Source organism: Pongo abelii, chromosome 2 (assembly GCF_028885655.2).
Source record: "Pongo abelii isolate AG06213 chromosome 2, NHGRI_mPonAbe1-v2.0_pri, whole genome shotgun sequence".
Classification (NCBI taxonomy): domain Eukaryota; kingdom Metazoa; phylum Chordata; class Mammalia; order Primates; family Hominidae; genus Pongo; species Pongo abelii.
Genome location: NC_085928.1, coordinates 200785777 through 200857865, shown reverse-complemented (window position 1 = coordinate 200857865; position 72089 = coordinate 200785777). Strand labels below are relative to the sequence as shown.

General features: G+C 35.9%; 1 protein-coding gene and 1 pseudogene across 1 annotated transcript in view; one reads left to right on the top strand and one right to left on the bottom strand.

The window, feature by feature from the left end:
- The window catches only part of GMNC (geminin coiled-coil domain containing), a 10840-nt gene extending 9388 nt beyond the window's left edge, over nucleotides 1-1452 (top strand). The window contains exon 5 of the mRNA XM_063722393.1: nucleotides 1-1452. This exon is cut by the window's left edge and continues 1697 nt beyond it. The gene's annotated coding sequence lies outside the window, so the exon portion shown is untranslated.
- A 20699-nt stretch (nucleotides 1453-22151) lies between these two features.
- On the bottom strand, nucleotides 22152-71297 carry LOC100448753 (protein enabled homolog; annotated as a pseudogene).
- Nucleotides 71298-72089: the final 792 nt, after the last annotated feature.

Genomic DNA, 72089 nt, shown 5'->3' with positions numbered 1-72089 from the left:
GTAGAATACCGAAGTTGGACTAGATCATTACTAATATTCTATGAATTGAGGTTGGGTCCTATCGGATTTACTCCAACATGGCAGTTTCAGGTCACTGAAGAAACTAAAGAGAAGTCTTTAGATAGGCACTGCAAGTATTATGTAGGGTAAACTTTATGTACAATTAATAAAATTCAAAAACATAAGTCATTTGAAGTTAACATTAGAAATCATTTCTCTCATCACAGTACTCTGTTTCTAGAGCCCATTTTGCAGTTAACTCAGTCTAACTGTGTAAGAATAATCTGCATCTAAAACTAGATACGTATTAATTTTTAAATAAGTGTGGATAGATTGCATATAAATATTGCCATCAAGGACTTCATATTTCTAAATTTGAAACAATATATTTTCAGTGATTGTGCTAGTTTTCTTCTTCCCCATCTCTCAAGACCCCTATCATTCCCAGAATAATTTGCACATCCTTCATGTGCACCTGTGTTTTTTGGACAAATTTCAATTAATGATGAAATCTTTCATGTTGAAACCTGTTCTTATTTTTCTCTTTTCCACATCTCGATAAGTCATCTTGCACAATGAATATCTCGTAGGTCAACTGTGTTGGTTAGGATTCTTTGTAACAAAGACATGCCTTTCATTGTTGTTTCTGTTTGGTTGTTGCTTTATTTTGGTGATGTAAGCAAAAGGTCTGTTTTATAAAGTTTTGCTACCACTCACTTTTAAAAATAATTTATGAAGAAAATCCAATATAGTAATTAATATTACTCTCTGGAGTACTTTAATAAGTAGATCACATTCCATTTTCTAAAAAACAAAATAAAATAAATAACTGTGCCTTTTACATTCTGGTGTCTGTGCCCCTGGTTGGTGAAATTTGTCTCTTTTTAGAATAAGAGATTTAAGAATTCGAATTATTGTACTTTATGACACTAGGAATTGAAAAAGTAATATAAGTAATTTTGAATGTCTAATAATCAAGCTGTAAAGGAAATGTATCAGTTAACAAATATTTATTTTGCATTCTTTGTGTGCCTTATCATGTGTTAAGTGCCATGAGGATACACCCAGGCTTAGCACGATGCATTTGGTATATAAAACAAAACCACATAAAATGTCATAGCTTTTGATAGCTTTTAAATGAAACTTAATTTTGGCCCAGTTTAAAGATATTACAGAACATTTGGGATAAAATGTGATGTTTTCCTGGCTTATATCATGGATGATATTATGGAAGACAATTACCACATGTTTTTGAAATCATGTCCATAAATATTTAATATCCATTTAAATTATGTATAGAAAATTATTTTGTTCATGTTTGAGAATTAAAAATTTCTTTCACCTGAGTATATGTTTTACTTCTATGGCTTTACCATGTCTCTCTAGTAAACCACAGTTAATATTTTAAGCTATAGTGGGAAATAAAAACTAAGTGTTTTGTGATTGTGATAACTATTTTTACACCATGCTTAACATTCCCTAATAGCAGATATTCTTCTCCTGGTTTGTGACCATAATCCTGTGTATTTGCACTTCTTTGTATGGTGTCTATGTCCAGACTAATGTCTTCAGCATTTAGGGCTTGATGGTTCTTTCCCCTTCTCTAGGGCACATTAATGAGGCTTTCAAATGTTAAGTGGCTGAGAGTCCAGTGCCTTCTGGGTACACTACTCTCTTAACTAGCCACATATAAAAATTAGAATACAGTATCAATTTGTTAAATTTTCCAATGTCCTCTGATCATCTGAAAAATAAATCATACTCGTATCTCACTAGTATCTGGAAAAAAAGGATGTTGTTAAGCTTCAGCTATGAAGGTGATGTTAAATAAATGAGATTATTTAAGACTTCAGTGATGCTAAACTATAAGTTTGAAAAATTTGAGGAAAAGGAACAATATGAATTAATGGAAAAAATTATCTATTTGATTTAATTCAAGAAAATGACTTTTTTAAAGAAAGTATGACAAATGGATTTAACAACTCACCTGTAGCATAGATGTGGAGAAAAGTATAGAGTTAATATATCCAGTGATAAGTTTTTGATAAATATTACATCTTGCTTGTAAGGTCAGGGTATATAATTTTACCTGTGTTTCAGTTTACCAAAAGATTCACATAAGATTAAATATTATATTCTGATATTTTTCTTTATATTTCACTAAACCAAATAGAATTGTTTTTCAAGCTACAAATATATAATGTGAGTATGTTTTTCAACTTATTTTTCATATTTTTATCTGTATTTTTTGTTCTATAAACATAACCAGACATCCAGTTTTAATTCTTGTATCAAATATCCTGCAATTGTTAAATATAATTTAACACTTAATATTTTAAATAATATGATTTCTATATAATTTGAAATATTTCTAATTATATGTAAGAGTCAATTTTGTAATGAATTTATAGCTAATAAATAATGACAAAAACTTAATCCTACTTTTGGCCCTTATTTTGGAAACATTTTTTAGCGAATGGAGCAATGAACCAAGAAAAAGTTTTCTGTACCCATTTATTCTGTAAATTTTGTCACAGAAAAAAAAAGCATGTCAATTTTCAAATGTATGAAATAGTAGTATGATTAATAATGGAGGTATTTATTCAACAGATATAGCCTCAGCTGAGATATAGCCTCCGTTTCAGGCTCAGCTGAGGATATAAGGATGAAATATGTGTTAAAACTAACTTGGCTATAAATGAGAGAAACATAATTTAAATATGCGTAATCAAAGCAAGGGAATAATTGGCTCTCATCGTTGATGTTTGTATTTCCAGTATGGTTGGATCTATGTGCTCAAAAAATGTCAGCAATCTGGTTTGGGATTTCAAGCAAGGCTATGATTAGGAATAGATTATTGAATGGTGTTAAGATAACACTCACCCTACAAAAGCATGACAGAAGCCAACATGGGATAAGGTCTGTGAGCTTAAAGAGCAATTGACATCTCACAAAATATTCTCTAGTTTTGTGACATTCCACCTCAAATGAATAAAGCCTCAGTTAAATGTTCTAGATTGATTTTAGTTATACCATGAGGAATTATGAAAAGACTAGGGTAACCGCATGTGAAAATGTTGAGCAGGATTATCTTGAGGCCACTGTATAGGTATATAGCCATATTTTCCTCAGGGAAAGATTAACATCAAGAGACAGTGATTTGAGACTTGCATCTCAGGGCAGTAACCTGTCACTACATAGAGATTATCTTGTTATCAGTCATGGAAACCTGGATTTTATTTAGTTTTCTTACAGTGGTAATTTTTTGCCTTGGAGAAAACTATGAATAAACTTCACTCACTTTAAATAATCCTTGAAGAGGGATGTAATTGATATAAGTTATTTCAAACATATTATCCCAATGTGTTTCATGTCTTTATTTCTATTTTAAAGATGAGAAAACTGGTTCTAAGTGTTATATGGGCCACATTATAATAGTTGAGGCCCAAGATAAACCCTGGTGCTGATGTTAGGTCTAACACCTTTTCTCCTATTGTTGCGGAACTTTCTCCTTTCTTCAGCTAAAACCAGTTTTTTGTCACACGAATAGGAAAGATTAGGCTCGCGGACACACAGAATGGTGAGGAGTGGAATTTATTAGGCAAAAAGGGAAAAGGAAAAATAACTTTCAGCAAACAGTCCTGCAGGCAGGTTTCCTGCCTTACATATTGAAATCCCAGGTCACCACACGGGAACAGGAGAGGCCAGGCTCCTCACTCCTGCAAACGGACACGAATTTCTTCAGGCTCTTCCCCATCTTCCCAGTGCACAGGTGGGCATTATTTGGACAGACTCAGTCGGGAAACGGCAGGCTTCATCTGGAACCAGCAGTCCGGTTTTTCAGCCTCCAGGCTGTTTTAGGCTTGAAGGCAGGGTTTCACTGGGGACACTTGGCTGTCTCCTGTATCTATCACTATCACACATAATGATAATATTTGGCACTAGCAAATATGCTTACAGTCAACAGACTGTTGGAGACTATTACAAACCTCAGAGATAGAAGTGTAAAGTATGGAGGAACTCTTAAACCTTTGCTTACTTTCAACAGAAGGATATTCTGGTGCTGAAGAATCTCATTATTGCTAACAGGGTTTGTTCACAAGAGACCTAATTCATCCTCTATCATTTCAAAAGAGAGAAGTGTATACATTGAAAACCATTTCAGAAATTTGGATGAGGAGGATGGAAAAGGTAGGCTATCATGGTCAAAAGTATTAATATGCTTCTTAAACAAAAAAATTCAAATAAAGGGAAATAAATCTCTTTCTCAATTACTACTACTAATATTAAAGCCTAAAGTAGCAGTGTATAAATGATCCTTATGAAAGTCTTTCTCTTCTTCCTTTAATACAGAAAATAAATGTTATACCCATTCAAGTAATAGCATTACTCCCTTTACTGTCATTCCTTTTCAGTATAACTGAAAGGGAAAGTAAAACAGTGAATAGTCATATTTATAAGCTGACTCATTCTAACACACTGGAGGCAGTCTATCCTCACACTTTGGAAATCAGTGGTTAATTGATATCTTTTCAGGAACATGACTGATGTTTTTGTTGTTGTTTCTTATTTCTACGCCAAGTTTACAATCTGAAAGAATAAGGCATAGAAAGGGTATTTCTAGGTAATTTCTTATTTCAAGAGAGTCCTTAATACCAAATGACTAGCCCCTCAGGGATAAGGCCCAACTATCTCAGGAGCTTTATAAAGATTCCCCCAGGGCCCTCCTGTTGCTGTGAAGTTGACGCAAGAAAAGCTCTGTAATGAGTATGCACTGAGAATTCAGAATCCCTTGTTATAATCAGGCAAAAGGCAAAACACACCTTCCTTTCATTTTGCTCTCCTAGGATTTGCCATCTTCCAGAAGCCACAGAGTTATTCTTCTTCCACCCCCTGGCCCACAGGGAGTCTTGGGTGGAACCTGGAAGTGGCATCTGCACTGTGCCATGTGGCCCCACCCATGAATACAGCCGTGTGTGCACCCCAGGAATCTCAGCCTCCTTGGGGAATTAGAGCACCCTATTGCCAGAGCTTTAGCCTTTTCTTCCATTGTTTTTCAGAACCATGACTAGTCCCACCTACCCCATCCTGTTGTCCTCCCTCCAAATTTTGACAGTAGTTGTAATTAGCAGGCTGCTTCCTTTTGAAACGATAAGGGATGAATCAGGTTTCTTGGGAGCCATCCTGTTAACCACGAGAGTAAAAATGGCTGGTGACTCAGCATAGCCCTAGATAATGAATGGAAATATCCTTTCAGTGACCTGGAAATGGGCTTCTAGAAGACCATTTAATATGTATAGTAATTATTAGAATTTATTTATGTCAGTTGATCCAAATACAGAGATTCCTACTCCCTTTCCTACAGTGCAGTGATATTATGGACAAAGAAAGACTACAGTATAAAAAGTAGGTTCCTCCACTCATAACTGTCAATCTTGGAAATTAATTTAACTTTTCTCAGTTTCAGTGTATCCACATGTAAAATGGAGATAATAGTGTTTGTCCTATATGTTTACCAGTTTTGTGAGATAATCTTATAACTTTTAAGGACTGTGTATATGTTAAATTTCTATCATACATCCTCAATCTTCACCTTCACATAGAGTAAAAATCCATTTCAATTTAATTCTCAAATGAAAAGCTTCACACTTGATAAAATGCAACGCTGTTAAATCAGTTAGAGATATTTTTACTGATTCAACTCAACAAATGCCCACTGTTTTCCTGTTGTCTTCAAAGTGAAATTTTATGTTCTAGGCACTATAGCTCATGTCTTAAAAGACTTTACCAGTTAGTAAGTGGAGGGAAACTAGGAAAGGATTCATTGAAGGCATGGTATCAGAAACATTCTTTGGATATAAAGTTAGAATTGCAACAAGTAGAGATAGAGGTAGAGGTAGAACAAAAAGCTCAACAGCACAAAGTGTGGGGCCTCTGTAGAGAACGGTAACTTTTACAGTTGACTGAAGGGTAGGTTTTTATAAAATGGTGTGTATATTCTTGAAATGCAGCAGGCGCTTCTGTACAATGAAACACACAGCTTCTATGAATGTTTTATCAATAATAAAAGGGAAGTAGTGTATATCAAATCCAAAAGAGTCAAGACAACAGCTTAGATATGTTATTTGTAACCTTAAAGCATCACTTTTAATGTTGATTGACATTGGTATCATTACGGTAACTATTAAAGGTATCCAACTTTCATAGATGTCCTTTTTAAAGGTTTTCAATTTTTCAAGACTGAGGCAGGCATACCCTTTATAGACAAAATTATGGGAATGTAGGTAGTGAAAATTACCAGCTGTTCTTGATGCATATCCACCAGTTTTGTTTCAAAATTATAGGTCATTTTTTAAACATGATATTCCTATATTTCTGTAAAGATCTTAAATGTACTGCACATATAACATGAGGACTAGGGAGAGTATATGGTAGTGGGCATCATCTTTCTGGAACATACAATGAGAAAAGAGCCTATCCTAACCCTCCTAACCCTTCCCCCGTTAGAGGAAGAGGGGGAGGAAACTTCCCCTTTGCAGGCAAATGGAGGTATGCAAGACAGTCGTGCGAAGATGAGGAATGATGGCAAGAAAGGGAATGTAATCTTTTTTCCTTATATAGTCACTGGCTGCAGCAACATGACCTGGATCCAGGGCAATGAAAGAGGAGACAGCAGAGTAACCTGGATACCCAACATTTTTCAAGACAAAATAATGACTGTGGTTGATGAAACACTGCAGAAGTTCAGCAGAAGCTTCTGTTCAATAAACTTGAGACATCTTAACTTTATGTTCCCCACCCATCTCCCAGGCAATGACCTGAGCTGCAAGAGGCTGTAGATTAGACAACTCATAGTGTGAGCTGAAGTTAGGAGAAGGAGCTGTGAGAAATGGTCAAGGCAAAGCTATGTAGAAGTTTTTCAGGTCCCTAGAAAGACCCCACAAATATATCACACCAGGAGCATAACTAAATAATTTGTTGTCCAAACTATGACATTTCTAGAGTGACAAATACTAAACTGGAAGCTATGTTGGGGCAATAGATATAATCCTAGGTTATTGTCACCAAACCAAGACATATGTCCACAATATGTGGGAAAAAACAGCACTTCTATTTCTGCCAGATAAAGGACACCAATAGCTAGTCATGCTATCCAGGGAAGCAGCAACTATGACTAAGAATAGGCTAAACTTCATTTCATTTGCTAGATATGAATCCAAATTATAAGAGATGAAAACAAAGTATGTCAAGAATGGACCTTCTCCTCCATTCTTAAGTGCCTTGGACCACACGTTTAACCCACATTGGAAAAGGGAGGTCGGTTATAATATTATCAGTCCAACCAGCTATAAGATTAAAGTTTAAAACACATGGACTCAGTTTCATGGACAAAAGCGACATAATATTTATGATATTTATCTCAAAATAGAAAGTATAATTCAATATAGCAAAGCTAAAATCAGCCAAAGGGAAAAATAAAGATAATTTTTCTTAATATTCCAATGAACTGAGGTCTCCCAATAAATGGACTCACAAGTGGCTGTTGAGAGTGAAATATTAGTTGGACAAATAGAGTAGGCTTTTTGAGATGAACCGGAGTGCAAATGTACAGTAAAACAAATTTGAGTTTCTATGAACTTCTCTTCAGCAATCATTAGGCGCTTATCAGCAAGTCATAAATTACCAAATAAATATGTCAAAGCCTACAACTTTAAATTTCCAAAAATTACTTCAGTTAAGATATTTGCATATGAATTTACATATTTTTAGTAAAACAGTGTTAAAATGTGTAATAAATTTTATATACACACATATGTATATGTGAATCTGTATATATATAATATCAAACAGCAAGTTTATAAGTACTTTTTCATAAAAAACTATCATATTTTCAGGTTATTAAAATTTTTCTGCAATATGATTTTCAATTAATGCATGGTATGGCTATTTTGTGAATGTACTATAACATATTTAACTAATTACCTCTTCATATGAAGGTTACTTTCAATTCTCTTTTTTCTTTTCTTTCTTTCTTTCTTTTTTTTTTTTTTTATGTTGAGATGTGGTCTCACTCTGTCACCCAGGTTGGAGTGCAGTGATGCAATCCTGGCTCACTGCAACCTCCACCTTCTGGGTTCAAGAGATCCTCCCACCTCAGCCTCCCAAGTAGCTGGGATCACAGGTGCATGCCATCACACCTGGCTAAATTTGTGTATTTTTGGTAGAGGCTGGTTTTCTCCATGTTGCTCAGGCTTGTCTCAATCTCCTGAGCTCAGGCAATTCACCCGCCTTGGCCTCCCAAAGTGCTGCGATTACAGGCATGAGCCACAGTGCCCAGCTCAACATTCCTTATTATATGTAATGTAACTATATATATGTATAATGTGGGAACCTCTTGTGGCTACACTTTTTCACTGCTTATTTCCTGAAACTGTAGTTGTTTTGTGAAAAAGTATTTACTCAAACTTTTAAGAGGTTTGAGGACCGGTGCTGTGGCTCACGTCTGTAATCCCAGGACTTTGGGAGGCCGAGGTGGGCAGATCACTTGTCAGGAGTTCCAGACCAACCTGGCCAACAAGGTGAAACCATGTCCTTACTAAAAATACAAAAATTGGCCAGGCGTGGTGGCACATGTCTGTAATCCTAGCTACTCGGCAGGCTGAGAGGCATGAGAATCGCTTGAACCCGGAAGGCGGAGGTTGCAGTGAGCAGGGAGCATACCACTGCACTCCAATCTGGGGGACAGAGCGAGACTCAGTCTCAAAAAAAAAAAAAAAAAAAAGTTTCAAAATAAATAGCAAAAGGAAAAAAAGCCCTAGACCTTATCATTCTTTTCTTAATTTGTTTCCACAGTGCTATAAATAACTACCTGAGACTTCTAATTTATGAACAGAAGAGGTTTACTTGACTCACAGTTCTGTAGTTACCTAGTCTCAGGTAGTTCTTTATACCAGTGTGGGAACGGACTAATGCACTGCTTTTAAATAATTTGTTGCCTCATGTTGCAAAATCTTACATTTGATATTAACACATCTGCCAACCTAAATTTGGTATAGCTCTAACGTATTGAAATAAAACCCAAGAAAATTCTGAAAATAAAACTCAAGAAAATTCTGGTGGACATATGAATTTTCAGGGTTGATTTGGAAGTTTAAGTTAATAAAATTACTGCAATCAACAGGACTAACACCTAATTTTTTTTTTTTTTGCTAAAAAACTGTCATTGAGTCTCCTAAACTCTCTGGTCAATTCTGTCAATTGATGAGAGTCTTGAATTTTGAGTTGAGTGGTTTATTTTGTAAATAATGTACATTATTTTCTCATTATAGATATAACCTATACTCATTTTATCCAAGGATCATATTTTATAGGGTCATTTATTATCAAAGGAAGAGAGAATCTCCTACATATTGCAGATAACAAAGTAAGCTAATTTATCAGTCCCTCCTTTTCCTCTTTTTTCCTCCAAATAATTGCAAAATGCAAACAGCAGTGATTTCTGTTAAGTGTATCCAAATTTATTTTATATATTTGAATACTTTAATATTTCTCTTTCTGCTTTCTCTATTTGCTTATAAGATCATAAAATTATTGTTCATCTAGAAATCTGATTCAATGTCTATTTTTCCTGATGCTCATTACATTATCATGAACAGATTTTTTTTATATAATTTTGGCAAGATAGAGACTGTCAAAAAATTACTTTTATGCAAAATATTGATAAATACTTTTTTCTGATACTATCAATCGTTCTTAAATTATGGTTTTATAAAAGATTCCCTAATGACATATTTTTCCCTGATAACATATTGTATTCTGAAATATGCATATAAATTTAGGAATTTTTATATATTCTTATATATAAGGAATCAATTATTAAATATGTATTAAATTATTTAAAAACAATTGCAACTTCACTATATGAAATGATTTAATTTTAAAATGTGTATATATAGACAAAGCAAAAAAACAGAAGCTAGATAAACAACAAAAAGTGTTTGGGGTGGGGAGCAATAGAAAAAAAGAGAATTTGGGATGACATTTTTTTCCCTGTCATTTATATTTTTGCTAATATCAAAATCAAAACAATTTGGAGAAAAGCTAAAGAGACATAATAAGCAAAAGTAATTACCAGAAGTCATGGTGATGAATCTGTGATGAATCTCTATCCTCCTAAAGCAAAGAATTGTCAAATATGTGCAATGGAAAGAGGAAAAACGTTATATGACTGTGTTAGACATTTTTAAGCAACAAATACTCAAGACGTTTTATTTCTAAATGGAATGATGATATTTAAACTATGAGAAGTAACCATTCCGGATTCTTATTTATTCAAATCCTTCTATTAATTGCCTAGTTATGTAGTACAAATTCTTCATTATTTTTGAATAAAATAATACACTACTTTAATTCTGAGACTTTTATTTATTAAGTTTTAAATCTTACTTTTCAAACTGGCAAAAATTCAGGATGATAATGTACAGGAATGTGGAGAAACATTATCAAGAAATGTGGAGAAAGATGTCCTTTTATACATTGCTGTAGGAAATGCAATAAAGTACACTTAATTGATTGAAGCAAAAAGGCAGTCAGTGTCTATAATACACAATGATTGAATACCTATGTGTGTACGTATGAGAACAATTTTGTGTGGATAAAAAAATGTAGGATACAACTTTGTGAAGGGAGAAGGAGTGGAGTTTGCTGTGTGGGAAGGAGCCTGGGACAAAATTTCCTTCCAGAATCATAAAGGGAAAGCAGGGCAGAAACCTTTGTGCCATTATGTCATTGCCACTCATCTTACTCTTTTTAAGGTGCCCCTGCTGTCCAAGGCTTTAATCAAAATAGAGAGAAGAATATAGCAAATATATGACAACCTGCTTTCTCTTTTCTCTTCTAGCTTGTTTATGATCGAGTTCTACAACCCCATCTAGGAAATAATTTTATCTCTATGAAATGTGACTATTATTATATATCTGTAATACTGTGTTCAACATCACAGCTGAATTTTAACATTTTTTTCCATTGTATGACTACTGTAACAGTTTTAACCCCACTACCACATGAGAGATGGATGGCTCAGCTTGTGTAGGTACAAAAGCATATACATAAAAGATGAAAGAAAAAAACATTTTTACCATATAAATAATATTAATCTTATTAAATATGAAAGAACTAAGAATATGTTTATTCCAATCTTTTTATCCATGGATTTTAAATTTAATCAATATGCTTTGGAGTCAGTTATAACCAACATTTTGAGGAATGCTGACATATTGAATGATTTTAGAAGCATTTAGCCCTCAACTTTACAAAGGCTGGTTAAAGCAGACTTCCTATTATGCCTAGACTCAACCCAAATGTAAGATAATCAGTTGTTAAGTTCCCCCAAAAGGCTCATATCTACACTAATTAGAATAGATGCTAATTTTCTACTTAAGAGTTACATGGCTTTATGCAGATTATTTAACCTCTTTAGAACTTTGCCTCATTTGTAATATTGGCAACACTGTAGTGCTTAACTAGAGTTTTGACACAATGATTGAATGAGTTACGTTGAAATATTTAGAACTAGTCCTGACACATATTTGGTAAGATGCAGAAATGTTAATTATTATAATCACTACTATTATAATCATCTCTAAAGAAACACATCAATGTAGAATAAGAAAGCTTGGAAATGCAAATTATGAGAATTGGAAAAGATTTTCTAAACCACATAGATCAATTGAATATAGCTCCTGTGAAAAGTGCAATCAGAAAGTAGGTAGTTCAGCAAGTGACAGAGACTGTGAGAGTGGAAATTTGCGGCCAATCAAGCTATGATGACTCTTCAACACGGTATCATTTTGCTCTTGAATTGATCTCTTTCCCTGTAATTATTGTTACCATCAATATATATTGGACCCATAAGGCATGTTCTTTACTTCAATACATGATCTCTGATAAGACTCTTGTTCCCTTAGCATTGTGAGAGAAAGATAATCATTTATTTTTACAAAACATTGGTATATTTTTTAATCACGTATGCTTCTATGATACATATTAGAAAACAAAACTAAACACATAGAGCAATATACATACAGCAAAAAAATACACGTTTATGTGTAGAAGCAAAGATGAGAAGTATTTTTTAAATGAGAAGAAAAGGTGAGAAGTATACTGAAATGGGCATAATGACTTTGGGAACTGCTGATTTTTTTCTTTTTGTTGTATAAATTTTCAAACATGTAAAAATAGGGAAAATCCTTTATGAGCCCCATGTAGTTCAACAATTATCAACATTGTCACATCTTGTTTGATCTGTTCAGAACTACTACTATATTATGATCACCATTTTGAGTTTTTAAAAACAGGTATAAGATATCATGCCATTTCACCCAAATCACTGTAATATACATGTTCAATTATTAAGTAACCACTAGACCCTTATCACGTCTAATAAAATTAATATTAATTCCTTAATATAGTTTAATATTTACTTCTTAGTAAAACCTTTATTTTGTAACACTCTTTTATTCTATAACAGCCAAAGTTATTTAATACTTTTCTATACAGCATTGATTTGTTAAATAAACTGGCCATTTGTTATGCAGAATTGACTAGTTTTTGAATATGTGAATTCATTATGCATGTTTTCATATCAACATATATAACTATTATTATTTTATGACTGCATTGTGTGGTATTTTATTATACATTGTAACTCTTAAAATTGCTGACAATCCCAAGATAGAAAAAAAGAAAATAAACACAAAGAAGAGTAAAATAACTTGGCTTACAGCACACATATTTCTTATCTTTCTGTGGTTGTCTTTTTTCAATATTTCTAGTGCATGTTGTATTTTAATTTATTATTAATATATAAATCTGGAAATAAGGGAAAGATGAAGGATATGATAGTGAGAGAAAAGAAAGGCACTCCACTGTCTTTTATTTTTGCATAGACTAGATTACTTAATCCTAGCACTAATGTTGTATTTCTATGTGAATGGTACCACTTTAACACGCACCATTCAGAAATTCCCTCCTAAACATTTTAACTCTTTTGTGAGTAAGACTAAAAATAACTTATTTTTATATGCAAACTGGAAAGCATTAAAGTATCCTATCCAAGGAGGCACATTTCTTCTCTGGTTTATTAACATTGAGAATAACCTCTCTTTTCAGGAAGGATCCTAAGTCATTTCAATTATGAAGGGTATGCCTTTGTAAGCAGTTTAACAGATTGTGAGTCCTAATCATACTTTGATCACATTACTTTCATAAAAGAATAATATACATGCAACTATAATACCGTGAGTATCATTACAACTCTTTGTTTAATTTTATGAAATAAAAAAATCTTAGATTCAGAATTTTAGTATTACTTAGTCCAATTTACATGAAAAAACTAGATATAGGACATTGGTCTCCTGATAATTTCTACTAAATAACCTATTGTATAAGAAAATGTCATGTTTAATAAGCATATTTGCAAAGATAAAAAGAACTTTAATTTATGGACAAATTTGTAATCGGAAAAAAATTACTTCAGCACAGGTATTTGTCCCTGGGCAACGGGAGAAAAGAATTTTGGATTAGGTAATTTTTTAATGTTCTCTTCAGCTCCAAGGCTCTATGGTTGATTAGTTATTTAAAAAGGATGGTTATTAAAATAAAACTGTCTGAAGACTTTAGTGGATATTTGCAAAATGATTGTAGTTGGCTCTTACATATTTTTGCCACTCACTCTTTTTTTTTGAGATGAAGTTTTGCTCTTTTCGTCCAGGCTGGAGTGCAATGACGCCATCTCAGCTTCTCAGCTTACTGCAACCTCCGCCTGTCGAGGTCAAGCTATTCTTCTGTCTCAGCCTCCTGGAGATTCACTCTTGAGCATATATTTATTGCTATGAGGAAGCAATAATTGTCCTGTTGAATCCAAGGTGCACAAAGTGAACAAAAACAACCTCCAACACATTGCTCTGGCCAAGGTGCTGAAATCAGTCCCTAAAATTGCATTCCAAGTATCAAATCACTTAAGTACTAATTGTTTTCTATTGTATTTTTAATTACACTCAAATAAAATACATATCATGATACCAAAAATGTGTCTTAACATTTCAACACCCCTAAAAGGTAGGCATCTGTAACAAAAATTATGGCTAACACTAATCATTAAAATGACATTGCAGCCTGTTTAAAAATACTAGGGCTCTTTTTTGGTTTCATACAAATTTTTAAATAGTTTTTTCTAGTTCTTTGAAGAATGCCAATGGTAGTTTAATAGGCATAGCATTGAATCTTTAAATTGCTTTGGGAAGCATGACCATTTTAATGATATTGATTTTCCCTATCCATGAGCATGAAATGTTTTTTTTTTCCATTTTTTTTTTTGTCTTCTCTGATTTCTTTGAGCAGTGGTTTGTAGTTCTCCTTGTAGCGATCTTTCACCTCCCTAGTTAGCTGTATTTCTAGGTATTTTATTCTTCTTGTAGCAATTGTGAATGAGAGGTCATTCTGACTTGGCTCTTGGCTTGATTATTGTTGGTGTATAGAAATGCTAGTGATTTTTGCATATTTATTTTGTATCCTGAGACTTTACTGAAGTTATTTATCACATTTAGAAGCTTTTGGGCTGAGTCTATGGGGTGTTCTAGCTATAGGATCATGTTTTCTGCAAACAGGGATAGCTTGACTTCCTCTGTACCTATTTGGATGTCCTTTATTTCTTTCTCTTGCCTGATTACCCTGGCCAAAACTTCCAATACTACATTGAATAGGAGTAGCGAGAAAGGGCAACCTTGTCTTTGTCAGTTTTCCCAGGGAAAAGTTTCCAGCTTTTGCCAATTCAGAATGATATTGGCTGTGGGTTTGTCATATATGGCTCTTATTATTTTGAGGTATAATCCTTCAATACCTAGTTTATTGAGAGTTATTGACATGAATGTTTGTTGAATTTTATCAAATGCCTTTTCTTTGTTTATTAAGATAATCATGTGGTTTTTGTCTTCAGTTCTGTTTGGTGAATCACATTTATTGATATGTGTGTGTTGAACCTTGCATCCCAGGGATAAAGCCTACTTAATCATGGTGGCTAAGCTTTTTGATGTGCTGCTGTATTCAGTTTGCCAGTATTTTATTGAGGATTTTTACATCAATATTAATCAAAAATATTGAAATATTTTCTATCCCTAATGTCTCTCCTCATATTTACTTGGCTTACCATCTGTAATTAAATGTATTTGACACATATATCTTAAGGAACACAGATCAGTTCCATGGCTGGTCATTCAACTAATTTATTGTCAACATCCATTTGTATCTCATCCACACAGTAAAAGTTACATAGTAACTACCATTTACAAGGCCACATTGCTGGGAAAAGGAACAAAAAAATGAGGATTGAGGATAAGACAACTACAAATGTGCATAATATACATGTTTTTAAATGATACATTCCAGAAGAGAATTAAGAATAGAAGCATGAAGATTTAACGTAGAAAGGGCTTACTTTTAGCATGGGAGAGGTAGTCATTAGAAAAATATGAAGACTGAAAATGTACCAGTTGATCTGGACCCTGCAGGATTCTTAAAATTTTGAATAATGGAGTCTAGAAAAACATTTAAGATGAAAGAAAATAGTGAGATCAAAATAATACGGAAGACATTTAGGGTGGATTAAATAAATAAATGGAAAATAAAATTGAAAAATTTGGTGTTAATAAATTACACAGAGACTTCTATTCATCCAGAAAAAAAAAATTACTTCATTTAAACTCACCTTTAGAAAACAGGAATGCATATAGACTTAGGAACAAAAGACTTACCTACTTGCAATTATGTTTCAGGAAGATAAAGATAGCAATAAATGGAGGGCGGCAATGAGAAGGAAGTGGAATAGAGGGTTTTGTGAATACCCTGCACTGGCCGAGGTAATAAAGAGGAAAGTCAGAAAAGGCAGTATGGCTTTGTCTACAACTCCTCTAATTTCTGTAAAGAAATTAATTCATAATAATCATAATTTTCAAATAAGCTAAAATTATTTATCTATCATTGTAGTTATTTAAGTATAATGTTAATTGGGTTCTTAATATGAGATACTCAATATTTTCATCTTAGGAAATAAATATGTTCATAATACATGTCATTGTCTTCAAGGAGTTTATATTCTAGTTTGGGACACAGACATACAAACAGATAATTTACATCTCATCCTATAGTAGCATAAATAAGAAACATATTGAGAGAATTTAGCAGTATGATGTAGAGAAAAGAATTTTGTTGTGAGAGTGTGTAGGTCCGAGTTCTAATTCTGGTTGTCACTTATATTCTGTGTGACCTTGTGTCCTAAGTTATCTTTTTTAGGAAAAATGATTCAGATAGACAGATATACATGCAAGAGATTTTCAGAGGCGTGCTCTCAGGAACAGCATATCTAAAGGAATATGGGCAAGTTTAGAAAACAGAAAAATTGATCAATGATACAGTGAAAACAAAGCCCTCAGCCAACTCCATGGAGAGTTCTGAAACTGAGATAGCTCTTCAGAATTGAGGCAAAGGGCCAGGATTTGGGCCCTGACTTTGGAAGTGGGATTAACCTTGAGGGGGGCAGCTCTCTTAAACTGAAGTCAGTCCCTGAGGAAGAGCTCAGGAGTCTATACAACTGGCATCTGAGAGAGTAAGTACCTTCATCATGAAACGGGTTCTAGGTGATGTAACACAATATTCCTGGTAATGTACTCTGTGAGCTTCTCAGCTCTACTTGCTTCAGTGGTAAGTTCATCCCACCTGGGAGCAACTCTTGTAGTATTTTGGTTGATCTTTGTGTTTTTTCTGGAGAAACTTGTAAGAATTATTTTATTTTATTTTATTTATTTATTTTTTTGAGATGGAGTCTCGCTCTGTCATCCAGACTGGAGTGCAGTGGCGCGATCTCTGCTCACTGCAACCTCCGCCTCCTGGGTTCACGCCATTCTCCTGCCTCAGCCTCCCGAGTAGCTGGGACTACAGGCGCCCGCCACCACGCCCAGCTAATTTTTATTTTTGTATTTTTAGTAGAGACGGGGTTTCACTGTGTTAGCCAGGATGGTCTCGATCTCCTGACCTCGTGATCCACCCACTTTGGCCTCCCAAAGTGCTGGGATTACAGGCGTGAGCCACTGTGCCTGGCAAGAATAATTTTAATGTGACAAACAGCAGGGCCCACGTGGCAGTTCATTTTGAGACTGCAAGTGATAGTCATTATTTTTGTTCATAGTCCATTCTAGGTACACTTAATTTCAACTAACACCTCTGCTTGTCTGGGTAACTTATGTGGTAGTGACACAAGTAGTAACCCTGTTATAATCTGAGGCCCTGGTCACCATGATCTTTTCAGGCTGTGTCTTATGCACTTGTCCATTTACCATTAAATTGTGCAAAAAGTTACCAAGAATTGCTCCAGTGGCCAAAGAAATGCCAAGCATTTCTTCCTTATAACTGTTATGTAACAGTAGCCAATCCTCCTCCTGATGACCAGGATCAACTACTCATGCCAATGTAATGATCTTTTCCCTTATCTGCTAAACTGTTAGCATAAAGAGCCCAAATGACTTGGTGGCAACTTTAGCTTAAAGTTCTATGGGACTGTTACTGTGGTGCTGGTAAAGGAGTTTCCCCCAGGAATAGCGCAGCTAGGCCAACAGAGACTAAGGCACAAATCCTCCCAGTGAGTTAATGGAGTGAGAGTAAGTGGGGCCACTCTTATCTCCCATTTTTGATATGGGACTCACATATTCTATGTAATGGAAGCGTAGTACCATAAAATGGTCATTGATTTAGGGTGTAAACCCCATCCTGGAGAACAGCATATCATCTTTGTAGGCTATCATCTCCAAGTTGGTGCCTTATTTGCATCTACTCTATCAAGTTGGCAGATTTAGGATTGGAGGGCATGTGATATGCCCACTTCCATACCTTTTTTTTGGGGGGGCATAAAGTAGCTTCCTTGTTCTGAGATGGTATTATGCAGAATCATAAGTGATACATCAAAACTCTATAAATTCTTAAATAGTGGTGCTGATCAAAACCCTGAGAACTGGAAGGCAGGCCTATTCTTCAATATTTGTCTATTTCAGTTGCTGTTCCTTTCTGATGTAAGGGGTTCAATGTAAATATCTTAAAAGAAAATAACTGATTGATCTGCTTAAGAAACAGGGCAGGGTCATATGGTCTCTGTTGATAGCAGGTTGATATTAAGCAACAGCTAGAAATTTGAAGCCCATATTGCTGGGTTTATGATAGTTTAAGTTTCCATCTCCACCATCAGGCCTACTCCACTTATGAGCCCATTGTGCTGCACTGCAGTGTCGATGGGACTGTGACAATGGTAGATTTCCTCTGATGAGTGTTAACTTGTAATACAAAAAAAAAAAAAAAAAAAATCCCACAAACTTTCACATTTCATGTCTGCTCCTGTAGGGATGTTTTGGTGTATTATCTTGTCTAGGAATGTGGATGAGGAACAGAGCCAGAACTTTTCACTTTACCTTCCCCACTTGTATCAGTTTGTTCTCACACTGTTAAAAGAAATACCCAAGACTGGTAATTCACAAAGAACAGAGGTTTAATAAACTCACAGTTCTGCATGGCTGAGAAGCCCTCAGGAAACTTAAAATCACGGCAGAAGGCACCTCTTCACAGGGCAGTAGGAGAGAGAATGAGTGCACCAGCAGGGGAAATGACAGACCCTTATAAAACCATCAGATCTTGTGAGACTCACTCATTATGATGAGAACAGGATGGGAGAAACCATCCCAATGATTCAATTACCTCCACCTGGTCCTGCCCTTGACACGTGGGGATTATGGGAATTACAAACAAGGTGAGATTTGAGTGGGGATACAGAGCCAAACCATATCATTCTGCCCCTGGCCCCTCCCAAATCTCATGTCCTCACATTTCAAAACACAATCATGCCCTTCAACAGTCCCTCAAGTTTGTAAACCAACTTTTAAAACATGATGACTATTCTGAAGAGATTTCAGCACCAGCACCATTCAGTTTGTTTGCAGTTGACTTGGGAGCCATGTACATAGCGGATAGTACAGATTTGTCACAGGTCAAATCACAGTGTTGAGGAAAGCATACCTTCCTGTAATTAGAAAGGATCCCCTAAACCGTACTCAGTTTAAGACATCCAATGCACAAGAGAACAAAAATCATCATAATAATGTGGTTCCAAGGAACATAGTTTTGATAAGGAAAATAACTTGAGCTTCTGTTTCCCATTTTAATTCCTGAAATCTCTAACAATGACATAACTGCCATGTATACATGACAGGAAATGTATATAATAATTCATTCAGACTTCTTGGAAAGAATACATTTAGCAATCTGGGATGATGGAAAACATAGCGTGATTCAACACTGGTTCTTTTTGTCATTTTACACAGACATCATGTTAATATTAGATGAAGGCACAAAATGTTGAGTGCATAAACCCAGTTTCTTTTAAGATTTAGAATTTTATTTTAGTCTCTTATCTTAGTTTGGACCACTTGTACCCAGTGCTGTACCTACTATTTAACTTACCCAACAAAATCAAAAGAACAGATTTATAGGGGACATAACTGTTTATATTACCAAAATGTTTGCATAACCGAAAGTACAATAATAAAGATGAAAATGCCTCCTATTTCTTTTAGAAAGTGGTGCTTCATAAGCTTGCTGCATCTTTGATGTTTTTACTACTATTGCATCACAATGAATATCTGATAGAAAAAAAGAAATGTTTACTTGAATTATGATAGCTCATCCATCACAGTTTGATCTAAAAATGAAATTTCTACAGAAACAGGAACTATTTTAACAGAGAAAAAAAATCCCTTATCCAAACTTCTTTGTAGTGGTAATAGCTGCAAATTTGTAGCATTTAGAAAACTGCACCATCAACAAGCTTTACTTTATGAACTGAGATGTACAAATCTAGAAAGCAGATGAAAGTGAATTATTTCTTTAAAATTTTAGTAAAACTTCTGATAATCAGAGTTCAAAGCGAATATGGCACATAACTCAAGCATAAATCAAGATAGAGAGCACGGAGAGTTTGAGTTCTTTTTTCTGTCTCTTTTTTTTTTGGACGGAGTCTCACTCTGTCGCCCAGGCTGGAGGGCAGTGTCGTGATCTCGGCTCACTGCAAGCTCCACCTCCCAGTCTCGGCTCACTGCAAGCTCCACCTCCCAGGTTCATGCCATTCTCCAGCCTCCCGGGTAGCTGGGAGTGCAGGCATCCACCACCACGCCCAGCTAATTTTTTTTTTCTTTTTTTTTTTTGTATTTTTAGTAGAGACGGGGTTTCATCATGTTAGCCAGGATGTTGTCGCTCTCCTGACCTCATGATCCGCCCGTCTCGGCCCCCCAAAGTGCTGGGATTACAGACATGAGCCACTGCGCCTGGCCAGAGAGTTTGATTTCTTAAATTTTCCAAAAAGGTGTCATTGAAACATATAGGATTTCTCCCCTATTTTAACCTTACCAATTTCAAAGGAAAGAAAAGGGAGTGACTTCCATATAGACAGCACGTGCACCAGTGCACACACACACAGGGTGGCAGGTAGAGTATCTAATTCTTTCTTCCCACAACCTAAGTCTCACTTTACTTACTAAAAGAAAACTGCAGAACTCCTCATTGGTTTTCCTTTACCTAATGATTTCTGTGGCCTTAATTGCTGCCATCATTGTTATTTTTTAAATTTCAACATAACAAAATTCAAAAGCAGCTTCATTCAGGAACCTGTGTCTAAACACCCGTGTAACAGCAGGGGTACCTAGGTAATAACTGCCAAATTCAGTGATCAAACTTTTGAGTTCCACAGTAAGATATTATGTGAAGCTCAAAATCATGTTTCAGACCACTGAAATTGAGGCAGGAGAATGGCATGAACCCGGGAAGTGGAGGTGGAGGTTGCAGTGAGCCGAGATCGCGCCACTGCACTCCAGCCTGGGCGATAGAACGAGACTCCGTCTCAAAAAATAAATAAATACATACATAAATAAATAAAATACAAATAGCTGAAGACATGAAGTAAAAGATTAAGTACTTGGTTTTGTAACATATTTACCAATTAAAGTCACAAAATATTCTTCATTATTATTCATGCAGGTAATTGAGAAAAAGATAGTGCAGAAATCAACTTTAAATAAAACATTATTTCTCCACTTCCTCCCACCCCCTATCCTCTACAAAATGTTTTCTCTGGAACTAGGCCTTGAAAAGGCCACTACATATTAGTGTCACATGCATTACCATCTGCAATTTAAAAAGCTAACTTCGTGGTGATTGTAATTACATTATAAAAATTTATGCATGTCCACATGCATAAATGTAAAAGGTGGAAAACCTACAGTAAGTCTACAATACAGGGTTTACATTTGACCACTGGTTTGTGTTATGTAGAAGTCTTTAGATGTGGTAATGCATTGAAACAATTTAGGAAGGTGTCTAAATCTTTAAATTCTGGACAAAGTTTATGTTTTAATCTACAAAATTGCATGAAGGCTAACTCAAGAGACTTCCCATTATTCTAAAATCTGTCAAGCTGAACAAATTTAGGACACTTTCTTGTAAATATTACCCTTTGAAAGCACTTACAATTCCATTTGTTCCACATATTATGATCTTAACTTACATAGGGCTGATCTCAATTATTGATGGAATATCAGACATGATAGGAAGAACAAACCTGGGAGAAACACTACAATACAATAGCAAACTTGCTCAATTCTTTATTAGCACTCTGCAAAAAAAACTTTCTAAACCTTCCTCCTCTTTATTTTAGCACTGAATTGTGGAAAATTGTGCAATTTTATCCTGACATGACAATATTTCAATGTGCAGTGATCTTGCCTGATGGGTTTTAGTATTTTCTGCGTAACTGTTACAGGAATTCTTATATGATTCTCTTCCATTCTGTTGTAAAGGCCAGAAAAAAGCAGCCAACTGTGAGGGAAAGAGCTTATCGCCAGAGTCATAATGTCTGAAGATTTTCAGAGTAGGTTGATTTTTCCCTCCTTCTGTTTGTCTCCATTTTCTTCTTACAGCTCATAAAATGTAGAGGTTTGCTGTTGTGAACAGTTGTTGTTAGTAGGATTTTTTTTTTCCTCCAGATTAAAGTTCTATCTCACCTTATTCTGTTTCTCTATGCAGTATTTGACTTGCTCAGTGTCTGCCTGATTGCATCAATGAGCTCTTCTTTTAGCTTTGTTCATCCCTTTTTCATTTCATCTAAGATGTCCTGCTTCAGCCTGCCGTGGTCAAGTCCTTCCGTCTGGACTCCATTGCCACTGGGCTGTAATAAGGGTGTGGAGTTTGGTCTGGAGATAACATGTGACTTGCTGTCATTCATTGTATTCGTTCTTTCCCAAGGTTTCCTTATTGGTTCAGGTGTACTTGTTGAAGAGGCCTTAGAAGTTACAAGCTCTGAATCTTCACCTTTGTCCTCTTTCTCTTCTGTTTCTATTGTTGATCCCTTTTCAGCAATTCTTCTCCTCCTGGCAGCAGGGCACTCATTTATTTCATTAAACCACTACCACCTAAAGGAAGGGGTGTATTTCCACGGCCTGTATCTGTTTTAGATGAGGCCGAGTTCACACCAATAGCATTCCCTCTGCTTGGGAAAGAGGCATCCTGCATCCATGATGCTTTCCTAAGTTTCGCTCCTGCAATTGCAGCTGCGGGTGCAGTTAAAGGGCGATTGTCTTCTGACATGGATCCCCAAAAGAATCCAGATGCAGGGAGGCGTGGGACAGGAGGCGGTGGAGGAGGAGGAGGTACTTGATTAGGGAGAGGAGGGGGAGGAGGGGGTGGTGGAGGCCCAGTGGATGGGGGTGGAGGAGGTGGAGGGAGCCCTCGGGGAGGAGGGAGTGCTACTGAAGCCTGTGCGGGCCTCCGTGGGAGTGGTGGAGGAGGTGGAGGTGCAAGAGGTCCCAAGACAATGCCCTGTTGGGCTGGAGTCTCAGCCAGCTGAGAGGCTGCCTGCAAGCCTGGGTCAGAAGCAGAAGAGTCTCCCAGCACAGAGTTTAGAGGAGTCTCAACAGAGGCAGGGGCAGCAGCATTTGATATTCTGCGCTCTCTCTCCCATTCCAGCTGTTGCCTTTCTAACTGTTCTTGTCGCTGCCTTTCTTGCCTCTCCCGTTTCAGTCTCTCCAGCCTCTCTCTTTCTTGCCTGTCTTCCCTGTCCCGATTCAGGAGTTCCTGCTGTTTCCGTTCTTGTCTCTCTCTCTTCAGCTGTTCTTGTTCCAGTCGCCCCCTCTCCAGCCTTTCCCTTTCTAATCTCTCTCTCTCTCCAATCTTCCTCTTTCTGTTCTTTCTCACCAGCCTTCCCCGTTCCAGCTCCTTATGAATATTTTAAGGGTAGACACAAGGCATTCAAGGCTTAGAAAGAGGATATACAAGTGCTAAATATCTGTTAAGACTTAATGTGTGCTTATTGATTGTAGGTTAAGCTGGTATTCCCCATTTTCATATGTCCTTATAGAATGTGGGAAAAAAAAACCATGGAACTGGGCCCCATTTTTAAAAATAGATCACCGCTTGGCCGGGCACGGTGGCTCATGCCTGTAATCCCAGCACTTTTGGGAGGCCGAGGCAGGCGGATCACCTGAGGTCAGGAGTTCAAGATCAGCCTGACCTTGAACTGATCAGTGAAACTCCATCTCTACTAAAAATATAAAAATTAGCCAGGCATGGTGGCAGGCACCTGTAATCCCAGCTACATGGGAGGCTGAGGCAGGAGAATGGCTTGAACCCGGGAGGCGGAGGTTGCAGTAAGCTGAGATCACACCATTGCACTCCAGCCTGGGGGACAAGAGTGAGACTTTGTCTACATAAAATAAAATAAAATAAAATAAAATAAATCATTACTTAAAATGCACACAACTTCAGGCATGCATATGTATACACACACCAATTTACATTGATGTATTTACCTACATATCTTCCCTCATTACGGATCAAGGGATAACAACAGAGTTTTGACTCGGGTCAAAAAATGAGAAGGAAATGAGTTCCAACCCTTTAATGTTTAAGTGACTGCAGCTATGCATGAATGAGAAGAGTGAATTCAACTTGCCAAGTAGGTCAGCAGACAGTACTCCGGAAGGTCAGAACAGTCTGGTCATGGATCATCTTTTCCAGCCCTGGTCCAGTGACTTCCATTTTAGTTCATGAACATTACCCATTATACTAAGCCTGATCTATCTAAGATGAAATAGCCCCATGCTGCCAGAAATAAGATAGACAGAGAAGGGCAGAAAAATTGCTCTATCAAGATTGGAATTCTTTGGGATCTAACTTACTTAGACCAAGCTAGAGCCTCACAAAATATGAATAATATAGTCATAGGAGGAAAATAATCATTGCAGAGATGAGAAATATTGCCAACTTCAACATAGCTTTTGAAAATGAAATAAATAAAATTAAATATGACAAGACATTAAAAAGGCAAACACTAGACTCAATCAGTAATATCTTCTAAGCATCTCTAAGCTTATTTTCTTTACTGTCAGGGTCTTTGGGGGTTCACAATACTGCTGATAACCTTACCAAAATACTGTATTTTAATGAAATCGAAGTAACTATTTGAATGTATCTTTGTCTTTTATAATTTGGAATTTTTATCTGTTATACTTAATCTTGTAGGGTAGAGTCTTCTATATCATTATCCATTACTACATTTACAGGAAATTGATGTTGTCATCTCAGCACAATCTCCCTTCAAAAAATATTTTTTGTTGCATGAATTAGTTAGAAGGATGAGTTTGTATAAAAGTTTGATAAGGACACCTGAAAATATGGGAACATTGATTTGATTAAATGTAGAAAAGGGAAGAGTGCATTTCAAATCTCTCATTAGCAGGATTATCTATGAAGTTGAACCATTTAAAATTTATATAGGACAAATATGGTCTAATATTCTCAGTTTTATATAATTTAATCTATCTAAATAGGCATGTAATGTACTCTTATGGAAAAATATCTGTGAAAGTGCTTAATAAATTAGACTGGCAAGCAAAGTGTATAAGCAGAGAGCTACAAGTAACCACTTTACATTTGATACTAAATAATTAAATATTTCTTTTCTGAGACTGATTACCTCGATTGTAAGATAATGCTGTTTAATTTCAACATAGACAGCTAATTCAGATCATTTTTAATCATTAAATACACTTTAGAGTTTAGTCCAAATATAGGACTGGTAATCATTAGAAAATCAAACCAACCTAATCAACAGTGTGCTTGTTACTTAAAAGCTCTGTGTCAGATTTTATTGGATAGAAAAGTTTTACTGCTCGTATGCAAACAAACACCTTCCCTTGGAGTTCTTCAATAGACTCTGTAGTATTGCAAATACATCAAAGTGTGAACTTATAGTTATATTCAGTCCAGGTAATAAAACAAATCTTTAAACTCAAATAACTGCCTTATTTTTGTGAATTGTTGCTGCCGTTTTTGGAACAATACTTTAAAGGAATATAAATATTTGCTGCTTATCTTTAAACGACTCCATTGAAAAAGCTGTCATTTACATGTATATTAACCAGGTCAGTGCACACCGGTGTACAGTGATCTACTTTTATTCAAATGGGTGCAATCAAATGTAACAGTGAAATAAGGAGGCACTTGTAAGCAGTTCCTCATATTCCTCTAGTACCTTGGTTAGTGATGAAAACATTTATTGGCATTTAGAAAAGGACTGCTAAAGGAAAAATCAATATACTAATTAATTATGAAATGGATTTTCAGTGATTACATAGTCCCTCTTAGGTATACAACATATCACCATTTAGCAAACACTTTCAAATATATTCAATATAACTGATATCCAGAAGATGTGTGATATGCTGGGATGTGAATGAAATTTAGAATCAGAAGACAAAAATTTGAGTGCTGTCTTTGTCATTTTTTCTGTTTAGATGAACTTGAACAAGTAAATAGTCTGAGTCTTCATTTTCTCTATCCGTAAATGAGGTTAGTAAAAATCTGTCATAAGCATTGCTGCAAGAATTAAGTGAGGAACTGCACGTAAAAAGTGATGCATAAAAACAATTCAAATGTTAGAAGTTTCTATTAGAGATGAACAAGCTTCAACTTTGAAAATTATTTGACCAAAGCGCACAGCTACAGACCTATTTTTCCAGACGCAGGTTGCAACAACATCATTATTTATCATTTTTATCATGCTTATGAATGCCTGATGAGTCATAGTATTTTATATGTTTAAATCCATTATCCTTTAGTGAGTACATTTTATCATAAACATCATATTTTAACATTTCACTGAAAGCCTTAACTTCCCCTATATTAATACTCATTACAGACCTCTGTGAGTGTTTTGTATTCATGAAAGGAGCAAGGGCCAGATACCCAAGTTTTCCTCCTCTGGCTGCAGAATGCAAGAAAACGTGAATGCTCAGATCCAGGAATTAGTTTTCAAGAAAAGCTCCTTTTCAAGCCTTATCATCAGTTCATAGATTAATCCTTTTTCATCTGAGCCAACTTATGTCACTTCTTATTTTTAAACTTATTTTCCTAGCTTTGTGCAAGCATTTGTAACTGGTCCTTACTATCATTCAGATATTTGTTAATCCTACTCTATGTTGAAGTCTATGCTAAATACAGTGAAGAATACCGGGAGAGATTAAAATTTAAAATAACATCTTGGCCTCTGCAGACTTGAAGAGAATTGTCAGTAGTTATTCTTTGGTAGCTCAGTAAACAGCAAGAAGAGCCTCTGATCCTTCAGAAGACTAAATTTAAACACATTAAACTACATCCTCTCTTAAACTAGCTTTTCTTTAAATGATAGTCTTTTAAAAACTTTAATTTTACGTTCAGGGGTACGTGTGCAGGTTTGTTACCTAGGTAGACGTGTGTCGTAGGGATTTGTGGTGTGAATTATTTCATCATCCAGATAATAAGCCTAGTACCCATTACTTATTTTTCCAGATCCTCTCCTAAGCTAGTTTTATTTAGAAATATGTGGATGTTATACTCATACATAAATGTATTAATAATGCCATATGGCAGTTTTAGTTTTTAGACTTACTTTTTTTGTAGATTGCAACTGGACATGACTTTTTCCTCCAAAATTCCTTATGTCTTTTTATTTATGACATTCAAATTACACTAGATTCTCATGTTTTTCTCTCCCACAAAACCTGGAACATTTTCTTAACAGCAATTCCTACATTATATAGTTATCAATTTGTTTAATGTCTATTACTTTCACTAGAGTGTGAGTTCCTTGAGAGCAGGGAAATTCTTGATGTTATTCATCTTTCTCCCTCGGTCTTATGATAGTGATTAGAAAGAGTACTGTTCAACAACTATGTCTTAAAAGACTGTGGGACATCTAAAATGTTTGTGTCAATGGGCTTTCTTTCCATTAACATTCCTTGCACCATTCTGTCAGAGAAGACTTCAAGGAAAATCTGATATTTTAGAAGCAAACAAAAACCTCACCTTATGCTCATAGAAAAGTTTGATATAGAACAGAAAAATTGGTTTAAAATACCAAGTTTTCAAGGAAATCATAAAGGAAAAGTTAAAGCGTTTGAAATTAAACAAACTCCACCTTTCCTTGCACATTACTTTTAATTGCAAAAATCACAATTACTTTTGCACCAACCTGATCCTATGTAGCAGTCTTCCCAGTGCGATTTTAGCCCAAGCTGAGCTGTAACTAAACCTTCTCACACATATGGCAGGCTGCTTTCTCTTTTGGTGTTGCTGGCAGAGACTTCAAAGATTTTAGAGACTTGTTCCATCAAGAGGACATTTGTGATTCTTTTTGTGAGGGTAAATTTTGATGGGGAAAGGTAAGAATGACATTTCAAAGCATGGTAGTACAATAGGAATGGTCAAGGATTTTTTAGTAGAAGTCACTCTGGTTTTCAATGTAGGAAATATAAATATGGAAGTCTAGTGGCCTAGAGGATTACTCTCTCCTGTAAGGGATTTTGCATTCTTTTTTTTTTTTTTCTTCTGAGTTGAGCTTCTCTGGGTCTTTTTGGAATGTGCTGTTCATTTAAGCATGGATGCACTCAGCAGCAGTTTGTGGCCCGCTGGGCTGTTTTACTTCCCCAGCCAGGTTGTGCTTGCCAGCTTTTGTTGAGAAATAACAGGAGGTCATACACGATGTCAAGAAAATGTTGGCATGGTTAGAGAAACAAGTATTGTATTAGTTGCAATGAATTTAGACCTACTGATGGTAGGATTAATGAAATCCATGTCTGGCACTCTCTGCAGCTTGAAGGAGCTTACAATGAGCACAGCCTGGACACTAGAGAGGCTCAGCAAGCTGACTGGTACCTGGCTTTCTTGACCAAGAAGGATGTGCCCAAAGCATTTGGTAACTAAGTGAAGGTCTCCTAAGACACACCTAAGACTATAAGGTGGTACAGACAGAGGTGACGAAGAAACAAGGAAAAGAGAAGGAAGGAAGGAAGGGAGGAAGGAAGGAAGGAAGGGAGGAAGGAAGGATGGAAGGAAGGAAGGAGAAAGAGGAAAGAGGAGAGGAAAGGAAGGGAAAGTGGAAAAAAGAAAAGGAAAGGAGAAAAAAGGAAAGGAAGGAAGAGAAGCAGACAAAACTACATAAAATATCTATCTTTAGCAGTTACAGATTGAACTAAAATAGTAATAGCAACTCTTGATTGACTATTTTACCATAGGTGAGTCGCGGGTCCAAAAGCTTACCATATATTAATGAATGTAATTGAACAATCACACAATGAAGTCGTCACTACTATACTGCCCTTTTACAGATGAGAAAGTAGGTCCCAGACAGACAAGTGAATTGCCCAAGAGTTCACAGTTAGGAAAGGGTGGATGCAATATTTGAATTCAGAAAATTTGACCGCAGGATCTGTACTCTAACTTCTCTCCATAGACTGAATCACCCAGACTCTTCTGGTGATTCATTATTCATGAATTTGAGTAACCCTCAAACATGACTTGATGGAAAAGGAAAGTGAACATGCAGGAAAGAAGCTTGGAAATACAGAATGGCAGAGCTGTAGTAGACCTCAGGAAGCAGCTAAGTTTAGAATGCTGGGGCTGAAAGTATTTTTACACTCTATGCTTGCTTTGATGTGGAAAATTGATTTTTCGATTTTTTCCCTCGTCATTGTAATGCCATATTTGATTCATATTTGATTCACTTTCTAATTTTTACTTTTAATGTTGCCTAATGCTCCAAGCCTCTTTCTCTGGTTTTTTTTTTTTTGTGGTTTTGATTTGTTTTGTCTGTTTGTTTTTGACAGGGTCTTGCTCTGTCACAAAAGCTGAAGTGCAGTGGTGCAATCACAGTTCACTACAGCCTCATCCTCTCTGGCTCAAGGGATTTCCTGAGTAGTTGCAACTACAGGCATGTGCCACCACACTCTGTTATATATATTTTTTAGTTTTTTGTAGAGACAGAGTCTCGCTTTGTTATCCAGACTGGTCTTGAACACCTGGGCACAGCAATCCTTCTGCCTCGGCCTCCCAAAATGCTAGAATAACGGACATGAGCCACCAAATTTGGCCCTCTTTTTATTTTTGTTACTACTAATACGAAACATGTCTCAGGATTATATACTTCTAAGTCTGTTTGCTTTACCAAGCTTATTGAATATGTCAAACATCTATATGGAGTTCATAGATTAAAAATATTATCTGTAAGTGAATGATAGGGAAATATATAATGACAGGATGGCGTCTGAAGTTCAACCCGTACATTTATCATCACAGAAATCATCCATTTGATTTCATTTTTGTTTTTGCTTATTTTATATATATTCAAGCAGCACATATGACCCCACAGCATGTGGGTGGCATCCTATATGCTAAACCTTGGTATACTAACAACGCAGCCTGAATTTGAAATCAATTACAGTAGAAAAGGATTATGTGAGAATATATCTCTGTCTGGTCAGATTCCCTCTTTAAAAAAGGGAAGACCATCATTACGCAGAAAGGAAGTGGGGATGAGAGAATACAGGTCTCCTAAATCCTAGGTGAGTGTCTTTTTATTCCATATGCACAGAAACTTAAGACATAACATGTTACCACAAAACCATAAAGAAAAGGGGAGAGCAACATGGAAAAAGGCAACAAAAGAGATGTATATTTTTTCTTTTTCTGTTCGAAGGGCAGTGTTGAATTTGGTTTCCTAATATTTTCTTGAGGAGTCTTGCTCCTCTAATTAGGAATACTGGCTACTCTTTAAGTTTTCTTTTTTCTCATGTCCTTTACTGGTTCTCATATCAGGATAAGGCTAGCCTTGTAAAATGAGTTCAGAAGTTTCCTCTGCACTTCCATTTTTTTGGAAGAGTTTGAGAAGAATTGGTATTCATTATTCATTATTCTTTAAGTTGGTGGGGGCAGGAATTCAGAAGTAAAGCCATCAGGCACTGGGCTTTTCTTTGACTGAAGACTATTGATTACTGATTCAGTCTCCTTACTTGTTATTGGTCTGTTCAGATCGTCTGTCTCTTTGTGATTTTATCTTGGCAGGTTGCATTTATCTGGGGATTTATCCATTTCTTTTAGGTTATTCAATTTGTTAGCATAAAATTATTTATAATACAGTTGACCCTCAAACAACATGGGTTTGAACTGTGGGGATCCACTTACACATGGATCTTTAAAAAATAAATATTACACCAAGTGTGCCTGCCTTTCATTCCACCTCATCCATCTCTTCTGCCTCTGCCACCTCTGAGACAGGAAGATTAACCTCTTCTCGGCCTTCTCCTCCTCAGCCTACTCAACATGAAGACAAGAGGAAAATACCTTCATGATGACACACTTCCTCTTAATGAATAGTAAATATATTTTACCCTTCTTATGATTTTCTTAATAATATTTTCTTTTCTATAGCTTACTTTAGTGTAAGAATACAATATATAATACATATAGCATATAAGATACATGCTGATCAACTGTTTACGCTATTGGTAAGGTGTCTAGTCAACAGTAGGCTATAGGCTATCAGTAGTTAAGTTTTTGGGATACCAAAAGTTAAATATAGATTTTTGACTGTGCAGTGGATCGGCCCCCTATTCCCTATGTTTTTCAAGAGGCAGCTATAGACCTTTACGATCCTTTATAGTGCCTTCTATTTCTTTTTTAAGAGATGAGATTTCACTGTGGTGCTCAAGCTAGAGGGCAGTGGCTACTCACAGGCTATTAGTGGACCCATTACAACGCTAGACCTGCCATAGCATTTCCAGGATTGCCCCTTCACCAACTCAACTTAGCAACCCTGGGGTTCACGTTCAGATCACAATTAGACAAACTGTAGTGGCAGCAGACTTCAGTCTTGCTCCAGAACCAGGGAAGCTCTGGAGGATCTAGGAATACAGACTCCAGGCCTACCCTAGCAGACCAAATCAACACATTCACCCAAGTGTAACCAGGCCGCAGGCTCACCTACTTGCTGACCCAGGCTCCAGGCCAGCCAACCCAAGGACTCCAGCAGGAATTCTGCTTAGTACCATATCAGATGGCCTGTCCAGAATCTCTGGGCTGGCTATCTCTGTACCTAATATTAATCAGCATGAAAATTTTATCCTGTTGCATTTCTGACCTGGGTTGGCTCAACCATCCTTAAGCAAACTGGTGGTCCTCTGCTTTGTGAAATCACCATATTGATGCTAAACTTAGTGTGGACACCCAACCAGCATAGCATAATACAGCCCAGAACTCCTGGGCTCAAATGATCAACTATGTTTAAATTAAGATATGCATATTATTCTTATAGACATAATGCTGTTGCACACTTAATAGACTACAGTATAGTGTAAAAATATTGTTATATGCACTGAAAAAACAAAACAACAAAAAAACCAGTGTGACTCACTTTATTACAATATTTGCTTTTATTGTGGTGGTCTGAAACTGAACCCACAATATTTTGTGGGTATACCTGTAGTGTCCTTTTCTTTCAGCTTGAATAACTCCCCTCAGCATTTCTTATAAAAAGGCCTGCTGGTGATACTCTCTACATCTTTGTCTTGGAAATCTTTTTCTCTCTTTTATTGCTGAAGAACAGTTTTGCCAAATACAGTATTATTTGTTGGGAGTTTTTTCCTTCGGAATTTTGATCGTCATCTCCCTTTCACCTAGCTTGCAAGATTTCTGCTGAGAATTCAGCTGTTAGTCATATTGGAACTCCCTTATATGTTATTTGCTTCACTCTCTTGCTGCTTTATCTGATTTTTGATAGTTTGATTATAATAGGTCTTGGGGTGGTTTTGTTTAAATCTCACTTTGATTTATTTATGACTTTTATTTATTTTTATTGACTCATTGTATTGCCTAAGAGTCCTAGAAAAATGTTAAATAGAGGTTGTGACATCTTCTATTTAAAAGACATCCTTTTCTTTTACTTGAATTTAGTGAGGAAAATTTCTACATTTCACCATTACATATGGTGCATGCGTGATGTGAGTTTCATTTTGTTATGATGCTGTTTATTAGATTGAGGAAACTGTTTTCTATTTCTTATTTCTTGGTCATTTCTGCCATGAAAAGATGTGTATTTTGTTGAAATATTTTTCTGCACATCATGAGATGATTATGTTATTTTCTACTGCTCATTAAGATGCGTTATATTGGCTAATTTTTAATGTTAAGTCAAACTTGTATTGCTAGGATAAAATCTACTTGATCATTGTGTATTGTCTCTTTCAGGTATTGTTGAATTTGACTTGCTAATAATTTGTTAACGAATTTTACGTCTATGGTCATGAGGAAGATTGGTCTAATTTTTTTCTTGTATTGTACTTATTAGAGTTTTGTGTCTAGATTACTCTAACTTCATAAAGCAAGTCTAGACTTGTTCCCTCTTTCTTATTTTCTGAATGAGTTATGTAAGACTAGTTTAACTCTTCCTAAATATTTTGTATAGCAACCAGTAAGGCTAAGCTTAAAATGTATTAATAGAATTTTTAAAAACGATGCCTTTTATTTAATAAATACAGAAATATTCAGATTTGATTCTTTTATTGGTCAGTATGCTAGGAAGAATTCTGAGAGATAGCCTTCAAGATTCCTTCCTTCTAATGTGCATGACTGGTATATTCTCCCTGAATGTGGGATGAACTTGTAAAGTGTTATGAGTAGTCAAATTTAAAAAAATATTTATTTGTTTATTTATTTTAGTAGAGATGGGGTTTCCCCATGTTGGCCAGACTGGTCTTGAATTCCTGACCTCAACTGATCCACCAGCCCGGCTTCCCAAAGTCCTGGGATTATAGGCGTGAGCTACTGCACCTGGCTTTTCTTTTCTTTTTCCTTTTCTTTTGTACTCATAACACATTATGTTCATTCCACTTTCAAGGAGAAAATACACCAGGACTTGTAAAATCCCATATGATGGCATTTTATCGTATGATTATGTTATTAAGCAGATGACTGTGAGTTCATCAAAAGCAAGATTCTTGCAAATAGACCTGGCTTAATCAGGGAGCACTTAAAACAGGGATTCTGCCTCTTGTTGAAAAGAGAGATTCTCCTGTTGATTTAAAAAATGCAAATTTTCATGTTGTAGAGATTCAGGGAGTACTGAATGACCTCAAGGACCTAACATCCTCAATTCTACCAGAACTGGAAGATTTGGAAGAGGACTCTGAGCATCAGATAAGAACACAGCCTAGATAACACCTTGGTTTCAGCCTTGTGAGACCATGAGCAGAGAACCTAGCTGAGGTATGCATGGACTGGCGATCTACAGACATGTTAGACAATGTCATTCTAAGCCTCTGCACTTGTGGATATCTTTTAATGCAGGATTAGAAAACTAAGAATGTCAGATTGGGTAAATTGTGTTTTTCAGAAAATTTGTTATTGTTTCCAAGTTGTAAAATGTATACATGTAAAGTTTCATAATATTTTTATATTTTTAATATCAATCTGTAGTTGTCTTTTTTCATTTCTTTATTAGTAGTAAATATTTTCTTTTTCCCCTTGAGCAGTATCTCTAGAATATTTATCAATATTATTAATATTTTTAAAAAATCAGCTTTTTTTCTTAATTTTTTATTGATTGGTGTTCTTTTACTCTTTTTAAATTTTATTTTTTAAAATTATTTTATTTTGTTACTAGCAGGATCAAGCAGGTAAACTTACTCTTATTTTTACATACCCAAGTTGCAACCCTATTTTATGGCTTTAATACTTTTTACTTTCTAATATAAGTATTTAATGCTATAAACTTTCCTTTGACCTTCTTTATGCACACCTCATAAATACTGATGTGTTAAATTTTTATCGTGGTTTGGTTTAAATTATTATTTCATTTATTTGTCTGTGTTTTTATTGGTGGTGGTGAGTTATTTTGTTGATAAATTTCTAAGTATTGGATGCTTTTATAGATATTTTGTTATTATTCATTCATAACTTAGTTCTATTGTGACCAAGAACATATTCTATATGATTTCAATCTTTTCAAATTTAGTAAGATTTGTTTTATGACCCAGCTTATCATCAATGTTGATAGATGCTGCATGTGCACTTTAAATAAATATATAAGAAATCCCAGCTTCTTCTAGGGAAGTAAAAAGCTTAAAAGGGTATTACTCCTACACTCACAAGAATAGCCAAAAGAGGCCAATTTTTAAATTCCCAACTTTATTTAAACGCATCAGACAGTTCATGTATTAGGACAAACAACTAACCAAAAATCTAAGAAAAGATAAACAGCAACATAGATCACCTGAGGTAGAATCCTCCTGGCCATAGTGAGAAAAATTTGTCTAAATTTGCTACCATAAACTTGCTAAAGGCTGAATGTGAGGTAGCAAAAAATAAAAAAATAAAACCTGTGAAGAAATTTAATACTGACTCACAGGCTTTTGTCCACAGACCTAGGTGGGTGCTCAGCAAGAAAGATTGGAGTAGGGCAAGGAATATGAGCAATCATTCCATATAATGCAGATATGGGGAAGGGTGATTGCAGCTGTTGCAGGGAAAGCACAAAGCCCACCTAGATTCTTCTCCTCTAAATCTCTTATATAACAAAATACTTGCACCACTGATAGAAAAATAATATATTCTGTTAAGCTTAAGACATTGGTGGAAACTCACTGTAGCTGGATAACGGCGCAATAAATAAATCTATTTCTTATTGAGAGAAGGTCATAAATACTTAGTGAGGTCTAACTTATGACTTATAATGCAGTACAACCACTGAGAAGATAGAACCTCTAATAAGACCCAGGAACACAGTGCCTTTCTAAAACTAAGGGAAATTAAAAACAGAATATTTTCAAACCTCCTCTGAACCAGACTAATAAGAGTTGGATAACAAGTAACTGCTGTCTACTATCAAGGGAAGGAAACAGCATGAATGAAGGCATTCTCTGAAGTACAGGACCAAAAAAAAAAAAAAAAAGACAAAGCTCAGAGTAGAATAGATATTAAGAAAACCCTCTGGAAAACTCATCTCCATTCTAAATGAAAAGTAACACTGGAGGCATTTAAAGCCTGTATGGCACTAAGAGTAGCCATAACAACTGAAAAACCCAAAAGCAAATCTACTTCTCACTAGGTTGAGTAATCAAAAGCTGAAAAGGTGGCGAACCATGCCTATTTCCAAGCATAAAAGCAATTTAATTCAGTCTCTATTGCTCTGCAAAAGATGTCTAGCCTAAAAACAAAAATAAGAGATGTACAAATAAACAATAAAGAACAACACACTGTTATAAAGCAAAGCAATCAACAAAAGCAAACTCAAATGTTACACAGATTGTTATCAGACAGAAAAATTAAAATAACTATAATTAATCTACTGAAGACTGTAATAGAAAGGTTTGCGCTATGCACAATCAGATGTGTAATTTCGGCAGATAGATGAAAACAAAAGAAAGAATAAAATGGAAATGCTGTAAGTAAAACACACAGTAACAGACATAATGGATTTCTTCAATGGACTTATCAGTAAACTTGACATGGTCAAAAAAAGAATCAGGGAACTTTAAGGTAAGTCAACAGAAATAACACAAGTTGAAAAGCAAAGAGGGAAAATAAAACCTTTTGGTTTTGTTCACTTGTTTAAATAAAAAACAAGATGGAGCCTCTCAGAATTTGTGGAAAATATCTGAAAGTTTACCATATATGTAATTGAGCTGAACACGGTGGCTTATACCTATAATCTCAGCACTTTGAGAAGCCTATCTGGGAGGACTGTTTGAGGACAGGAGCTCAACCCCCTCCCTACAAAAATTGTTTTTAAAAATTAAATAAGTGTGGTGGTGTGCACCTGTAGTCCTAGCTACCTGGAAGAATGAGGCAGGAGTATTGCTTGAGACCAAGAGTGCAAAGTTACAGTAAGCTGTGTTTGCACCATTTCACTCCAGCCTGGGTGACAGACCAAGACCCTGTCTCAAAAACAAAACAAAACAAAATCCAACAACAACAACAAGCTATATTTGTAATTGAGCTACAAGAACAGTAGAACTATCATACAAACTCATATGAACTTAAACAGGCCAGACACAAAATTCTGAAAGCCAAAGAGGAAAACATTTTTAAGACAACTAAAGAATGAAAGATACGTCATATAGAGAGAAACAAAGACAAGAATTACGGTAGACTTACCATTAAAAGCTATGCAAATCAGAAGACAATGGAGTGTCATCTTAATAGCACTGGAAGAAAATCATTAACAACCCAGAATTCTATACTTTAAGCAAATTTCTTTTAAAATGGATAAAGACTTATTCAGTGAAACCAAAACTGAGATAATTGATTGTTAAGATTCCTGGCATGCTGTCAAGAAGTGCTAAAGAAAATTCTTCAGACAGAAGAAATATAGAATCAGAAAACTGGATATTCACATAGACACAAAAACAAAGAGTACTAGAAATAAAACAAATAAAAGGATATGCATAATGTATTTTTCCTTACCTTTCATAGCTCTAAAAGAGCTGAGTTCCTTCTGCAGGTTCTAGGGGCATATCCATTTCCTTGTCTTTTCCTGTTCCTTGAGGCTCCCACATGTCTTGGCTCATGTCTCCCTTCTCCCTTCAAAGGCAGAAATAGCAGGTTAAGTTCTTACCCTACACCACTTCAATCTTGCTTTTATTGTCACACCTTTTCTGACACTAAATCTTCTGTCTCCTTCTTTCACTTTTAAGAACATTTGTGGTTACATTTGAGCCCAATCAGATAATACAGGATAATATCCCTACTTTAAGTTCTGATGATTAACATTAATAACTCTTTGCCATGTAAAATAACACATTCACAGTTTCAAAGTACTAGAATGTGTACATCTTTGAAGGCTATCTCTCTACACCGCACAAGTATTGACTTTAAAATAACTAGAGTAACTGTAAAATAAATGTGCGTTTTACTATTATTTGATGAAGCTCTGTATACATTTCAGCAGGATTAAGTTGATTAAAATCATTGTTCTATTAATTCTAGACTTATTCTATCAATTACTAAAAATAGTGTTCAAATCTTCAATTATGATGATTATTTTTCTCTTCAGTTTTGCCAGTTTCGACTTCTTGATGAATTGACTCTTTCATCACTCTGAAATATCCTTCCTTAATTTTGGTAATACTTCTTGTTCTAAAATTTATTTTGACTGATGTTAATATGCAAATGCCACCTTTTAAAATGTTTGAATATGTATGGTATATTATCTCTCATACTTTTCCTTTTAACCTGTCTCTGCATTTGTATTTAAAACATAATTTCTGTAAGCAGCATATCATTGTTCTTGATTCCATATTCAGTTTGACCATCTTTGCCTCTCACACAGAATATTTAAACCAGTTTAATTATATGGAGTATATTTTTTAAGTCTACCATCTTAACCATCTTGGATTTTAAAAAAGTATTTCACCTGTTTTCTGAATATGTCTGATCCTCATGTCCAGTCTTCTTTATGGTCAATCATTACTTGTTTTAGTATACATTTCTAAAATTTAACTGATCACTGCTACCCTCAAATAATGTCATACTATTTCATAAACGCTTTAAAAACCCTACAGTAATATAATTTCATTGCCCCTCATATTTTTTGTACTTTTGTTAACATGTATTTCAATTCCATATGTTATAGACTCCTAAATAACTTTTGCATAAACATAGGTGTTATAAGAAGTGTGTGAGTGTGTGTTTAGATAGACAGAGTTAAAAGACATTTTATATTTATCTACATATGTACACTTTCTGGTTATTTTCATATATTTCTACAGAATTGGACTTTCATCTGATGTAATTTTTCTTCAGCTTGAAGAATTTCTTTTTATGTTCCTGTGTTAGTCTTACTGCAGTATATTCTCTCAGGTTTTTTTTCTTTCTTTTCTTTCTTTCTTTTTTTTTTTTTTTTTTTTGAGACAAAGCATCGTTCTGTCACCAGGCTGGAGTGCAATGGCACGATCTCAGCTCACTGCAACCTCCACCTCCTGGGTTCAAGCGATTCTCCTGCCTTAGCCTCCTGAGTAGCTGGGACTACAGGCGCCCGCCACCACGCCCGGCTACATTTTGTATTTGTAGTAGAGACGGGGTTTCACCATGTTGGCCAGGATGGTCTCAATCTCTTGACCTCGTGATCCACCCACCTCAGCCTCCCAAAGTGCTGGGATTACAGGCGTGAGCCTCTGTACCTGGCCTCTCTCAGGTTTTCTTTGTGTGAAATGCCTCAACTTTACCTATAAAATTATTTTTTCTGTAAATAGAGATTGAGTTTGACAGTTCTTTTTTTCTTTCAGCACTTTAAATATTTTTGTCATTGTCTTCTAACCTCCACTGTTTCTAATGAGATTTTGTCATTCTTATTATTGTTCTACTATATAAATGTCTCTTTTTCTCTAGTTTCTTTTAAAATATAGTCACGTGCCATATAGCAATGTTTTTGTCAAGAACAAACCACATATAAAATGATGGTTTCATAAGGTTACAATAGAACTGAAAAATTTTTATCACTTATTGACCGACTCATAGCCATTGTAACATGATAGAACAATACTATGCTTCTGTGTTTGTGGTGATGCTGGGGAAAAGAAGACAACTCTACTTCCAGGTATATAGCATACACAATTTTGTATACTACATAACACTTGAAAATGATAATACGTGACTATGTAGTAGTTTATGTATTTATCATACTACACTTTTTTTTTTAATGGAATCTCGCTCTGCCACCCAGGCTGGAGTGCGGTGGTGTGATCTCAGCTCACTGCAACCTCCACCTCCCAGGTTCAAGTGATTCTCCTACCTCAGCCTCCCAAGTAGCTGGAACTACAGGTGCATGTCACCATGCCAGGCTAATGTTTTGCATTTTTAGTAGAGACAGGGTTTCACCTTGTTAGCCAGGATAGTCTCGATCTCCTGACCTCGTGATTCACCCACCTCTACCTCCCAAAATGCTGGGATTACAGGCGTGAGCCACAGCGCCTGGCCCATACTACACTTTTTATCTTTACTTCAGAGTGTAGTCCTTCTAATTAGATGACAGATAGATAGATAGATAGATAGATAGATAGATAGATAGATAGATGATAGATAGATAGATATAGATATATAGACAGAGTTACCTGTGAGACAGTCTCAGGCAGGTTCTTCAGGTGATATTCCAGAAGAAGGCACTGTTACCATAGATGACAGCTTCATGCATGTTACTGCCTTTGAAGACGGTCCGGTGTAACAAGATGTGGAGATAGACGAGAGTGGTATAATGATCTTGACCTTGTGTGGGCCTAGACTAATATATGTGTTTATTTTTTGTTTTGAACAAAAAAAAAGTTTAAAAAAAGAAAATTTAAAAGTAGAAACAAAGAGTGAGGATATAAAGAAAATATTTGTATATAGCTACACAATGTGTTTGTTTTTTAAACTCAGTGTTATTACAAAAGAGTTAAAAAAACTAAAAAGTTTGTAATGTAAAACAGTTATAGTCAGCTAAGGTTAATTTATTATTGAAGAAAGAAAATCATTTTTAACAAATTTAGTGTGGCTTAAGTGTACAGTATTTATGAATCTACAGTTGTGTGCAGTAATGTCCTATGCTTTCACATTTACTTACTGCTGACTCACTGACTCACCCAGAGCAACTTCCAGTTCTGCAAGCTCCATTCATGCCAAGTGCCCTATATAGTGTACCATGTTTTAACCTTTTACACTGTATTTTACTGTACCTTTTACATGTTTAAATATGTTTAGAGACACAAATAATTGCCATTATGTTACAAATGCCTACAGTATTCAGTTCAGTAACACGCTGTACAGGTTTGCAGCCTAGGAACAACAGGCTATACCATAGAGCCTAGGTGTATAGTAGACATGCCATCTAGGTTTGTGTAAGTACACTCTACGAGGTCCGCATGACAACAATATCACCTAACAACACATCGCTCAGAATGTATCTCCATGGTTAAGTGATGCATGACTGTATTATTTTAACATTTAGTTTGCAGCAGCTTTCCTAGGAAATTCCTAAGTATAGTCTTTTCTGTTTGTTGCACTCACTGTCTTTGGAGGTTGTCTTTGGAGCTTCCTGGATCTATAAATTGTGTTTTCAAAAATCATATTTGAAAACTTGTATCCATTATTTCTTCAAATGTTACTTTGTTCAGTGTCCTCTCTTCTGTCCTCACAGCCCTCCATTTATACATATGTTTGACTAATTTATAGTTTCTCAGAAGTCCTTGAGACTTTGTCCATTTTCTTCTATGTTTTCTTTCTCTGGGTGCTTTATATTGGATGATTTCTATTGACTCAACAAATAGAAAGTTCACGATACATTCTTCTGTTATGTTCAATCTACTTTTAATAACATTCAATAATTTTATTTCTGATACTATATTTACTAGTTATAGATTTTCTATTTTTTAAATTGCTTTCAAGTTTCTCCTGAAATGTCCTATTTTCTCACTCATTATATCTGTCCTTTCCTGTAAATTTTTTAGTATATTTATATGATTGTTTTGAAGTTCTTGTCTAATAATTCAAACATTTGGTTGTTAAATGTCTTTTTATTTACTGAATATTTCCTTGTCATAGGTCATATTCTCCTACTTATTCATGTTTTATAATTTTCATTTTATGCTAATATAGTGTATAAAAGGAAATACTAAAGTAATACATAAATACATAGTATAAATGTTATATATAGTATATGTAGTATACTACATATATACTGTATGTACTACATACTATTATATATAGCATATATGTAGTATAGTATATATACTATATAATATAAAAATATATATAAAATATATATTATATATAATATATATACTGCATAATTTATTATATATAGTTTTGTTTCTTTTTCTCTAAGAAGTGATCCACTTTCCTCTGTTTTCCTCTATTAGCTAGAGTTTGTTGCTTCAAGCAGAATTTGAAATGTTCGTAGAGATGTTGCAGCTTTAATCTGTCTGGCAGGGCTTAGAATGGAATCACTAGGAATCAAAGCAGTTGTTTCTTTTCTTTTTGGCTCAGCCCCCAAATACTTTGGACCACCAAAACGCTAAAATTTTCATGTTATCAAAATTTTCATTAATTTCAGCTTTAATTAGACTCATTTTAACTTTCTTTTAAATTTCTTGGCCACTTATTCGGGACTTTGTTTTAAGTAATAACCTACGAATAAATACTGCAAGATTATGAGATCTCAAAAATAAAAAATCTTAGATGTATATCTGAAACTGAAACTACAACACTGCTAGACCCTCAGACTGCAAGACCTTGACGAAATCGAGGGGGCTCTAAGTCTGCAAGATGTGAAAACCCTTCACTGTCATTGAAACAGTAACATAAACAAGAACAATGTTTTCTTAAATTCGTTAAAAAACTATGAGCCTAAAATTTTTTACATATAAAAATAAGCACAAGGAGGATGATCATAAGAGACAAAGGTTACTTTCATACCTGAAACAGCTTGGAGTAAGCAGTTTGGACAAAGAAGAAAGAACTCTCGGATTGGGAAATAACTGGATAATCATTTAACATTTCTAGAGCTAGGTTGATGTCAACAGAGTGCGAACATTCGCCTGTATTACTGAGCACCTATCCACTGCGTTGAATAGAACAATTTCTGTTTGATTTGACTCTCCAGCAATATTCTAATAAGTAACAGCGAAATAATTGTTTTACATGCCTTATTAAAAAGTCACAATTTTATACTCCATCTTCTAAATCCCACAAATGTGCCTTTGTCCTGCATCAGCTGTTCAATATTTTTTCCCTCACAAACATTTATCTCATTTACCATTTCCCCAGTGATTCTTTCCCTGAAACCCTGTACTTTTGTAAGCCGGGTATTTACTAATGCACAGCGCCATCTCCTGGCGATAATTAGGAATCAATAGCGGACGTGCACGAAGATTTAGGCTTGTTTCCAATGGAAGCACAGGTTTAGCCCTTGCCCGGGGTACCTTTTCCCTGACTACATGGTATTAGGAAACTGTAGCAAAAGCCACCGCAAGAAACCATCCCGTTTATTAGAGATGCACCTGAGTGACTTTGTATTATAAAGAGGAACGCCGGGATGACATACTTGCTTTTGCGTGTACTATTAGAGGCATGTAATGGACTATAATACCTGAACTTACAACATGTGGTCAATAGCTACTGAATACAGATGGCACTGTGACATCAGGAAGAATATAAAATATCTCCATATTTGAGATTGTGAAGAAAAATCACCATTTGTAGTCAGAAAATCCGGATTTTAGTTGTGTGACTCAGACAAGTGCCTTTACTTCTGTGAGTCTCAGTTTCCTTATCAGTTAAATGATCCTATCTCTTGCACCTGCCTTGGTGTGCTATTCTGTGAATAAAGTGAGATAATAGATGTGAAAACATCAGTGAAAGGCTAAACACATGCACGTGACACTAGTAGTCATGGTTAGCTACTGAAATTAGATGGCACTTTTCAGGACAATTCAACCTGAGCTGTATTGCAGGCAGGAATTACAAGTGCCGTATCTTCTTGAGTTGAGACAAATGGAATTAAAAGACCATTTACAAGTCTCTTTGTGATCCTCAGAAAAAAACAATAATCCCTTTTTCTGTGGATGATATTCTCATTCCTCTGATGATTACAGTCAACAAGGGCTGGTCAGTGACTCAGAGAAACAGCCTATCCTACCTGAAAGAGGTGTGCTTACCACCAAGTAGTCAAAACATCTATGTGAGTGTTCACAGACACAGTCAGTCTCTTCTGCACTCACCTGAAGCTGATGCAGACAGGAAGCACAGGACAGTTTGGGGCAACTCCTTATCCTGTCCTCCAAGCCACAGTTACACACTTAGTTTTCCTATCTTCTCATTTAAGGTTAGCTGTTAATATACAGTTTGATGTTTTAAAAAGGGAGTTTTAGGTGAGTTGTGCTCAGAAGGACTCTAGAGAACAGTGAGTGCAATTGTCTTTTTTTATAGATAAGAAAACTGATGACCAAAATAGAAACAACAAAAATTTACTCATGGTATCACATTGATACTAAACAGGTAACCCCAATATATGAAACTCCCAACATATGTTTTGCTTGTTTATTTTGTTTTGTTATTACAGTACTGGGAACTGTTGTGGCTTTCTGTTTTCTCTTTGATCTGTGCTCCAAAGAATGATTCTGATTATAGGATGTCAATATTATAAAAATATAGCATTTGGTGGTAACAAAGCTGCTCTCTGACTTATAGATATAGATCACAAACATGGATTTTCATGTTTGTTCCACCGGGGATGAAACAGAGAGATGGTTATTTGGATGTCCATGGGAGACAGGTAGACATGAAAGATAAGTCAGTTACATGTAATAGAAAAAGAGTAGTAGACTAAAATCAGGGTCCAGAGACAGGCAAATGCTAACCACCCACATAAGAGTTTGTTGTCATGGAGGTCAAAGAAGAGATAACCTAGGGGACCATCGAGCAGTAGGCAGGGGTCTGGGCCCAGGTAGACATTAGAACTCTCCTCATAGTTAGGCAGCAAAGCCATAGTCACGGTGTTAGTGTTCAAAAATAGCCACTCTCCTCAGTAAATAAAGGACTGGAGATTTCGACTGCATACCAAAGAGTAGTATTCTCTTACTTTTTCTAGGCTACACCAAAGAGTTTGTGGATCCATAAATCGGTTCTGAACCATAAACAGCTCTTATCACCTCTGACTCCTGACAGTGATGATAGCAGTGGCTACTAACTCTAACATTACACTTGAATTCTTTGGGGGCATAGGTGGAATTTTATTGAGTTTTGCAAGCCACTCAAAATCCAGAGAGCATGTGGATTTGTCAGGGAGCAGGTCCAGAGAAGACACTAGTGATGGTCAGCAGCCTTCCCCACTCAGGGGATAACTCTGAGTTCCTAGAAGAGTACAAGAGACAACACTCACTGACCTGGCTCCAAAGTGAGGCGACGCAGGGTCAGAGTGTAGTGCTTGGCGAATGATCTCATGTGTCTCTGGACAGCTTTTTTGATTTCTGAATGACTACAGCCATATCTATTTCTAGACCCAAAAGCTATAGGAGACAAGATGCAGACCAAAAGACATGCTGGCAACTTCTATGTGCATTCAGGGGTGAGCATCCTGAAGCCCAGAGCTGCAAATTCTACAAGAGAAGCCTCCTACCTGTAGGTTTCCTTAAATCTTATTCTGCTCCAGAAAGGCATTCAAGATGAGTTTTGGGATTTTAACTCATGAGAAACATGTAAGGCACATCCAATGCTGGACACAAAAGTCATCACTGCAAAGTATGAGCTGGAGCAGGACCAAACACAGGGAGTCGTGTTCCTTCCTGTCCCAGACGAAACAGAGACAATTACTTCTAAAGGTCTGTGTGGGTGATACTTAGTCTTCATGGTTAGTTATTAACACTGGTTGCAAGCTGGGGGGCTCCTCAAAGAATAATTGATGTCTATTGTTTAAATTGCAACTTTGAGTCCTGTGTTAGACAGCAAGCCAAAAAGGGTGGGAGCATCTTAGTAAATAAAAGGAGACATAAAACATACCACCAAATTCCTCCGTTTCCACTATTCATTTTGAAGACTTTCATGTTTAGTATTTAATGGGTACAGATATAATTGATCATTTTAAGTCTTTATTTGTACAGATTTAAAAAACAACCAGAACAGCTGCCTCTCTGCTGACTCTGTGGGGTAAATGTTCCTGGTCAGTGACCTGAGAGCAATGTAGACCCATTCAGAATAGAAACTTTCCTCTTCCTATTTAAGGCTTCTTAGAAAAGCATTAAAGTTTGAGCCCTCTCTGGAATCACCTGTTGTTACTAGGAGAACATTGCACTTGAAGTCAAGCAGACATCTCAAGAAGAATTGTAGGAGTCGAAAGGGTAGGCTTTTAGAGTAACCTTTTGGTCGTGTTACCTTTGTATTCTGTTATGTTCAATACACATTTACAAGAACCTATTATTGAGATGGCTTATAAAAATTAAGTAACAAAACTGATCCATGTGAGGTGCCTAGCAGAACACTCAGAAAATGAAGCCTAATATAAATGCCAAAATGTATATTATCACTAAGGTAACAAATATTTCTATAGAAATTTTAGAAAATTCAGATAACAGCAAAAGCAATAAAATCACCTGCAATCTTTTTCCACAAGATAATCCCTGTTAATGGTTCCAGTCATTTTTCCTAAGGAAGTTATTATTGTAATAATGATGGATTATATAATCACATTTTGCAAGTGCTTCATGATACCAAGATAACCTTCCCTGAAAAATTTGGTGTAAAGAGTACTCAGTTAAACTTAAGAGATTAAGGCGTTAGTGTATTCTGCAGTGAATTAGCTCTATGACCGCGAGTGCTTCTTTTGTTCTCTGGTCTTCATTTTTACCTCTATAAGTGTATAAGTAAAGCTATGTAATCACTAATGACTTTCTCCACTAAAAATCAAAATTAGAAACAAAAGCCCTATTATCCTTCTTTCTCTTTGTTTCAAAATTTCATCCTGGTATTCAGAGATACAGACAGGAATGAATTGGCTATTGTTGAAACTCTGATTTCTTTAAAAAACAAAAAGTAAAATGAATTCTTATATACATTTAGATTAATGGTAATGTATACAGAGTGGTAAACACATACACACAAGCTTGTACATGCGCACACACATATTCTTGGAGGTACTAGTCACCAATAGGTCAAAAAAGGTACTCATATTCAGGAATCAGAGAAGCCATTTGCACTTGGTCTTTTAACTTGTCAGTGAAAAATTGATGAGTTGTGCCTATACAGGCACTGAGCTAAGGTCAAACTACCCTTGAAGAGACAGGAAGAAAGAATAAGTGATTTATAGATAAGGCCGGTAGCCTTGGCACCAGGAGCTTTTGTTTTTTTAGCTCTAGTCACTGAGAGAGGAGTGCGCCTCAGCAGGCACAAAGTGTTCCCCAAACAATGTTAGACACACGCCAAATTGGAGCCCAGCCAGGTTCCAGCTACCACACTGAATTCCTACTTGCTGCCCATAGGCACACACAAAAGGCAGGCCCAGGTTAACACAGCCTCCCAGGTAAGGAACAAAGCTGCTATTTGTCATCACTAAACAAATGGGCCATTCTTTCTCCTGCCCTCTAGCAATGGCAGTGAAACTTGCCTAGAAAAAAATAATGGGACAAAAAAACAACTCAAAATTCTCTGCTTTAGGTAAGAGTGAACTCCCTCCCTTCAACTACTACATTAAGAAACATTGCTGAATTCTGCCAGTTACTTTCTCTGTCATCTTGAGTATATATTTTTCTAAATAGTTATATAAACATTAATCTAGTAGCTGTTTTCTAATTATGAAAATAATTCTTGTCATTGTAGATGATGCAGAAAATCAGAAGAATCCAAGAAGTAAATTAAAAGGTCTTCATAATTCGGAAACTAGAGATAGCCACAATGGTCATTTTAGTGTGTACAATTTTGACAATTTTTCTGTGCGCGGTGATTGTGTATGTGTGTGTATGTGGACACACAGATGAGTAGGTGTGATGAATCACTGTTTTCCATAATTGGAAACATATCATACATAATATTTTGTATTGTTTTATTCAACATTACATCATGAACATGTTTGCAGTCATTGAGTTATAAAATTGTGAAAATAATATCTTTTGGGTTATTGTAAGTGTTAAATAAATAAATGTAAAAGGATGGTCATGGTGGCTCATGCCTGTAATCCCAGAACTTTGGGAAGCCAAGGCAGGTGGATCATCTGAGGTCAGGAGTTTGACACCAGCCTGGCCAATATGGTGAAACCCCATTTCTACTAGAAATACAGAAATTAACCGGGCATGATGGCTCATGCTGTAATCCCAGCATTTTGGGAGGATGAGGCAGGCAGGTCATGGAGTTGAGGCATTTGAGACCAGCCTGGCCAACATGATGAAACCCCGTCTCTACTAAAAATATACAAATTAGCCGGGTGTGGTGGTGCACGCCTGTAATCCCAGCTACTCAGGAGGCTGAGAAAGAGAATCACTTGAACCCAGGAGGTGGAGGTTGCAGTGAGCTGAGATGGTGCCACTGCACTCCAGCCTGGGTAACAATAATGTAAAAGCTCCTACAGTGTGGCTTCTGGCTGACCGTAATCACTGAAATAATGTTAACTTCGTTAGAATCCAATCAACTTGAAATATTTCTTTCTGTTTTAAATACCCAAAACTATATAGCAAAACTGTCCACAAAGAGACGGGAGAATGATGTTGCGGAATATCACAGGCTAAAAAGCAGTGACCCTAGTTGGCTGATATTTCCTTCCATCTCGCCTTAAAGAATGTGCCAGATTATACTTGAGAAGAGTCCACTGGCAAAGAAATTATTAAATACTGACACAGCTCATTCTATTGTCTCGCAGCTTGAGTCACCAGAAAATTCTATGTAATGTCAAGATCAAACCACGTCTTTCTATCAACCTAGTCAGTGATCCTCATTCAAGCCATTCAACAATGTAAAAAAAAAAATTATTTGCTCAAGACCTCTGTGCAGATAATGTAAGACAGTAATGCTTAGGACTGAAGTTGCATTTCCCGTGTTCTAATATTTTTCTTCTGTTTATATAGAATTATAACTGTAATTCTCACTCACTCAAATTAGGCTTATTGTTAACAAAGAGATTACAGTTTTTAAAAGTAACAGCATCCTTATGAACAGTACTGCGCAAAAATATAAGTACCATGATTATGGTACAAAGGGAGAAGAAACATCTTTGGAAGCCCATGATTAAAATGAGGTAGAGCACTATACATAGGTACAAATCCTCAAATCACATAAAAGATGTTCTATCGTGCTCAACTCTGACCCCTGATTAAGAGGATAATCTGCCATTACTCGGCAGCAAAAAGCTCTAAGAAACTATAGATCAAGTGGCAAAATATGGATGCTACTTTCCAGCCTTTGATTCTATTATTCAGTGACAATTTTTAAATGTGTATACGTGCAAAGCACTGTAATGGGAGCTTTAATATATGCAGTTATGTTTAATTATTAATTTCATTTAATACAGCAATCATGCATTTTAAAGATGAGATCAGATTAAAAAGTTGATATTTAGTTCTTTAACCTTTAAATAACCTCCCCATGTTTGCACAGCTGAAAGTGGTAGTAATGGGTTTTTAAAGCTCAATAATAATTATTTATACCATAGTTAGAATTTGGAAATTTGTCGTTTGCCTGTAATAAATTATTGACACATTTTTATTTACATACAGTATTACCCCAGTGTCCACCTTATCTGTACTCAATTTCATCTTTTTTTTTGTCTTTTCTGAATCTTTTAAATATTTTTAAATGATTTTCCACTCCTTTTGACAAGAAATTACATCTTATAGTCTTCTTATTTTAGGGTTTTTCCTAGCAAGTACAGCATACATTCTTAATTTTTAAAAGTCTAATTTTAACAGATGCTTTTAACTTTTTCCAAATGTAACAGGGACTTCAGAAACCTTTATTTCTATTTCTTCTATGCCATCATTTTAATTCTTCATATATTTAAAACTAACTAAACAGTAAATTTACTATTTTAAATAGTCACAATTATGTTAACTGTCTAGCTAAATACTATTATGTTTACAGTAAACACTATGTTTACTGATTTAAATAGCTAAACACTTTAAAAAAATTACTTGAAGTAGGTCCAGTTTCAACTCTTCCATTTTGAAAAACTCCAAGCCCCTCCTTCTTCCCACCATAAGCAGTGGAATGCCAGCTGAAGTCAAGTATCTCATGGGTCACTACTGTGTAAGCCCATGATTTTGAGTTTTGTCTTTAGTTCCTGATTCTGAAAACTTTACATTTTATGATTGAGCTCACCTTTATATTAAAAAGTGTTTGAAAGATATTATCAATAATATCTAGATGTGAGTAGAAGAGTACTCACCCACATCAGCACAAAATGGCTTCCATTTTCATTTGTAATTATCTGTAAGACTTGAACTAATGTTTTTTAAGCAAAAATGAACCACAAAAATATGAAAAGATAGATGTTGCGTACACTTTTCTAGTAGAAACAAATGTAAAACAGATCTATTCAACCACAGACTGCTAGCACACAATACGTCCTATGTACTTTTTATTCTAAGTTATTTAAAAGGAAATTCAGCTAGCAAAATAATAAATGCCCTGTAAAATGCTGGACATTAAGCTTAGTACATAAAATGTAAATCCTGACTTAAATTCACTTCTTGGTATCATCTAATGTCCAAACAATGAATTAAATATCTATGTCTACTTACAAAATGTCTATTTACAAAAATAACATGTTAGTTATTCACTATTAATTTAGCCACAAAATTCTGACAGCTGTCAAAAATTCATACATTTATCAGTTATCTCAAAACTGTCAAAGCCAACCCCACCTGTGGATTAAACGTCCATCATAGTCAAGTTTCCATCAACATCTTCTAATCTTCTGTATCTGGATGTTTGATTATTACACAATAAGGTACATGAGGTGGGATTGGGAAGGCTGCCTGGTTGAATATGACATTATTCATGCGATGTGTAGGTAAGGCCTCAAAAAATTGAAAGTCCAGCAAACAGACAATTTTTACCACAATAAATTATGAGAAATCATTAGGATTTTATAGGATGGCATAAGATATAACCACAAAATACAGAACCTCTACATAATGGTAAAGATTTATTTCATTTAGCACTCAAACTAGATATTTTCTTCCCCTAAAAAGCAATGTTTAACATTTCATAACTTCTTTCTGTGCTACACCAAAGCAGCTAACTTACAAACACGGTATTAGTGCATTTACCGACAATATGCTCTTTTGTGAAATAATATTGAAATATTAGAATACTGATGTTTCCTACGTTTACTTGTGCTCAAAAGTCATTCATAGCATGCTTCCCAACTAATGCCTCTATTCGAATGTCTAGAAAACAAAAATTAATTTCTCTTCCTCCTTTGAATTTAAGCATTACCACATAACCCTCTTCTGGATCACATACAATGCAAGAGGAGTTTCTAGGTTAGTTTTTAAGGGAGTTTTTAAATTCAGACTTCACTGTTAGAATGTGTTTGTCAGTTCACCTCTAGCTGCTTTGTTTCCTTCCTGGATAATAGATGCAATGCTGGGAGTGCGGCAACCAGGCTGGGATCGTGACACTGAAAGTCATCTACTTACAGCAGATCAAGACAGCTTCGGTCCTTGATGAAATTTTAGTCACGAACTCCTTGCCCTGAACTTCTTGATTCTTAAGAAAAACAACTCCTATTTGTTTTAGCCATTATTAGTTATTGTAATTTCTGTGGTTTACACCAATATAATCATAATGCATGTACCTTTCCCACCATTCAGCAATCAGTACCAACTGCGTTTCTCTTCACAGTGAGATATATATCAGAAGTTTCCAAACTTCCTTGGTTCAAAAGCTCTTAACATACCAATGATTTCCTCAGAGCGCTCCAGGCTAAAAAACACATGTAACAGTTCAATTTATGAATTAATTATATCCAATTTAACAAATTAACTTTCGTAATTCGTGTGGTATCTATATTCCCTTAAAATATGTAAAATATTGCACTGCACCCTGTGAATTACCTGTAATTTCCTAAGGAGGGAGGAAGAAGAGAGAGAGAAAGAGAGAGAGAGAGTATTTGACAGCAGAAATGCACATTTAAATACTTAATAAAGTTTTCAAAAATTTTTTAAATTTTTGTGAGTACATAGTAGGTGTATATATTTATGGGCTACATGAGATGTTTTGATACAAATATGCAATGTGAAATAACCACATCATGGGGAATGGAGTATCATCCACTCAAGCATTTAACCATTGAGTTGAAAAAAATTCAATTACACTAAATTATTTTACAATGTACAGTTAAATTATTATTGATTGTAGTCACCCTGCTGTGTTATCAAATAGTAGGTCTTATTCATTCTTTCTACATGTTTTTACCCAGTAACCATCACCACCTCTCCACAACCCTCCACTACCCTTTCCAGCCTCTGGTAACCATCCTTCTACTCTCTATGTCCATGAGTTCAATAATTTTGATTTTTAGATCCCACGATTAAAATTAATATGTGAGTTGTTTGTATTTCTGTGTCTGGTTTACTTCACTTTACATAATGATGTCCAGTTCCATCCATGTTGTTGCAAATGACTAGATCTAATTTTTATGGCTAAATAGCACTCCACTAAGTAAATGTGCCACATTTTTTTAATCCATTCATCTGTTGATGGACACTTAGATTGCTTCCAAATCTCAGCTATTGTGAACAGTACTGCAGCAAACATCGGAGTGCAGGTATCTCTTCGATAAACTGATTTCCTTTCTTTTGGGTATATATGCAGCAGTGGGATTGCAGCTCAATATTCAGTGTTTTGAGGAACCTCCAAGCCATTTTCCATAGTGGTTATACTAATTTACATTCACACTAACCATGTACAAAGGTTTCTTTTTCCCCACATCCATGCCAGCATTTATTATCTATCTTTTGGATGTAAGTCACTTTATCTGGAGTGAGATGATACCTCATTGTAGTTTTGATTTGCACTTCGCTGATGGTCAGCCATGTTGAACAGCTTTTCATATGCCTGTTTGACATTTATATGTCTTCTTTCGAGAAATGTCTATTCAAATCTTTTGATCCTATGATTAGATTTTATTTTTATAGAGCTGTATGAGCTCCTTATATATTCTTGTTATTAATTTCTTGTTTGATGGGTAGCTTGCAAATATGTTCTCCCATTCTGTAAGTTGTCTCTTCACTTTGTTGATTGTATCCTTTGCTGTGCAGAAGGTTTTTAAATTGATATGATCCCATTTGTTCATTTGTTCTTTGGTTACCTGTTTTTGTGGGGTATTGCTCAAGAAATTTTTGCCCAGACCAAGGTCCTAGAGATTTTTCCAAGTGTTTTTTTTTGTAGTAGTAGTTTCTTAATTTGAGGTCTTAGATTTAAATCTTTCATTCATTTTGATTTGGTTTTTGTATATGGTGAGAGATAAGAGTGTAGTTTCATTCTTCTGCATATGGGTATCCAGTTTTCCTACCACCATTCATTGAAGAGACTGTCTTTTCTCTAGTGTATGTTCTTAGCACCTTTTTCAAAAATGAGTCCACTGTTGTTGTGGGAGTTTGTTTCTAGGTTCTCTATTCTGTTCCATTGGTCTGTGTTTCTCTTTCTTGGCCATACTGTGCTGTTTTGGTTACTATAGTTACTATAGTGCTGTAGTATAATTTGAAGTCTGATACTGTGATTCCTCCGGTTTTGTTCTTTTTGTTTAGGATAGCTTTGACTATTCTGGGTCTTTTCTGGTTCCACATAAATTTTATAATTGCTTTTTTTCTACTTCTGTGAAGAATGTCATTGGTATTTTGCATTGAATTGCATTGCAGAGATTGCATTGAATCTGTAGATTGCCTTAGGTCATATGGACATTTTAACGACAATAATTCCTCCAATTCATGAACATGAAATATTTTTTCAATTTTGTTTCCTCTTCAGTTTCTTTCATCAGTGTCTTATAGTTTTCATTATAGAGATCTTTCACTTCTTTGGTTAATTCCTAGGTATTTAATTTCATGTACAGTTATTGTAAATGGGGTTACTTTTTAAATTTCTTTTTCACATTGTTTGTTCACTGTTGGCATACAGAAATGCTACAATTTTTGTATGTTGATTTTGTATCCTGAAAATTTACTGAATTTGTTGATCAGTTCTAATAGTTTTCTTGTGGAGTCTTTAGATTTTTCCAACTATAAGATCATATCATCTGCAAACAAGGATAATACGACTTATTCATTTCCAATTTGGATGCCTTTTCTATCTTTCTCTTGTCTGATTGCTCAAACTAGAACTTCCAGTACTATGTTGAGTAACAGTAGTGACAGTGGACATCCTTGTTATGTTCCAGATCCTACAGAAAAGAATTTCAGTTTTCCACATTCAGTTTGATACTAGCTGTGTATCTGTCATATATGGATTTTATTATGTTGAGGTATTTTTCTTCTATCCCCAGTTTTTTAAGGGTTTTTACTATCAAGAAATGTTGAATTACATCAATTGCTTTTTAGCATTAATTCAAATATCATATGGATTTTATCCTTCATTCTCTTGATATGATGTATCACATTGATTGATTTCTGTATGTTGAACCATCCTTGCATCCCAGGGATAAATCCTACTAGGTCATGTTGAATGATCTAATGTATTTTTGAATTCTGTTTGCTAGTATTTTGTTGAGGATTTTTTCATCAATATTCATCAGTGATATGGGCCTGTAGTTTTCTTTATTTGATATATCTTTGTCTGGTTTTGAAATGAGAATATTACTGGCTTTGTAAAATTAGTTTGGAAATATTCCTTCTCCTCTATTTGTTGAAATAGTTTGAGTAGGACTGCTATTTGTGCTTTTTAAAATGTTAGGTAGAATTCAGCAGTGAAGACATCAGGTCCTGGGCTTTTCTTTACTGGGAGAATTTTATTATTGGCTTTGATCTCATTACTTGTTATTGGTCAGTTCAGATTTTGGATTTCTTCCCGGTTCAATCTTCATAGATTCTATGTATCTAAGAATTTGTCCATTTCTTCTAGATTTTTCAATTTATTGGCATATATTTGCTCATAGGAGCCACTAATAATCCTTTGAATTTCTGCAGTATCAGTTGTAATGTCTTCTTTTTTATTTCTGACTTTATTTGAATATTCTCTCCCCTACTCCCCTTTTTTTCTAGTTAGTCTGGGTAAACATTTGTCAATTTTGTTTAACTTTTCAAAAAATCAAGTTTTTGTTTTATTTATCTTATGTATTTTTTATTTCAACTTCATTTATTTCTGCTCTGATCTTTATTATATTTCTTTCCTTCTAATTTGGGGTTCAGTTTGCTCTTGCATTTCTAGTTATTTAAGGCACATTATTAGGTTGTTTACTTGAAGTTTTTCCTCTTTTTTGATGTAGACCTATAGCTATAAACTTCCTTCTTAGTACTGCTTTTGCTGTATCACATAGATGTTGGCATGTTGTGTTTCCATTATCATTTGTTTACATTTTTAAAATTTCCTTTTTAATTTCTTCATTGACCCACTAGTCATTCAGAAATGCAATGTTTAATTTCCATGTACTTGCATAGTTTCCTAAATTCCTCTTGTTATTAATTTCTAGTTTTATTCCATTGTGGCCATAGAAGATGCTTGATGTGATTTCAATTATTTTGAATGTTTTAAGACTTGTTTTGTGACCTAACATCTGGTCTATCCTTTATGTATTAGTCTGTTTGCATGATGCTGGTAAAGACATACCTGAGACTGGGAAGAAAAAGGTTTAATTGGACTTACAGTTCCACGTGGCTGGAGAGACCTCAGAATCATGGTGTGAGGCAAAAGGCACTTTTTTTGTTTGTTTGTTTGCTTTTTTTGAGACAGAGTCTAATTCTGTTACCCGGGCTGGAGTGCAATGGCATGATCTCAGCTCACTGCAAACTCTGCCTTCTGGGTTCAAGTTATTCTTCTGTCTCAGCCTCCCGAGTAGCTGGGATTACAGGCATGTGCCACCATGCCTGGCTAAATTTTTGTATTTTTTTTATTAGAGATGAGGTTTCACCATGTTGGCCAGGCTGGTCTGGAACTCCTGACCTCAGGCGATCCACCTGCCTCAGCCTCCCAAAGTGCTGGGATTACAGGTGTGAACCACTGTGCCCAGCCAAAAAGGCGCTTCTTACCTAGCAGCAGCAAGAGAAAAATGAGGAAGAAGCAAAAGCAGAAATCCCTGATAAACCCATCAGATCTCATGACACTTATTCAGTATCATGAAAATAGCATGGGAAAGACTGGCCGCCATGATTCAATTACCTCTCCCTGGGCTCCTCCCACAACAAGTGGGAATTCTGGGAGATGCAATTCAAGTTGAGATTTGGGTAAGGACACAGCCAAACCATATCATTCTGCCCCTAGCCCCTCCAAACTCATATCCTCACATTTCGAAACCTATCATGCCTTCCCAACAGTCCCCCAAAGTATTAACTCATTTCAACATTAACTCAAAAGTCCACAGTCCAAAGTCTCATCTGAGACAAGGCAAGTCCCTTCCACCTATGAGCCCGTAAAATCAAAAAGAGGTTATTCAGTTACTTCCTAGATACAATGCAGGTACAGGTATTAGGTAAATACAGTCATTTGAAATGGGAGAAATTGACCAAAACAAAGGGGTTCCAGGGCCCATGCAAGTCTGAAACCCATCAGGGCAGTCAAATCTTAAAGCTCCAAAATGATCTCCTTTGACTCCATGTCTCACATCCAGGTCACGCTGATGCAAGAGGTAGGTTCCCATAGCCTTGGGAAGCTCCGCCTCTGTGGCTTTGCAGGGTACAGCCTCCCTCCCAGCTGCTTTCATGGGCTGGCATTGACTGTCTGCAGCTTTTCCCAGTGTACGGTGAAAGCTGTAGGTGGATCTACCATTTTGGGGTCTGGAGAACAGTGGCCCTCTTCTCACAGCTCCACTAGGCAGTGCTCCAGGAGAGACTCTGTGTGGGAGCTCTGATCCCACCTTTCCTTTCCAAACTGCAGAGGTTCTCCATCAGGGCCCTGCTTCTGCAGCAAACTTTTGACTGGGCATCCAGGTGTTTCCATGTATCTTCTGAAATCTAGGTGGAGGTTCCCAAACCTCAGTTCTTGATTTCTGTGCACCCACAGGCTCAACACCACATGGAAGCTGCCAAGATTTGAGGTTTGCACACTCTGAAACCATGGGCTGAGCTGTAACTTGACCCCTTTTAGCAATGTTTGGAGCAGCTGGGATGCAGGGCACCAAGTCCCTAGGCTGCATACAGCACAGGGACCCTGGGCCTGGCCCACAAAACCACTTTTCCTCCTGGGCCTCTGGGCCTGTGATGGGAGGGGTTACCGTGAAAGTCCCTGACATGCCCTGGAAACATTTCCCTCATGGTCTTGGGTATTAAAATTAGGCTCCTTGCTACTTATGCAAATTTATGCAGCTGGCTTAAATTTCTCCTCAAAAAATGTTTTTTTCTTTTCTATTGCATTGTTAGGCTGCAAATTTTCTGAATTTTTATGCTCTGTTTCTCTTTTAAAACTGAATGCTTTTAACAGCACCCAAGCCACCTTTTGAATGCACTGCTGCTTAGAAATTTCTTCTGCCAGATACCCTAAATCATCTCTCTCAAGTTCAAAGTTCTGCAAATCTCTAGGACAGGGGCAAAATGTCGCCATTCTCTTTGCAAAAACATAAGAAGTCACCTCTTCTCCAGTTCCCAAGAAGTTCCTCATCTCCATCTGAGACCACTTCAGCCTGAACCTTATTGCTCATATCACCATCAACATATTTGTCAAAGCCATTCAACAAGTCTCTAGGAGGTTCCAAACTTTCCCACATTTTTCTGTCTTCTTCTGAGCCCTTCAAACTGTTCCAACTTCTGCCTGTTACCCAGCTCCAAAGTCACTTCCACATATTCAAGTATCTTTTCAGCAACACCCCACTCTACTGGTACCAATGTACTGTACGAGTCCATTTTCACACTGCTGATAAAGACATACCTGAGACTGGGAATAAAAAGAGGTTTAATTGGACTTATAGTTCCACAAGGCTAGGGAAGCCTCAAAATCACGGCAGGAGGCAAAAGACACTTCTTACATGGAGGCTGCAAGAGAAAAATGAGGAAACCCCTGATAAGCCTGTCAGATCTCATGAGACTTAGTCACTATCATGAGAATAGCACGGGAAAGACCAGCCTCCATGATTCAATGACCTCCCCCTGGGTCCTTCCCACAACACATGGGAATTCTGGGAGATATAATTCAAGTTGAGATTTGGGTGGGGGCACAGTTAAACCATATAACTTGAGAATGATTAAGATGCTGAGGAGAAGAATGTGTTTTCAGAAGCCGTTGAATGAAATGTTCTGTAAATATCTATTTGATCCATTTGGACTATATTTCAGATTAAGTCTAATTTTTCTTTGTTGATTTTCATCTGGAAGATATGTCCAATGCTGAAAGTGAGGCGTTGAAGTCTCCAGCTGTTATTGTATTGGAGCCTCTCTTTCTCTAACTCTAAAAATATTTGTTTTATTTCTGTGGGTGCTCCAGTATTGGGTTCATATATACTCGAAATTGTTACAGGCTCTTGCTGCATTGACCCTTTTATCATTATATAGGACTGTATTAGGCCATTTGCACACTGCTATAAGGAACTACCTGAGATTGGAAACATTATGAAGAAAAGAGGCTTAATTAACTCACGCTTCCACAGGCTTAGCAGGAAGCATGACTGGGAGACCTCAGGAAACTTAAAATCATGGCAGAAGGTGAAGGGGAAACAAGTACTTTCTTCACATGGTGGCGTGAGAGACAGCCAGCAAAGGGGGAAGTGCCAAACACTTTTAAACCATCAGACCTCAAGAGAACTAACTCACTATCATGTGAACAGCAAGGGGGAAATTCACTCCCATGATCCAATCACCTCCCACCAGGCCTTCCTCCAATTCAACATGAGATTTAGGCGGAGACACAAATCCAAACCATATCAGTGACCTTCTTTGTCTCTTCTTATTGTTTTTGTGTTGAAATCTATTTCGGCTGACATAAGTATAGCAATTTTAGCTCTTTTTTGGTTTCCATTGGCATGGAATATCTCTTTCTATCCCTTTATTTTCAGTCTATGTGTGTCTGTATAGGTGAAGTATGTTTCTTGTAGGCAATAGATCAATTAATTGTGTTCTTTCATTCACTGAACTAGTCTATGTCTTTTTGTTGGAGACTTTAGTCCATTTACATTTAATGTTATTATTGATAAGTAAAGCCTTAATCCTTCCATTTGTTATTTGTTTTCTGGTCATTTTATGCTCTTCTCTTCCTTCTTTCACTCCTCTAGCAAAGATGATTTTCTCTGGTGATATGATTTTAGTATCTTGCTTTCTATTTTTATTTGTTTGTATTTGTTGTGTTTTTGTTCTGAGGTTACTGTGAGGCTTGCAAATACTATCTTATAACCCATTATTTGGACATAACAAATTTACACAATTTGCATAAACAAACAAGTAAAAAGAAAACTAATAAAAACTTGCCTTAACTTTTTCCCCATGCTTTTTAACTTTGTGTTTTTCTATTTATATTATATTGTACTATGTCTTGAAAAGTTGTTGTAGTTATTATTTTTGATTGGCTCGTCATTTAATCTTTCTACTTAGGATAGCAGTAGTTTATACACCACAGCTGCAGTGTTATAACATTCTGTGTTTTTCTGTGCACTTACTATTACCAGTAAGATTTTTACCTTCAGTTGATTATTTATTTTTAATTAATGTCCTTTTCTTTCTGATTGAACTACTTCCTTTAGCATTTCTTGTAGGGTGTGTCTGATATTAATGAAATCTCTCAGTTTTTGTTTGTCTGAGAAAGTATTCCTCCTTCATGTTTGAAGGATATTTTCACCAGATATACTATTCTAGGCTAAAAGTTTTCTTTCCCTCAGCTCTTTAAATATGTCATGCCACTATGTCCTGCCCTGTAAGGCTTTCACTGAAAAGACTGCTGCCAGACACATCGGAAGTCCTTTGTAGGTTGTTTCTTTTCTCTTGCTGCTTTTAGGATTTTTTCTTTATCCTTGACATTTGGGAGTACAATTATTACATGTCTTGAGGTAGTCTTCTTTGGGTTAAGTCTTCCTGCTATTCTGTAACCTTCTTATACTTGGATATAGATATCTTTCTTTAGGTTGGGGAAATTCTTTGTTATTATCTCTTTGAATAAACTTTTACCCCTATCTCTTTCTCTATTTCCTCTTTAAGGTCAATAAATTCTTAGATTTTCCCTTTTGAAGCTATTTTCTATGTCCTGTAAGTGTGCTTCATTTTTTTTTCTTTTGTCTCCTCTGACTGTATATTTTCAAACAGTCTGTCTTCGAGCTCATTAATTCCTTAATTCTTACTTCCTCTTGATTCATTCTGCTAGTAAAGGACTCTGATGTATTCTTTAGTATGCCAATTATATTTTTTCATCTCCAGAATTTCTGTTTGATTCTTTTGTAATTGCTTCATTCTCTTTCTTAAATTGATCTGATAGAATTCTGAATTCCTTCTCTGTGTTATCTTGAATTTCTTTTGGGTTACCTCAAGACAGCTATTTTGAATTACCTGTCTGAAAGGTTCCATATCTCTGTTTCTCCAGGACTCGTCCCTGATGCCTTATCAGTTCATTTGATGAAGTCCTGTTTTCCTGGATGATGTTGATGCTAGCAGATATTTTTCAGTGCCTGGGCATTGAAGAGTAAGTTATTTATTGTAGTATTTACTGTCTGGGCTTATTTGTATCTCTCCTTCTTGGGAAGGCTTTCCAGATATTTGAATGAACTTGGGTGTTGTAATGCAAGTGGTTTGTGCCTTAGGAGGCACCCCAAGCCCAGCATGCTGTGGTTCTTGCAGACTCATACAGGTACTACCTTGATGGTCTTGGAAAATATCAAGGAGAATTCTCTGGATTACCAGGCAGAGGCTCTTCTCTTCTCTTACTTTCTTCCAAACATACAGTTTCTCTCTCTGTTCTGAGCCACCTAAAGCTGGGCATGAAGTGACGCAAGCATTCCTGTGTCCACCACCACTATGACTGCACTGGGTCAGACCTGAAACCAGCACAGCACTGGGTCTCACCCAAGGCCTGCTGTAATCACTCTCTGGCTACTGTCTATGTTCGCTCAAGGCTGTGGGGCTGTACAATCAGCAGGTGGCAAAACCATCCAAGCCTGTGTTCTTCCCTTCAGGGCAGGCAATGTTGTTCCTTATTCACCAGGTGGGTCCTGAAGTGCTGTCTGGGAGTCAAGGACTAGAATCAAAAACCTTAGAAGGTGACCTGGTATTGTATTGTATTGCAGCTGTGCTGGCACCCAAACCGCAAGACACAGGCTTTCCCATTCTTACCTGCCCTTTCCACTCAAGGCAGAGGAGCCTCACCACAGAGCTACCTCCAACCCTGGCCACGAGCAGTGCTACCAGACTACTACACATGTTTCCTTAAGGCCGAAGGTCTCTTAAGTCAGGTTGTGGTAAATGCTGCTTGGCCTGGGTTTCACCCTTCAGAGTAATAAGATCCCCTCTGGCCCAGGGAAGGTCCTGAAATGCCATCCAAGAGTCAAGTCCCAGAGTCAGAGACCCCAAGAGCTCAATTGGTGTTCTACCCCTATGGTGGTTTTGGTATCTAAGGTGCAGGATAAAGTCTCCTTTACTTTTCCCTCTGCTTTTCTCAAGCAGAAAGAGTTTTTCCCTATAGCCACCACAGCTGGTAATATGCTGAGTCTCACCTGAAGCCAGCAAGTCTCAGAGGCTCACCAAGGGCCTTGATGTAGTACCTGGGTATCGCTGCAGGTTATTCAGGGCCCAGGGGTTCTTCAGTTAGCAGGTGATTAATACTGGCGTGGCTGGAAAGGCTGCCTTTCCTTCAAGGCAGCAGGTTTCCTTCTGGCCCATAGTGTGTCTAGAAATGTCATCTGAGAGCTAGGGCCTGGAACAAGGGCATCACGACTCTGACCAATGTCCTATCCTGCTGTGGCTGAGCTGGGATCCATGATGCAAGATGAAGTTCTCCCCACCCTTTCCTCTCCTCTCTTCAGACAGAAGGAAGGGATCTCTTTTGGAGCCATGAGCTGTGCAGCCTGGGATTGGGGAGGGGTAATGCCAGCGCTCGCTTGACTTCCCTAGCTGGTGTCTCAGTATATCGTAGTGACCCCCGCCACCCCTAGTCTACTATCTCCAGGCCTAGGTCAGCCCTAAGACTCACCTAGGTCTTGCAGTCCTTATGGCCTAGACTGCCTTTCAAGTTTACTTAGGGAATCAGAGCACTTTGGCCCTCAGTGGAGAGGTATGCAGGCACTCGTGTTTGAACTTCTGAGGTGAGAGATTCCCCTTTTGCTAAGACTAATTTAAATGCTCCCTTTGTGGGAAGACTTCACCTGAGTTTTGTCTGGTTTTCCTTCCTGGTCTAACAGAACAGTACTGAGTTCAATTCCTCACAATTGTTTTGTTCTCCCGCCCCCAGTACCCAGAGAACGTCTACACACCAGGACACTGCTGTTGGAGATGAGGGAGGAGTGGGGTAAGAGATTCAGGGCTGTATTTTTATTCTCTTCAGTGCCTCATTCGGCAATATGAAGTTAAAACCAGGTACTGTAAGTATTCACCTGATTTTTGGTTCCTATGCAGGTGTTTTTTCTGTGTAGTTGTTAAGTTGGTGTCCTTGTGGGGAGGGATGATCAGTGAACCTTTCTATTCTGCCATCTTGCTCCACCCCTCCTCCTGTAATGAACATTTTAAGCCTGGTTGCATGGTGTAGGGCAGCAGTGATCAAGTGGAATGGGGCACAAGAGATATCTTGGGGTAAGAGAATTTACCTATATCCTGATTATGGGATTGGTTATATACATTTTTAAAAGTAACAAAATTCAAAATATTTTTCACATAAAATCGCTGGAAAATATCATATGTACATTTACTAATGGTGGTAGACAGGATTGCTTGCTAAAGGTGATTAGGATTCCAAACGACAATGCATACAAATTTATAGTTCACAAATGAATGCAATAGAGAAATAGCATTAAAGCAAGGATATGTATCACAGCCGAAGGCCTTACAACAAGAGGTCCTGAGAGGCAAGGCATGACTCCCAGCTGTGTGTAAGGGCAGTGTGGATGCGTTTTTTCTCTCAGATCAGTTACTACCAATTTGTGCACAACTCACCTTGGAACCAGGGAATACCTAATACTCTGTAGGCCATGTAAGCATATTCCTACTATGGTACTAGCCTCAATGGCAGAACGCTCTAGGGTTCGCCCTGAGGCCAGGTACAAATTTCTAGTATTATTTTATTGATTAAACAACACTAACAAACTAGTATAAAAGTCCTGGGACACATGATTACAAAGCAACAATATTAAGTACATTTCATGCCTTGCCCAAGGGTCAGTATTACGCAGATACTTTAGCAAGACAACTCAGGCTAATTCTAGGTCTGCTGGAATTAACCCTCATAGCACGGTAAATAATACCTAATGAACAACAACAATAAAAATGGCAAATGGTAAACCACTATATAAACATAATGAATTACGTAAGTAGTACTTGCTTTGCACCATTTCATGGTAATGGAGAGTGATTACATTACACTAACATGCGTAAGTTTCAGATAACATAATACCATGCAAGTGAGGACTGCCTGTAGTATAATTATAAACGTGTAATACTTATTTCTATAAGCCATGTGGTAAAAACTATTCCATCAATTTTGATTATACGTTCTGGCAATATTAAAGGGCTAGTTAAAATTATCCAAGTCCAGATTATGTTGTAGTTTGATCTCTGACTCAATCTTCAATTGAACATGTTAATTTGTAAATGATTACTCTCAAAAATTTATTTTATTCTCTGTGAAATCAAGATAACAATCTTGTCATGATTGACAAATAAAATGCATGTAAAGCACTGGGAATATGCAGGCAGTCAATGAATGGCAATTACAAGAATGGCTTTATGAACATGCAAACTGTGCATTCATATAGGGCCTCAAGCTCAGAAGGGGTAAATACTTGGTTTACTGCTCTGCTGTCATTATCTTGAAAGTCTTAATAGTTTTATCTAGAAACTCTGAACTTATACTTTGTAAGTGATGTCCAGATAGAACAATGGATTGTGTACAATATGTATGTCCCGTTTTCCACTGACACATAGTAATAGTGTACCATGAGCATAGAATTCTGGTAGACTTGAGATGCAGAGAGACTCAGAGTGTGTGCCTGACAAGTATGCTCTGACTACAACTAATTTAGTGGCACTAACATGCTTTCTAATTGAACCAAAACTTTCTTTGTATGCAGAAAGAAGGCAGTTGTGTTCTAAGAAACATGAGTGACCAAAGAACCTTGTCATATCCTTTCTCATTCATGTTACTTTTCTGTATTAGCCAACCACTTGCACTGAAAATAATAACGTAGAAGGAAAGGGAAAAATAAAACGAAACATCATTCCTTTGCCTTTCAATCCTTCTTTACTTATTACTAAGATAAAAGTAGAAAATGTTACTAGAATGCGCAGGCATCAAGAAGTAAAGCAAAAGCAGTTGTTTTGGTTTTATTAAGTTTCACTGCTCTGGCAAGAATGAAACACTTGTGTATGCGCAAGCTACAAAATACAAATGGCGTAATTTTGACAATTCCACATACAGCATAAGCAATCTTATATTTACATTAAAATTGGCATTGCACCATATACAGTAATATGCATCTTAATAAAAACATTTTTAATGGGGTTCCTATATACAGCCCAAAAAGACATCATTCATTTACTCTGTGTTATCTTATTTTTTTTCTTGAAGGAAACTGAAAAATGAGATATAAAAGGAATGCATATTGACACAGCTAGTGTCTGAAAGAGAAAACTGCATGAGTAAATTTCAATAGTGTATTTGGTAACCGAACCTGAAAGGTGGGTACTGGTTTACAAGTCTGTTCTGGGAAATAGAAACCTTAGTGATTTGGTGTTTCCTTGGTGATAGGTCTTTCTTTTCAGATGTATTGTCTTTGTAAAGGCAGAGGTGAAAACTTTGGCTGATGATTGTTTACTTATTCTGTTGGATCAGCTTATCCACAGTACTACTAATTTGGAGTTTAGATATGAAATAATGGTAAGGTAAAATTAAAGGGAGTGTGAAAAAAATCATATGAAAATATGGTTGAAAATATTATTGAATAAAGTTTTTATGCATTTAAGGACTCACATACTATATTTCTGTTTAAAGTCCCTTTTAGAAAAAAAATAACTATTCTGGATATGCTTTTCACCTAGAGAAAACACCAATAATGATCCATGGTGAACAACTTATTTTCCTTCTATGGCAAAAAATTTTAGATGTATTCAGTAAGTATTACATTCAATAGAAGTTTTAGAATCATCAGCTTTTTTCTAATAGATAATTGTTGTTTTGTTTTATTTTGAGCTATCCATTGAGGTTTAATCTCCATATCAGTTTTTACATATATATATATGTGGGTATAGCTAGGCACTTAACACAGAAGACATGGACACAGTCTGCAGACGGACAATACAGTTTGGCTTTGAAGGGGCTATTCCAGACCTTGAAACAAGAGAGTCAGTCCACAGAAGGAAGTAGCCGAATACAATGCCTTACCTCTAAGTGACAGGAGGTTTTAGAATGTTTTCTTATGAAGAGATGGGATATATAGATTTCTGAGAATTAGCTGAAATAATCAGCCAACTCAAAAGCGAAAGTAACTTAAGCTTCATAGCTTGAGATACATAAATATCTAAAAACAAATGGAATATGAAGATTTTAGAGTTTAGGTCTTTAATGCCATGAAGTTCTTTCAGCAATACCATTGATTTTCCTTCCAACTATGAAGATGGAAATAATAAAAGCCTCTAAGAGATGAGGAAAACTAATTCTATTATAGTTTCATACTTTTATAAAAATATTTTAAAGAAAAACTACTGAAAACAAAAGCTGATTATTTCTTCTTTGGGTGTTGTCTAAGGCAAATCGTACAATTTTTCTATTTATGTCATTCAAGCTAATACACTTAGTGGCATAAGAAAAAAGTGTTGACATCACACTGTCACGCTTTTTTTCCATCCCTCCCTTCCTCTCTCTCCTACTTCTCTCCTCTCTCTCTCTCTGTTCTTTTCTTTTTCATTTCTTTTTATACTTTTCTCTTCTTCACTACATCCTTATTCCACTCCTTCATCTCATGGGAACAGCATTATTTGAGGAAAATCTGAGTTTTAAGACTGTGCAGATGTGGTTTTTGAATTACGGTTTTTCAATTTATTAACAATGCTACTTCGGGTATATTAATATTATTTAAGTGCTCAGACTTTCAGTTTCCTTATCTACAAAATGGAGTAAATATTTATCTATTTCACAGGGTTTGGGATGAGGATTAAATAAGATCTATAAAGTGCCAGACTAGTGGCCCACTCATAAAAGGCATTCTGTTGCTGTCAGTTTTTTGTTGCTTTTCTTTTCCTTTAGCAAGGAGAATTGGGTTTGGAAATCTATACAATCCATTAGCTTTAAGGCCAAAATAGATCTCTTACTTGTTGTGCAAGGGAAATTTTAAAATCCTGATCAAAATAATTACTGACTGATCCTTGGTATAAGAATATAATACTAAGAAGACTCATTAGCTAAAAGCAACTTAATAGCTGCCCTGTTTTAAAAAAATTAAAGCACTTTTCATACTTCCACAGTTGGATATCTTCCCAGGTTTTTGCTCAAAACTAATTTATAGGAACTATAGTTCCCTTTTCATAACTCTGACACCCTGACTCCATATCTCAAAATATGGTTGTTTTGTTGTTTTCTAGTTTGATTCTTTGTGTCTCCTTTAGGCACTGGTTCCATGATACACCATTTATGGGACAATTTAAGGCAGTACATTTTAATGAAGATGGAATGCTTCCTTTAAAGAAGTAATAATTTATTTATAGAAAGATTATTCTATAATAGTTTTTACTACAGCATATCTTAAAATAGCAAAAATTCGGAAAACAATCTATTTTTCCAAGTAATTGGTGACACATAGGGTGTTGCTGCTATGCCAGCATTAACAATGACATGTAATATTTTATATAATATAATAATATATTGTGAAAAGGGACTTTATAAAAGTATTTAATGTTATGTGATTCCAATATGATGTTAAACAAATAACTGTATTTGTGTAATATATTGTTTAGAATAAGGACTAGAAAAATACATTCTAATATGTAATATATTTATCACTTGATATGACTTCAGGTGATTTTTATTTTCTTTGAAGTCCTGGTATATTTAACTTTTTACATAAACATTAATTTTATAATCTACAAAAAGGTTAAAGAAAAGAAAAAAGGGAAATCAAGTGTATTTCATATAAATTCATGTGCATTATACTTAAGACAATCCATTCTTGAATGGTTATGCGTATATTATCCTGCTAGCTACTGATCTATCCATCCATCAGAAAAGGTAGGGATAATTAACATTTGACCAGACTATATGGACATTCAAAGAAAGCTAGATTGGAATGATCACTCTTAACTTTATGGAAAGAACAGAGGATGTTGTTCATAAATTGACGTAAATATTCATTTTAGCAAAATTCACTTTATCTTGAAAATGCTTCTTAGCTCAATTCATATTCTAATTTTTCTAGGCAGTCCCTCTTAATATTTTGAATCAAAAGAAATCCCTCTACTTTCTTGCCTTTTCTTATTTGTAACTCTAAATAATGGAAATGGCTCCATCACATTTTATTAATTTCTATATGTCTCTAGCACCTAGAAAAATGTTTCTATATTAATTGTAGAATTAGGTTTCTGTTTCTATGGTAACAAATTCTCATAAACTTTGTGGGTGAAACAATACGACTTTTCCCAGTTCTGTGGTCAGAATCCTGATACAGCATGGCTTATCTGTTTTTTTTGTTTTGTTTTGTTTTAAGTCTCACAAGATCAAAATCAAGGTGCCAATAGGACCGAGTTTATTTATGGAGGCTCTAAAGGAGAATCTACTTCCAAGCTCATGTAAGTTCTTAGCAGAATTCATTTCCTTGTGACTGTATAGCTGAGGTCCTTCTATACATGTTGACTGTCAGCAGAGAGCTTGCCACAGCTCCATAAAGCCACCTGCATTCTCATGGTGTTTCTCCCACCATCTTCAAACCAGAAAGGGCAAGTCAAGCCCTTCTCATGATTTGATTCTCTCTGACTTGCCCTCTTGTACACCTCCTTTGCCCCCCACCAAATAACTTCTCTGATTTCAACAGTTTGTGTGATTACATTCAGCCTGCCCAGACTATCCAGAATAATCTCCCTATTTTAAACTCTTTACTTCTAATCAATAACATATCAGCTTTCAATGTGTGATTAAATTGAACCCACCCAGACTACCCAGAATACTTTCCCCATTTTAAATTCTCTACTTCTAACTATATCTGCAAAGTCTCCTCTGCCAACTGAGGTAATCTATTCTTAAAATCCAATGATTAGTGTATGGACATCTTTGGGGGAACATTCTGCCTAAGACATATGGATTCAATAAGTAATTATTGAATTAAATTATCCAGATACATTACATTTAGATATCTTAATAACTTAAAAGGGAAAGTTATGCCTAAATAACTTGTGGGAAGCTTCTAAGTTTTACAACCTCACAGGCCTGAAACAAAGAAATAGCTATATTTTCCTAACTCACATATATTAGAAATTGCTAGACCTTTGATACGCCAGATAGTCTCACTTATTTCTGAAGACTCTCTAGGTTATGTTTCTTCTATCTGATATCTTCCATCTTCTTCTATGATTTTATTATCTGCAATCCATTGGGCTATTGTTAATATTGCCTGGGCCCATAACATTGTACAGGGGTATCACTACCAGTATTCCTGGTGGACAAATATTTGCAGAAATTCCCAAACTGCTATCATCTAGTTTTACCAATTGCACCAGCCTTTCCTACTACACAGAGTGGGCTATCAGCTATTATCATCTATACAACCTTGGATGGGGTACCACCAGAGGTGCTGCGCACCATATCAACCCCATCAAAATGCTGAGACACTGTCATCATTAGCAAAGCACTAATGCATAGAAGCAACATCAAATTCCATTCAGGAAATGAGAGAATCTTCTCTTCCCCTTCCCCCTTTTTGGAATACTCTGAACAAAATGACAAGTATCCTTATACACATACAGAAAAGAAGAGACAGACACACACAGACACAAAAGGAAAGCTATGCAAAAATGAAGATAGAGATTGAAGTGATGCATCTGCAAGGCAAGGAACATAAAAGATTGTTGAAGTCACCAAGAGTTAGGAGGGAAGGATGGAACAGTTTCTCTCTCAATGCCTCTAGAAGGAACCAACCCTCTTAACCCCTCCATTTTAGACTTCTGGACTGTGGAACTATGAGAAAATATTATATTGTTTTAAGCTACCCCAAGTTTGTTGTGCTTTGTTAAAAGAGCCCTAGAAAACTAATACACATGGCATATTACTTGTGCTAAGCACATGCAAGCGCATTATTTTCATTGGCTCACAAGGGCCATTTAAGGCAGATATTATTTTATTGATTTTACAAGTAAGAAAGCAAAAATGAGAGCAGTGTGTTGACTTTCCTAAGATAGTACAGTGAGGTATTTGGATACCGGATCCAACGGCTTTTACCAGCTACCCATAATCATTTGTTCACTCATCAAACATTACTGAATTTATCCTTTTTTCTCCAGGTATTTTATTTTTTGTTCTGGCAAGATATGAAGACAATGAAGCACTCCTTGCCATCAAGCTGGTTTCAGTCTATGTCATGGCATACAGAAAAATGTATGCTTTATGGAGCAGCAGTCACAAAGAAAATATTTTCCAGTAACTTTGGTTGAGGGAGGTGAAACTTTGGTTGAGGGAGGTGAAACTGTCCATTGTGAACTATGGACCCAGGATAACAGACTAAAGTCAAAGAAATAGATTAAGAAGACTACACTAATCTATATTTAACAATGATTATTATTTATAAAATGCTTTGTAGTTTTTAAAATATTTTCACATAATTATCTCACAATAAATGAGACTCAGTGTAAGTAAGTGACTTACTCATAGTTGAGGAACTAATACTCGAATAAGGCTGGGAATTGAACTTGTGTCCTCTTCATCCAAAACTGATATTCATTGTATCATACCAAGCTATCAGGAAATTCCATATAGTAAATAACTTGCATTTCCTTTATCTTCTTTTCCATATTGGTCTCATGAGATCACTGCATCTTCCACTTTTCCATGGTAGCACTAATCACAATTATACTTAAAATAGTTTGTTGTGTACTATAATTTTTCTGTGGTAGGATCCAATTCAGGATCACATGTTCCATTGTGTTGTCATATTTCTTTAGTTGCCTTTAGTATAGTAGATTTCCTCAGAATATATTTTTCTTTCATTACCTTAGTATTTTTAAAGAGTGTGAGCCATTTATTTTGTAGACTTCCTCTCAATTTGGCTTGTCTGAGGTCTACTCAAGATTAGATTTATGTTACGCATTCAGGAGATATACCACAGATATGGCATTGAGTCCTTCTAGTGCATTGTATCGAGAGACATCTAGCAATGACTACCATTACCCACATATGGGTTCCTAGAAACTATTTTCACTAACAATAACAAAGGACTGCCTTGAGAAATGCCTAATTTCAGAGTTGAAACTAGAATATTCAGAATAATCCTGAAACAACTTGATATTTCAGAAAATAAGAAAGCTGTTAAACAGCAATGATTATAAGCCAAAAGGACATAAAATCCAAATTTAATTCATTGCCACTGGACAGATCTGTGAGAATTTGAGCATTAAAATAAGAACTGATAAGAGAGAGTTGTAGCCTATTGATTAGGTAATTGATGAGTTCATTAAGCATAAATACAGAAAATTAGAAACCTTCTTTGTAAATAATATATGTAGAAGAAATGTAATTTTTTAAAAATAAAATTTATAAGACCCAATCTTCTGCTTGGTTCATTTGCCATTTACCCATACCAACTAACACAGTGATTGGCATGTAATAAGTATTCATTACATAGTTATTTGCTATGTAAATAATTGAATTAATAGATGAACACTAGATTCTTGCCATGATTTCATTTTCAAAAAGAGAATGAGACTTTAGCCAAAGCATTATATATTTTTAGGTCCCAGTTACCTGTACATAAAATAAAGTTTGATGATATCAACTACTTGAAAGCAGGAATCTGGGACAGATATTCTCTTTATGTCCATTCTAGATTTCTAAGTCAAGATTTCTGATTGCTAGATCCAGTTTGGGTCTCTCTTGAAGATAGTTCATATTATTTTGAAACTGTTGCCTGGGACTTTCTGTCACTGCAGTGAGTTATTGAACAAATAAATTAATGTTGAATAATGCTTTATGCAGTGTTTATTTAGGTGGAACTGGGGTGAACCTATTTTGTGACTCACTGTTACATTTTTTTTGTTACACTGGAGACGTGTTTGAATATTTACATATTTCACACCAATTGTTAAGTTATGAATTCATGTAAGTTTGGCCAACAACAAGTTCCATATTTCATTGCTTTCGCCATGCCAAAGAAGGACTGTAATTAAAGTTATTTATAATTAAAGATTTAGGATTATGAGAAACAGTGCAAGTGGGGACATTTAAAGGCTAATAAAATGTATTCATAGGATGAGTAGTTTTGCTACTCACTTTATGCTGACTTCTGTACCGCACACCATTAATAAACTCAATATATATTGTTTAAAAACTCTCTTTAAATCTTACAAAGTATTAGAGAGTGAAAGAGTAAATCATTATCTGGGTTACTACAGAAGGAAAAATATATGAATTAAAATGTCCAAGGTAACAAAGAATATCAAGGCTGAAGAACAGATAAACACTATTAGTGGAAAACTGTTGGATTGCAAAGCTCAAAATTTAAATTTAACCTAACTCAAATCAAGGTGAAACTTCATTGTAAAGATACTGAGGTGTTTCACGGAACTCACAGAATGGAATGCAGCTCGTGTCTGGACCTTAAGAAAAAAATTAATCCAAAAATTGAATATTACCAGAAAAATATTTTGTCATCCAGAAATCCTCTCTCTCTCTCTCTCTTTCTGCTTCTCCTCTTCCTCTTTTACCTCCTGCTTGTCCTCCTCCTTGTTGTCTTCATCCTTCTTGTCTCTGTTATTCATGATGATAGGAAACATGGCTGCCGCATACAATACTTGAGCTTTAAATCTTACAACTACCAGGTGTCTACACCTATACTGAATGCAGCTTGGAAAACATAGACTTAATACACAAAACGGCATTATGGCTTTACTTTACATTGACATGGAGGAGAAGGGTAGAGAATTTCCCAGGAAATTGTTCTCAGTACACTAGCAATTATTGAGGGTACAGTGTGTCCCAGGTGCTTTACATCCAATAATTATATTAAGCAATTATTACTCACAGTTGTTAAATGAGGAAATAATAGACATGAGAAGGCATATAAACTGCTCATAGCACTTAGTGTGTGGTGGAGCTAGTATGTAAACTCGTATTTATTTGACTATAGACAAATGTTATGTCTTCTTTCTGTTAAATAAAAAGCATTCACATTTCCATTTACAAATTAATTAAAGGACTAACACGTATTTGGAGAACAGAAACAAAACATTATAGAGGATGTGGAAATTGAGTTGTTTTCTTAGACTTTAAATTAAGCTAGACTTAGTCATAATGAAGTAATAGGAACTGGATTTAACCTCACACCCTAAAAGGTAATTAGAAAACAGAAAACTATATGAAATACAGAAAAATATATGAAATAAATTTTTAAACATTGAACTACAAGCAGCACAGAACTGTGGTCTCTGAGAGAAATGAAGCAAATAAAAGTGAGTACTATGTCATACAATTTTTCTTCCTGGAGATATATTTCAGATCACAGAGCAGAGAAAGTGCATTAGTCGGGGCTTTCCAGAGAAATAGAACCAATAGGATATGTATTTACAGAAAAAAAATATACCATTTTGAGAAATTGGCTCATGCATTATTAAGACTGGTAAGTCAAAAATCTACAAGGTGGGCCAGCAGCCTAGAGATGACTCAGGGCCGAG